This window comes from Syngnathus floridae, unplaced genomic scaffold (assembly GCF_059516105.1).
Source record: "Syngnathus floridae isolate MCC-2025c unplaced genomic scaffold, RoL_Sflo_1.0 HiC_scaffold_86, whole genome shotgun sequence".
Taxonomy (NCBI): Eukaryota; Metazoa; Chordata; class Actinopteri; order Syngnathiformes; family Syngnathidae; genus Syngnathus; species Syngnathus floridae.
The window spans coordinates 59,862-128,714 of record NW_028284114.1 but is presented as its reverse complement, the minus strand read 5'-3'; the positions used below and the strand labels follow the sequence as shown (position 1 = coordinate 128,714).

General features: G+C 46.7%; 3 long non-coding RNA genes across 3 annotated transcripts; all 3 read right to left on the bottom strand.

Moving 5' to 3' along the window:
• Window positions 1-9,563: 9,563 nt before the first annotated feature.
• Window positions 9,564-10,932, bottom strand: LOC148377811 (uncharacterized). Its single transcript, XR_015856411.1, has 4 exons — window positions 10,220-10,932; window positions 10,065-10,135; window positions 9,824-9,928; window positions 9,564-9,679 (listed from the first exon to the last, which is right to left on the bottom strand). It is a non-coding gene; the product is annotated as an uncharacterized LOC148377811 (long non-coding RNA).
• Window positions 10,933-31,348: 20,416 nt separating this feature from the next.
• On the bottom strand, window positions 31,349-32,717 carry LOC148377810 (uncharacterized). Its single transcript, XR_015856412.1, has 4 exons — window positions 32,005-32,717; window positions 31,850-31,920; window positions 31,609-31,713; window positions 31,349-31,464 (listed from the first exon to the last, which is right to left on the bottom strand). It is a non-coding gene; the product is annotated as an uncharacterized LOC148377810 (long non-coding RNA).
• Window positions 32,718-51,333: 18,616 nt separating this feature from the next.
• Window positions 51,334-52,128, bottom strand: LOC148377809 (uncharacterized). Its single transcript, XR_015856414.1, has 4 exons — window positions 51,990-52,128; window positions 51,835-51,905; window positions 51,594-51,698; window positions 51,334-51,449 (listed from the first exon to the last, which is right to left on the bottom strand). It is a non-coding gene; the product is annotated as an uncharacterized LOC148377809 (long non-coding RNA).
• Window positions 52,129-68,853: the final 16,725 nt, after the last annotated feature.

Here is a 68,853-nt window from a genome sequence, read left to right as displayed (position 1 = left end):
TTAAAGGTTGAGTGAAGGGACCTCGTTTTAAACTACTTTTTTGTAAAGGAGTGGGAACAAGTAAGACGTATTTAATTTATTTAATGGGAAGTAGTAAGACTTATTAAATTTATTTAATCTACTTTTCTTCCCAGGCAAAATTTGATGTGCTGCAATTCCAAATTTCCAAAGTGAATGAAGGAATGAAGTCCTTTAAATTATGATTTTGTATAAATACTAGGCATTAACACAAAATCGACGGCACAAAATGGGCAGACTTTACTTGTTTGAAAAGGACTGGTTACAAGACAGACTTTTTTAATTTATTTAATGGGAAGAAGACTTATTTAGTTTAATTGATCTATTTTTGTTCCCTGGCAAAATTCGATTTGCTGCAATTCCAAATTTCCAAAGTGAATGAAGGAAAGAAGTCGTTTAAATTATGATTTTGTTTAAATACTAGGCATAGACACAAAATCTACGGCACAAAATGGGCAGACTTTACTTGTTTGAAGAGGACTGGTTACAAGACAGACTTTTCTGATTTATTTAATGGGAAGAAGACTTATTTAGTTTATTTAATCTATTTTTGTTCCCTGGCAAAATTGGATTTGCTGAAATTGTATTTTGCCAAATCTTGCCTTGAGACCTGATAGGAAGTATTAAACGCTTAGTTAAATCAATACAAGTTGGTAATAAGAGCGAGTAATGTTGGTTGAACCGATGAATGAAGGTTGAAAGCAATTTAAATTATGACTTTGTATAAATACTAGATATTAACAGAACATCTACTGCGCGAAATGGGCAGAGTTTACTTGTTTGAGAAGGAGTGGCTTATTCAAAACTAAGATTTATTTAATCTGTTTGTTCCCAGGCAAAATTGGATGTGATGCAATTCCAAATTTCACCACATGATGGTGCCCAATTTTGACTTCATAGGACATATTAAACACTTAGCTTGTTATTATGTTCAAGGTAATCAGATTTGTTTATTATTCTAATGGCCTCTTCAAAACTATTCTGGATTACTACTTTGGATCTATTCTACATTACTTGGCAACAACATACTCTGTAACAGATTAGGCAGTATAATCATATCTGTTAACTTGAGAGTGCCCACACTCAATCTACTTATCGTGATGTGTTAAATCAATTACTGTTAGACATTATTTGTCTGATAATCTACCAAATCTTTGAATTGAAGAATTTGTGATTTAATTAATAGCTTGTTGTTATAGTAAGGGTAATCAGACTTGTATATAATTCTAATGGCCTTCTTTTGAAAACTATTCTGAATTACAACTTTGGATCTTATATTACTTTGCAACAATCTACTCCGTGACAGATTAGGCAGTATAATCACATATGTTAACTTCAGTGCCCACACTGTATTTATTTATGGTTATTTGTTAAATCAAGTACTGTTAGACATGAAATAGGAAGTGTTTAACATAAATGTTATGGCTACTCACCATTGTAGCTCGCTCCTGGTCAATGATACGAGCCTCTTCTTGCAGTGGAAAACTTGCAGCCAACAAACACCGTGGAACCTAAAGGAATGAAATTAAACATTAACATTTCGCCTCGACCAATTTTCACACGTACAACGCAACGCGGCTACACTTCTGCTATTACAAACGTAAATCTCCTTAACCACAATGAGTGTTACTTACCGTGTACGCTCTAGACGGTCCAGTTGCAAGCAGAAAATAAAGATATTTCTGTTGATAATCGTCGCTGCTCAGTGGCTCACGGCCATCGCGCCAACAGATTTGAATTTTGGCGGAGGTTCGGGCAATTACGTCATATCCACGGCACATGACTGCGACGTAATACCCGCTTATCTGAAACGGCAGTTAAAAGTAGAGTTACATCAAGTTTTCTTGGAACCTAAACGAATGAAAGAAAACTATCATTTGGCCACAACCAACATTCACAGATACAACACAACGTGCGGGGTTGGGGTTAAAGATTGAGTGAAGGGCCCTCGTTTTAAACTACTGTTTTGAAAAGGAGTGGGAACAAGTAAGACGTATTTAATTTATTTAATGGGAAGTAGTAAGACTTATTAAATTTATTTAATCTACTTTTCTTCCCAGGCAAAATTTGATGTGCTGCAATTCCAAATTTCCAAAGTGAATGAAGGAATGAAGTCCTTTAAATTATGATTTTGTATAAATACTAGGCATTAACACAAAATCGACGGCACAAAATGGGCAGACTTTACTTGTTTGAAAAGGACTGGTTACAAGACAGACTTTTTTAATTTATTTAATGGGAAGAAGACTTATTTAGTTTAATTGATCTATTTTTGTTCCCTGCCAAAATTCGATTTGCTGCAATTCCAAATTTCCAAAGTGAATGAAGGAAAGAAGTCGTTTAAATTATGATTTTGTTTAAATACTAGGCATAGACACAAAATCTACAGCACAAAATGGGCAGACTTTACTTGTTTGAAGAGGACTGGTTACAAGACAGACTTTTCTGATTTATTTAATGGGAAGAGGACTTATTTAGTTTATTTAATCTATTTTTGTTCCCTGGCAAAATTGGATTTGCTGAAATTGTATTTTGCCAAATCTCGATTTGAGACCTGATAGGAAGTATTAAACGCTTAGTTAAATCAATACAAGTTGGTAATAAGAGCGAGTAATGTTGGTTGAACCGATGAATGAAGGTTGAAAGCAATTTAAATTATGACTTTGTATAAATACTAGATATTAACAGAACATCTACTGCGCAAAATGGGCAGAGTTTACTTGTTTGAGAAGGAGTGGCTTATTCAAAACTAAGATTTATGTAATCTGTTTGTTCCCAGGCAAAATTGGATGTGATGCAATTCCAAATTTCACCACATAATGGTGCCCAATTTTGACTTCATAGGACATATTAAACACTTAGCTTGTTATTATGTTCAAGGTAATCAGATTTGTTTATCATTCTAATGGCCTCTTCAAAACTATTCTGGATTACTACTTTGGATCTATTCTACATTACTTGGCAACAACATACTCTGTAACAGATTAGGCAGTATAATCACATATGTTAACTTGAGAGTGCCCACACTCAATCTACTTATCGTGATGTGTTAAATCAATTACTGTTAGACATTATTTGTCTGATAATCTACCAAATCTTTGAATTGAAGAATTTGTGATTTAATTAATAGCTTGTTCAGGGTAATCAGACTTGTATATAATTCTAATGGCCTTCTTTTGAAAACTATTCTGAATTACAACTTTGGATCTTATATTACTTTGCAACAATCTACTCCGTGACAGATTAGGCAGTATAATCACATATGTTAACTTCAGTGCCCACACTGTATTTATTTATGGTTATTTGTTAAATCAAGTACTGTTAGACATGAAATAGGAAGTGTTTAACATAAATGTTATGGCTACTCACCATTGTAGCTCGCTCCTGGTCAATGATACGAGCCTCTTCTTGCAGTGGAAAACTTGCAGCCAACAAACACCGTGGAACCTAAAGGAATGAAATTAAACATTAACATTTCGCCTCGACCAATTTTCACACGTACAACGCAACGCGGCTACACTTCTGCTATTACAAACGTAAATCTCCTTAAACACAATGAGTGTTACTTACCGTGTACGCTCTAGACGGTCCAGTTGCAAGCAGAAAATAAAGATATTTCTGTTGATAATCGTCGCTGCTCAGTGGCTCACGGCCATCGCGCCAACAGATTTGAATTTTGGCGGAGGTTCGGGCAATTACGTCATATCCGCGGCATTTGACTGCGACGTAATACCCGCTTATCTGAAACGGCAGTTAAAAGTAGAGTTACATCAAGTTTTCTTGGAACCTAAACGAATGAAAGAAAACTATCATCTGGCCACAACCAACATTCACAGATACAACACAACGTGCGGGGTTGAGGTTAAAGATTGAGTGAAGGGCCCTCGTTTTAAACTACTGTTTTGAAAAGGAGTGGGAACAAGTAAGACGTATTTAATTTATTTAATGGGAAGTAGTAAGACTTATTAAATTTATTTAATCTACTTTTCTTCCCAGGCAAAATTTGATGTGCTGCAATTCCAAATTTCCAAAGTGAATGAAGGAATGAAGTCCTTTAAATTATGATTTTGTATAAATACTAGGCATTAACACAAAATCGACGGCACAAAATGGGCAGACTTTACTTGTTTGAAAAGGACTGGTTACAAGACAGACTTTTTTAATTTATTTAATGGGAAGAAGACTTATTTAGTTTAATTGATCTATTTTTGTTCCCTGCCAAAATTCGATTTGCTGCAATTCCAAATTTCCAAAGTGAATGAAGGAAAGAAGTCGTTTAAATTATGATTTTGTTTAAATACTAGGCATAGACACAAAATCTACGGCACAAAATGGGCAGACTTTACTTGTTTGAAGAGGACTGGTTACAAGACAGACTTTTCTGATTTATTTAATGGGAAGAGGACTTATTTAGTTTATTTAATCTATTTTTGTTCCCTGGCAAAATTGGATTTGCTGAAATTGTATTTTGCCAAATCTCGATTTGAGACCTGATAGGAAGTATTAAACGCTTAGTTAAATCAATACAAGTTGGTAATAAGAGCGAGTAATGTTGGTTGAACCGATGAATGAAGGTTGAAAGCAATTTAAATTATGACTTTGTATAAATACTAGATATTAACAGAACATCTACTGCGCAAAATGGGCAGAGTTTACTTGTTTGAGAAGGAGTGGCTTATTCAAAACTAAGATTTATGTAATCTGTTTGTTCCCAGGCAAAATTGGATGTGATGCAATTCCAAATTTCACCACATGATGGTGCCCAATTTTGACTTCATAGGACATATTAAACACTTAGCTTGTTATTATGTTCAAGGTAATCAGATTTGTTTATCATTCTAATGGCCTCTTCAAAACTATTCTGGATTACTACTTTGGATCTATTCTACATTACTTGGCAACAACATACTCTGTAACAGATTAGGCAGTATAATCACATATGTTAACTTGAGAGTGCCCACACTCAATCTACTTATCGTGATGTGTTAAATCAATTACTGTTAGACATTATTTGTCTGATAATCTACCAAATCTTTGAATTGAAGAATTTGTGATTTAATTAATAGCTTGTTCAGGGTAATCAGACTTGTATATAATTCTAATGGCCTTCTTTTGAAAACTATTCTGAATTACAACTTTGGATCTTATATTACTTTGCAACAATCTACTCGGTGACAGATTAGGCAGTATAATCACATATGTTAACTTCAGTGCCCACACTGTATTTATTTATGGTTATTTGTTAAATCAAGTACTGTTAGACATGAAATAGGAAGTGTTTAACATAAATGTTATGGCTACTCACCATTGTAGCTCGCTCCTGGTCAATGATATGAGCCTCTTCTTGCAGTGGAAAACTTGCAGCCAACAAACACCGTGGAACCTAAAGGAATGAAATTAAACATTAACATTTCGCCCGGACCAACATTCACACGTACAACGCAACGCGGCTACACTTCTGCTATTACAAACGTAAATCTCCTTAAACACAACGAGTGTTACTTACCGTGTACGCTCTAGGCAAAATTGGATGTGATGCAATTCCAAATCTATCTGAAACGGCAGTTAAAAGTAGAGTTACATCAAGTTTTCTTTTTTAATCAACACAATCATTTACAACCGTTGACCAGAAAGAATCGTCGAAATTCGACGTCCCCCACAAACGCCACGCTCACTCGCTTTTCAGGGCAACAAAAGTACTTCTTTTTAAAAACGATGAGTTGTACTTACCGTGTACGCTCTGGACGGTCCAGTTGCAAGCAGAAAATAAAAATATTTCTCTTGTTAGTCGTATGTTACCATCCGCTGTGTCTTTGTCAACATCGCCGCCATTTTCCTACTTCCTGCTGCGAGCCACGCCCACGGATTTAAATTTGGGCGGAAGCTCTTTCCATTGGCGTCGTTTTCGCGTATAGCAAATCCGATTGGTTGGGAAGGGGGCACGGTTATGCAGCCGAGGAGTCCTGTGATCGGTGGGATGTAAAGTAGGCGTCGACGTCACGTCCGCGTCACGTGACCACGACGTGGCAGACGTCAAATAGCAACCGCTGTTTTGTTTAGTAGACTTACAGTTGTTATGCATTGACATAATGGCGCACACACCAAATAGATTTAAATAAATTAAATAATTCTTCTGCCCACTCTCTTTTAAACAAGTTAACTCTCCCCGCGGATTTGAATTCCGGCGAAAGTTACGCCCATCGACGTCACGTATGTCACGTGACCACGACGTGGCAGATGTCATATAGCAACCGCTGTTTTGTTTAGTAGATTTACAGTTGTTATGCATTGGCATAATGGTGTGCACTCAAAATAGATTTAAATAAATTAAATATTTCTTCTGCCTACTCCCTTTTAAACAAGTTAACTCTGCCCACGTCCATTGACGTCTTGTCTGCGTCACGTGACCACGACGTAGCGACGTCATATAGTAACCGCTGTTTTGACCAGTAGACTTAGTTATTATGCGTTGACATAATGGCGCACTGGTTAGCATGGCCACCTCTTAAGCATGATGATGCGGGTTCGACGCCTGATCAATGTTAGCATGGAGTGAGCTGAAGTGCATGGCGCTGAAGATTTGAATCTTTGAAATGCGCTGAGGTCTGACATATCAGGCAGAATGGTTTGCCATCACGTTCAACAAAAAATAGAAACTTTCCCACTCTGATTAAAACGTCCTGTGTTCATCTACGTATTTTCGTTTTGCTGTGCATCTTTTCCCTGCCATTTCGAGAGCCCAATTGACACTCATAGTTTAAAGAAATGTGTTTGCCCATCCTACTTTGTGGAATTTCACCACATGCGCTTTTGACCAAAATACCAAATTGAACTCAAGTGAAGCCAACACGCACAACACCCCCCCCCCCCCCCACACACACACACAAATGTTGATATGAACATAAAAGAGCCGCATGCGGTTCGGGAGTTGCGGCTTGGCCAAACCTGTACTATACAACTTTATTTGTATAAAATTTTCACAACAGCTGTCACACAAACAAAGCGGGAAAAACCGAAGACGTGCGTGTTCCGCCCACGCTGGATTTATTTGCACCTTTGAAAAGACACCGTATTGCCGCAGATGTGGCAAAGAGTACTTTTGGGCATCTGAGACGGAAGGATGTCCAAAGCATCACGTCACCTGCTCTGGTAGGCATGGTGGTGGGACGTTGAGGTCAACCGCTTTGGGGTTGGCTGACTCTTTGATCGCAGGATGCCACACACTTGAAGACAGAAGCAGAAAAGCAGAGCTAAATGCAAAATGTACTCACCGGTGACTCCAATTTTTTTCCCCCCTGAAGAAACAGCTGGACGGGTGGCCCCGGCTGGCCAGTGGGACTCTTGTTATTCTGACCCTTTTTAGTGCGCGTTTGGGGCAACAACCGTTTTTTGTGGCGCTCTCTTCTGGTTCAAAAGTGCCCTGCATGTGAATTTGCTTTTCCTGCCTTCTGATTGGATGAGCGCCGGTGTGACGCGGTGCCTCTGTCACCGTGGCGGGGGGTATACGTTGGCATCGGAGCGTCTGCCAACGTCTGAGACCGGCTGGCAGTGTATCGGAGGTGTCGAGTGCGGTGCCGCTGGAGCTCACTCACCAGCTGGTGTTAGGGCCACAGAATGAAGGCCAAGGAGAAGAATAGAAAGAGAAACAGAAACTTCTCCTCCAATTGTTTGATTTGTCTCTTCTGAGCTTCGATGAATTCTTTCAGCTCTTTGTTCCTCTAGGACGGACAAATGGAAAGTGGCATTCAAAAGCCAGTAAGCGTGCAAGTAAGTGCAGGGCTGGCTTTGGGCCCTTACCTGTTGCGCGCTGTGCAGCAGATCCATTCTCTCTTGGAGGATGCAAGCGTCGCGCTCCCTCAACTCGCACATCAGGGCTCGCTTCCATTGGTCCACGGCGCTCCTAAGCTCTTCTCTCTGATCCGCCGTCAGCACGTCATTCACGCCAGCGTGGCTGGCTTTTTCGCCGTCCGTGGCGGGGCAGTCCCGCTGCGGTAGCGCCTCGTACAACATGGCCTCCAGCTCCAGGATCCTCTGGGCCGCAATCCTCGTCCATCAGTGGTCCGGCGGGAGATTTGAGGGCGGCTTACCTTATGAGCCTGGTCCATGGAACACTTCCTGAAGTCCAACTCTTCATCCAGGTAGCCCTTCTGCTTGCAGAACATATCCTAGCACAGCTCAAGGTCAGAATTGTTGGGGCACATTGCCGGAGTTCCCCTTGGCTGATGTCGCGTGTCTGTCTACCTTCTCACTTTCAATGTCCAACATCTTCTGTTGAAGTGCTGACTTGGTCACTTTGATGTATTCTAACCACTGAGGAAAGGCTGCTGTCACATAAGCAGAATGCGAGAGCGTGCGTGGACGTGCGCGTTACCTTCTCGGCTAGGGTGAGAAGGGTCCTGGCGTGAATCACGACCACCTGCTCCTCGTTGGTGAGATTCTGCAAGAGCCCAAAGGCACAGCGTCAACAAGCTTCTTTCAGCGCAAAGCCTTCCAAAAGTCACATTTGAGCCGCCGAGTCTCGTGGAGTGCGAACATAAGGAGTTCGACATACACTTACGGCGTTATAGCCCAGGATGTCCAGCTTCTTCATCAGATCACTGATGACGATGTCCGGGGGAAAGGCGCAAGGAGCAATGTAAGGTGTTCTGGGACCTCGGGTTAAGGTTAGGGTTGCGAGGGACGCCTTACGTACGCTCACGCCCTCGGCCTCGCAGTAGATCTGCAAAGGGCTGAGGCCGTCTGGGAAACGGACTTGCAGAAACTTCAAGACGGGGGAGCGCCACTCCCTCTCCTGAAAGGCAGAGGCATGCATCCGTCCGTCCGTCCGTCCGTCCGTCCGTCACATCTCTGGCCTCAACACGCTTGTGCGAGTCTTCCCACCTCCAGCTCCAGGATGCGGAACTCAAGCAGTTCGTTTTGGTCTCGGATATCCTGGATGTGCTCTTTCAGACGCGCTTCTTCCGCCTCCATCCGCCTGACCTGAAAAGACAGTCAGACCTCATCTGCGGGGCTTCCCGACAGGTGTGACGCCAAGCGACTCCGCCCAGCGCCTTTCTTTCCGTCACCTTTTCGGCCAACTGCTGATTGCTCTGACGCAGCAGCTGCTTCTCCTCCACCCACTTGACATTCTAGAAGAGACAAACGCGTGGACAGCTTTGGAATGTTGTGTCATTTTCATCCACAAATTCTTTGGTTGACTGGAAAATGACATTTGCTTTTCTCCGCATTTTCCCAGCCACGTTCGGGGGGGGGGGGGGGGGGGGGTTGGTCCAGTAATGCCAGACGGATGAGTGACTGAAGAATGTAGCTATTTTGTCTGAGAAAAAGGTGTGCTCATTGATGAGCTTACCTGTCCTTGTTGCTTCAGCGCTGACTCCAGATCTGCTACTCTGCTTTGATAGTGACCCATTTCTACCATCAGCTTTTCTCTGGTCTGAAAGGAGGAGGAGGGAGGCTCCTCCTCCTCCTTTCAGACCAGAGAACACCCGAGGCTGGGTGAGAACGGGGAGGCTGCGACCCGGCCGGGGGTTGCGGGAAGGGGCGCCACCTTGATCTCCTTCTCGGCGTCGTAGTCCCCTTTCGCTGGTCTGGGCTAGCAGAGCGTAGGCTCGTTGCAGCGCTTGATATTCTTGCGTCAGCTGGCGGTAGCGAAGCTCCGCCTCTTCATGCACACACCAATGCAACACAGCACTAGTACCAGAATCAGTCAGACCGGCGACAAAGCACCCGCGACGCAAAGACGAGTCCGATTCCAGGCTGAAGAGGAATGTTTGGTGCCAATACGCTGGCAGAAATGGCGGGCTACCTCTTCGGGTTCCGTGTCGGGGGTTCTGTCGGTGTGAAAAGACAAGGACGATCCGTCCGAGTCCACCAACACGTCTTCGTCGTAGCCGTAAAATGTTTCGATGACCTGCGGGCGCGGAAGCAAACATCTCTCTGAACAAACTGAAGCGACACCTCACGATGAATCGACGAGAGGAACGATAGCGAGAAAAAGGCCATTTCATCTTGCGCAACACCAAGCAGCCGCAAACAAACAGACTCACCTTGCAGGACCTCACGCTTTGTTCCTCCTCAGAGATTCTCGACGTCGGTATCGTAGCATCAAATCTCTCTCCTGTCGACACAAATAATCCGCCTTTGAGATTCTTTGGATGCAAAGGGAACGAACGGCTCCGGCGCAGAAACAAACGCGACTCACAATGACATTTCTGACATGAGCTCCTGTCTCCAGAGCCTGAAAAACACGTCACCGGCGATGATTGGAGGGACGCTCGTCTTTTCCAAAAGTGACAACTACAGGGTGTGTCAGGGTTTTCCAGATTATCTTTATCGTATCATTGTGTTGCTTTGACTTTGACTGCGACCTGTAATAAATAATATTATTTATCCCTTATTTATCCCTATCGCTTATCCCTTCCTACACAAAGTCGTAAAACACCCCTTGCTATGTTTTGACTAGAGGTCAAGGGCTTCCTCTATTCAATCCACTCTTACACCCACCCTGTTTCTCTTAATTAAAATGCTCGTGCAGGAGCCGAGAGTCAGACTTCATTCGTACAACGGATGGACTCTCCACCTGCAGGTGTCCAAAAGAACTTACTTGTCTCCCGTGTGGTTCTTGCAAAATAAGTTGGAGCGAGCGCAACTCTAACAGGGTGCGTTTTGCCACTAGCTGCCTACGGACAATGACGTCGCGCTCGCGGCTCATGGTTGACGGGCTGAGCAGCCGGGCAAGTCCGTCGTTTTCAGCGCACAGCGAGTGGCAAAGGCGCTGACAAAACGGGAGCTTTGAGCTGCTGAAAACGGCAAAACAAGTCTAAAGCGTGTTCAAACGCGTGCGCACAATGCTCCTGCTTGAAAGGTCGGAATTTAAGGGGCCAATTTTTTGGATGGCGGCCGCCGGCCAAGCTTTGGACGGAAAAGGTTTCCTGGCGACAGCGAGCGAGCGCGGCGCTGCCGTACGTGCACCGAGTCGCCTGCCTGAAGACCTTGGACAAGTCGTCGATGATGTGCCGCTGCTCCACAACTTGAAGGAACTCCATTTCACCGTCCTGCTGGCCGCAACCGCGGTCCAGGTCATTGAGCGAACTAGGCCTTCTCTGTGGAACACAAATGCAGTGGACTCTGTTGGCACGCCGCCGTTGTCCGCGTCGACTTACCAAGCTTGCCATCTCCTCGTTCTCCTGGGTGACAAAGCGCACTTTGTTTTCAAGGCGACACAGCACCAGCGAGAGTTCTTCATTCTTCCTGCTCAGGCGTTTGTTTTTGTACAGGAGTGGCAGAAACTGGCTTTCTGTTTCTCTCAGTCGCTTTAGCTGCAAGCATGAAGTGCGGGATGTGAAAGACGCACAACACGCGGGCCAGAACGTATCCATTCCTTTTGCATCGGTTTGAACGGAATCGTGGCTTTGGCTCCCAATAAAAGACATCTACCAGGCAACCGACTCGCCGCGCCGCTCAACTAATAAGCAAGCGCAATGGGTGCCTCGCTGGATGGCGCGCATCAAACGTAGCGCAAACCTTCAAGCGTGCCGTCAATAAATTACCAGTTCATTGCGCTCTTCAGAAAGCAGGGCGTTTCGATCCTCCAGTTTCCTGATGACTGCGCTGAGCTCAGCGATTTTCAGATGAAACCGTCGCGTGTCCCGATCCTCCTGAGACTGAAAACGCCCCGCAACACACACACACAAGCACTCGTTCAAAGTTCAAAACTGTTTTTGTGCTACCTTCCTCCAGCAACGAACTAAGTCATGCGTACTGCAAGTGTGTGATGAGGTGGCTTACGCAATGAAGAGGATTGCTAGTAGCGGCGTTGACCCCACTTCCAGGGTAGTTTAGGCCCGCCCTTTGGGAATCCCTCAGGGCAGCGATCTGCTGCTCGGCAGCCTGAGTCTGCAGCTGAAGGCGGTGGACGTGGCCGGCCCCAGGGCTTCATCCAAAACACTAACCGCTCTGTCTTTCAGCTTGATCTCATCCGTCTGGATGTACAAACGGGGAGCGCTCAGGCAGGCGGGCAAACTCATTTGCCAGAATTGTGACAAAAACAAAGAGAGCAACCGGCCAATTTTTTTCTTGAATCGACTAGAACACCTTTGCTGTGACAAAAGCGAAGCGAGCAACCGGACATTTTCTTCTTGTGAAATAGAATAGAATAGAATGCCTTAGGTGTCATTGCACTGCAGGTATACAACGAAATTGGGAACATAGCCACGCACCGCGCATCTGATCAGTCCTACCAGTCGGCGGATCTCCCTCTCGCAGTCTCTCTTGGTTCGGCTCAGCTCCTCCCGATGCTGGTGATGAGCCGATCGGAGCTCGGCCGCTCGGGACTGCCAGGCCTGCTGGGCCGCTGCCAGGGCTTCTTCCGCGCTCCTGGTGGAGGCGACACCGCTCGGTCTCCCGACACCGCCGCGTCTCCTCCACCTCCGCCAGCAAAGCGCCCCCCCTCCTCACCTGAGCAGACATTGCGCCACACCGGGCCGTTGAGACCGCAACGGAGCGCCGCGACGCTTACTGGGGACAAGCTACACAATACGGTAGCGGCCGCATCGAAGCCCGACGTGGCGTGCGGATAGTCAGACACGGATAGAGCGGATCACCTTGTCCATGGAGCCGTCCCTCAGGCTGAGGACCAAGGCATTCAGTCGCTGGATCTCTCCATCTTTGATTTTGATCACTCTCATCAGCTCCATTTCATGCTGCCGCAGTAATGTCTCCCTGGTAATGGCTAACTCTTTCTGCTTCTCCTCATGGAGTTTGCTTTTGAGTTCCGTCATGGCGGCGGTGGCACGGTGGTGCTCCGCCCGCAGGTCCTGACTTCTCTCTCTCTCCAGACAGCTGACCTGACATGACTTAGACTTAGACTTAGACAAACTTTATTGTCATCTTGTCTGCACATGGTGCATACAAAACGAAATTCCGTTGCATACGTCTTACAACAAAGTAGTGATATTGCAGTTGAATAGAAGTAACATACCCTATGAAAATATATATATATACATATATACTATATATATATATATATATATATATATATTAAAAATAAGTATAAAGTGCAGCAGTGATAATTATGCAATAGTGCAAGTAGGCAAAACAGTATTCAAGAGTGTGCAGAGGAATGCTAAACCATGTATTAAACTTCTATTTAAAGGGTTTATACAAGTTCAGTAAAGTTGGTAGTGCGAGATAGTGCAAGATAGAGGTCCGTAGTGTCATAAAGTACAGTTCTGTGAATGTGTGATGCAGAGTTCAGTTTAGAGCTCAACAGTTCTAGTGTTCAACAGTCTGATGACAGCAGGGAAAAAGCTGTTGCAGAACCTGGTGGACCTGCAGCGGATGCTGCAAACCTCTTCCCAGAGGGCAGCAGGGAGAACAGTCCATGGTGGGGGTGTGATGGGTCATTGATGATGTTACGGGCACGGGACATGCAGCGCTGAGATGAAATGTCCTGAATGGAGGGAAGAGGAGCCCCTATGATCCTCTCTGCTGTCCTCACCACTCTCCTCACGTTCTTCCAATCGGAGGCGGTGCAGCCTCCACACCACACAGAGAGACAGCTTGTCAGAATGCTCTCTATGGTGCTCCTGTAGAACGTCCTCATGATGGGTGGGGGCAGGTGGGCTCTCCTCATCCTCCGCAGGAAGTACAAGCGCTTCTGTGCCCTCTTGACCAGTGCCGTAGTGTTCATAGTCCAGGTGAGGTCTTCTGTGATGTGGACCCCCAGGAATTTGGTGGTGCTGACCACCTCCACAGCTGAGCTGTTGATGATCAGTGGAGCGTGGTGAGGCTGTTTTTTCCTGAAGTCGACGATGATCTCCTTCATCTTCTCCTCATTCAGGATCAGGCTGTTTTCTCTGCACCAGCCCACCAGCTGCTCCACCTCCTCTCTGTAGTCCAGGTCGTTGTTGTCTCTGATGAGCCCCACCACCGTTGTGTCGTCTGCTGACTTCACGATGTGATTGGTGGTGAACCTGAGGACGCAGTCGTGTGTCATCAGGGTGCACAGCAGGGGGCTCAGGACGCAGCCCTGAAGGGAGCCTGTGCTGAGGGTGATGACATCAGAGGTGTTCTGTCCGACCCGGACTGACTGAGGTCTGTTGGTGAGGAAGTCTAGCAGCCAGTTGCGAAGGGGGGTGTTGAAGCCCAGGTGTTCCAATTTTCCTACCAGATGCTGTGGGATGATGGTGTTAAACGCTGAGCTGAAGTCCAGGAACAGCCTCCGCACATGGGTGTTCTTCTCCTCCAGGTGAGCCAGGCTCAGGTGAAGAACGGAGGAGATGGCGTCCTGAGTGGAGCGGTTTTGCCGGTCGGCAAACTGGAACGGGTCAAATAATAGGGGGAGTCTGGAAACGATGTGACCTTTAAGCAGCCTTTCGAAGCACTTCATCATAACCGGAGTCAGTGCAACAGGCCGGTAATCATTAAATGAGGTGATTTGAGGTTTCTTCGGCACCGGAATGATGGAGGCAGTCTTAAAGCACGCCGGCACTGTGGCTTGGCCCAGCGAGGTGTTAAAAATGTCTGTGATGACCCCAGCCAGATGACTTGCACATTCCCTGAACACACGCCCAGGAATGTTGTCGGGGCCAGGGGCCTTACAGGGGTTGACTCTCCTCAGGGTCTTCAACACATCGGCGGAGTCAAGGCAGAGTACCTCCTCTTCCTGATGGGGGACAGTTTTAACTGCTGGAGTGCCGTTTAGTGCCTCGAACCTCCCAAAGAAGTTATTTAGACCATTTAGAAAGTCAGCATCAACTACACCCACCGGGGGGGGGGAGGGTGAGTTGTAGTCTGTAATCGCCCGTATGCCTTGCCACATACTCCTGATGTTTTTGACGTCGTGGAAACGATCCTGAAATTTTCGACTGCGGTCTCGCTTCGCTATCCTGATGGCACGGTTCAAGTTGGCTCTCGCTGTCCTCAGTGTCTCCTTGTCGCCAGACTTGAAGGCAGAGTTCCGCGCTCGTAGCGTTTGACGTACCTCCTCAGTCATCCAGGGTCGTTGGTTGCCCCGGGTGATGATATTCTTAGTGGTGCTGACGTCCTCGGTGCATTTGTTGATGTAGGCTGACACAGTCATGGCACACGCATGTCTAATCTACATCGGGAAAACTGGGAGGGAGGGAGGCAGGCAGGGAGGCAGGCAGGGAGGCAGGCAGGGAGGCAGGCAGTGTCTGTCTGTTGAGGTTTTCACCTTGTTCTTCTCCTGCTGAAGTTCTAACTGGACGTCCATCAGTTTGGTTCTCAGCTCGTCATTGGCGGCCTGAAGGGCGTCCGTTCGCTCCGCCTTGGCCCGCCCTGCCGGAGCTCGTTTGGACATCTCTTACTCGAGTCTCGCCCGGTCGTCAGTCAGAGATCACAACATTTGTACCTGGAGAGCACAAACGCAGCGCTGTTTTCCACTGGCTTCGAACTCAACTTCAATCGGTACCGTAACTTACAACATCATAAACATAGAACTAGCTTGACTTAGTCATTGAATAAATGCATTTGGTTCTTCAAAACTGCATCACGCAACATAGCGTGACCGAGACGGCCGTTATCCACCTGCGTGAAGTTATTTGGTGAAATGAATGAGATGTTTAAGACACCATCGTTCTGTCTCTATGTAGATGAAGGTAAATAATCGATTGCTGAAGGTCCAAAGGTGTTGTGATAAACAAATAAACATATTAGTGATTAGTGACATATTTGTGATAAACATATTAGGCAGGATAATCACATATGTTAACGTGACTGCCCACACTGTATTTATTTATGGTTATTTGTTAAATCGAGTACTGTTAGACATGAAATAGGAAGTGTTTAACATAAATGGAAGACGAAAGGGGTACTCACCATTGTAGCTCCTGCTGGTCAATGATACGAGCCTCTTCTTGCAGTGGAAAACATACAGCCAACAAACACCGTGGAACCTAAAGGAATGAAATTAAACATTAACATTTAGCCTCAACCAACATTCACAGATACAACGCAACGCAAACTACACAAACGTAAATCTTTTTAAACACAATGAGTTGTACTTACCGTGTACGCTCTAGACGGTCCACTTGCAAGCGGAAAATAAAGATATTTCTGTTGATAATCGTCGTGTTTGTATCCGGTGTCTCGCTCAAGGCCATTGCGCCCACAGATTTGAATTTTGGCGAGAGTTCAGCCTATTGACGTCATTTCCGCGGTGTAATACCCGCATATCTGAAACGGCAAAGTTAAGAGTAGAGTTAAATAAAGTTTTTAGTCAACGCAATAATTTACAACCGTTGACCAGTCGAAATAATCGTCGAAATTTGGCGTCTGTGGCTGGAAGCAGACGCCGAGTTCGACATTCCTCCCAAACGCCACACTCCCTCGCTTTTCAGGGCTAAAAAAAAACAGTTGTAATTACCTTGTACGCTCTAGACGGTCAAGTTGCAAGCTGAAAACAAAAATATTTGCCTTGTTAGTCATCGTGTTACTAACAGCTGTGTCTTGTTTGCCAGAACTGCCGCTTTCCTACTTCCTGTTGCAAGCCACGCCCACGGATTATAATTTTGCCGTGAGTTCCGCCTATTGACGTCATGTCCGCGTCACATGACTGCGACGTAATATTATCTAAAACTGTTTGTGCGGTATTGTGTTGTTCTGTGCGGTATTGTGTTATTCTGTGCGGCGTCGTGTTGTTCTGTGCGGCGTCGTGTTGTTCAGTGCGACGTCGTGTTGTTCAGTGCGGCATGGTGTTGTTCAGTGCGGCATGGTGTTGTTCAGTGCGGCATGGTGTTGTTCAGTGCGGCATAATGTTGTTCAGTGCGGCATAATGTTGTTCAGTGCGGCATGGTGTTGTTCAGTGCGGCATGGTGTTGTTCAGTGCGGCATGGTGTTGTTCAGTGCGGCATAATGTTGTTCAGTGCGCCATAATGTTGTTCAGTGCGGCATGGTGTTGTTCAGTGCGGGATGGTGTTGTTCAGTGCAGGATGGTGTTGTTCAGTGCGGCATGGTGTTGTTCAATGCGGCATGGTGTTGTTCAGTGCGGGATGGTGTTGTTCAGTGCGGCATGGTGTTGTTCAATGCGGCATGGTGTTGTTCAGTGCGGGATGGTGTTGTTCAGTGCAGGATGGTGTTGTTCAGTGCGGCATGGTGTTGTTCAGTGCGGAATGGTGTTGTTCAGTGCGGCATGGTGTTGTTCAGTGCGGCATGGTGTTGTTCAGTGCAGGATGGTGTTGTTCAATGCGGGATCGTGTTGTTCAGTGCGGCATGGTGTTGTTCAGTGCGGCATGGTGTTGTTCAGTGCGGCATAATGTTGTTCAGTGCGGCATGGTGTTGTTCAGTGCGGCATGGTGTTGTTCAGTGCGGCATGGTGTTGTTCAGTGCGGCATAATGTTGTCCAGTGCGCCATAATGTTGTTCAGTGCGGCATGGTGTTGTGGTGTTGTTTAGTGCGGGATGGTGTTGTTTAGTGCAGGATGGTGTTGTTCAGTGCGGCATGGTGTTGTTCAATGCGGCATGGTGTTGTTCAGTGCGGGATGGTGTTGTTCAGTGCGGCATGGTGTTGTTCAGTGCGGCATAATGTTGTTCAGTGCGGCATGGTGTTGTTCAGTGCGGCATGGTGTTGTTCAGTGCGGCATGGTGTTGTTCAGTGCGGCATGGTGTTGTTCAGTGCGGAATGGTGTTGTTCAGTGCGGCATGGTGTTGTTCAGTGCGGGATGGTGTTGTTCAATGCGGGATCGTGTTGTTCAGTGCGGGGTGGTGTTGTTCAGTGCAGGATGGTGTTGTTCAGTGCAGGATGGTGTTGTTCAGTGCGGCATGGTGTTGTTCAATGCAGGATCGTGTTGTTCAGTGCAGCATAATGTTGTTCAGTGCAGCATGGTGTTGTTCAGTGCGGCATGGTGTTGTTCAATGCGGCATGGTGTTGTTCAGTGCGGGATGGTGTTGTTCAGTGCGGCATGGTGTTTTTCAGTGCGGCATAATGTTGTTCAGTGCGGCATGGTGTTGTTCAGTGCGGCATGGTGTTGTTCAGTGCAGGATGGTGTTGTTCAGTGCGGCATGGTGTTGTTCAATGCAGGATCGTGTTGTTCAGTGCAGCATAATGTTGTTCAGTGCAGCATGGTGTTGTTCAGTGCGGCATGGTGTTGTTCAATGCGGCATGGTGTTGTTCACTGCGGGATGGTGTTGTTCAATGCGGGATCGTGTTGTTCAGTGCGGCATAATGTTGTTCAGTGCAGCATGGTGTTGTTCAGTGCGGCATGGTGTTGTTCAGTGCGACATAATGTTGTTTAGTGCGGCATAATGTTGTTCAGTGCGGCATAATGTTGTTCAGTGCGGCATGGTGTTGTTCAGTGCGGCATGGTGTTGTTCAGTGCGGCATGGTGTTGTTCAGTGCAGGATGGTGTTGTTCAGTGCGGCATGGTGTTGTTTAATGCGGCATGGTGTTGTTCAGTGCGGGATGGTGTTGTTCAGTGCGACGTCGTGTTGTTCAGTGCGGCATGGTGTTGTTCAGTGCGGCATAATGTTGTTCAGTGCGGCATGGTGTTGTTCAGTGCGGCATGGTGTTGTTCAGTGCGGCATGGTGTTGTTCAGTGCGGCATGGTGTTGTTCAGTGCGGCATAATGTTGTCCAGTGCGCCATAATGTTGTTCAGTGCGGCATGGTGTTGTTTAGTGCGGGATGGTGTTGTTCAGTGCAGGATGGTGTTGTTCAGTGCGGCATGGTGTTGTTCAATGCGGCATGGTGTTGTTCAGTGCGGGATGGTGTTGTTCAGTGCGGCATGGTGTTGTTCAGTGCGGCATAATGTTGTTCAGTGCGGCATGGTGTTGTTCAGTGCGGCATGGTGTTGTTCAGTGCGGCATGGTGTTGTTCAGTGTCGCATGGTGTTGTTCAGTGCGGAATGGTGTTGTTCAGTGCGGCATGGTGTTGTTCAGTGCGGGATGGTGTTCAATGCGGGATCGTGTTGTTCAGTGCGGGGTGGTGTTGTTCAGTGCAGGATGGTGTTGTTCAGTGCAGGATGGTGTTGTTCAGTGCGGCATGGTGTTGTTCAATGCAGGATCGTGTTGTTCAGTGCAGCATAATGTTGTTCAGTGCAGCATGGTGTTGTTCAGTGCGGCATGGTGTTGTTCAATGCGGCATGGTGTTGTTCAGTGCGGGATGGTGTTGTTCAGTGCGGCATGGTGTTTTTCAGTGCGGCATAATGTTGTTCAGTGCGGCATGGTGTTGTTCAGTGCGGCATGGTGTTGTTCAGTGCGACATAATGTTGTTCAGTGCGGCATAATGTTGTTCAGTGCGGCATGGTGTTGTTCAGTGCGGCATGGTGTTGTTCAGTGCGGCATGGTGTTGTTCAGTGCGGCATGGTGTTGTTCAGTGCAGGATGGTGTTGTTCAGTGCAGGATGGTGTTGTTCAATGCGGCATGGTGTTGTTCAGTGCGGGATGGTGTTGTTCAGTGCAGGATGGTGTTGTTCAGTGCGGCATGGTGTTGTTCAATGCGGAATGGTGTTGTTCAGTGCGGCATGGTGTTGTTCAGTGCGGCATGGTGTTGTTCAGTGCAGGATGGTGTTGTTCAATGCGGGATGGTGTTGTTCAGTGCGGGATGGTGTTGTTCAGTGCAGGATGGTGTTGTTCAGTGCGGCATGGTGTTGTTCAATGCGGCATGGTGTTGTTCAGTGCAGGATGGTGTTGTTCAGTGCGGCATGGTGTTGTTCAATGCGGCATGGTGTTGTTCAATGCGGCATGGTGTTGTTCAGTGCGGCATGGTGTTGTTCAGTGCGGCATGGTGTTGTTCAGTGCAGCGTAATGTTGTTCAGTGCGGCATGGTGTTGTTCAGTGCGGAATGGTGTTGTTCAGTGCGGCATGGTGTTGTTCAGTGCAGGATGGTGTTGTTCAGTGCGGCATGGTGTTGCTCAGTGCGGCATGGTGTTGTTCAGTGCGGGATGGTGTTGTTCATTGCGGCATGGTGTTGTTCAGTGCGGCATGGTGTTGTTCAGTGCGGCATGGTGTTCTTCAGTGCGGCATAATGTTGTTCAGTGCGCCATAATGTTGTTCAGTGCGGCATGGTGTTGTTCAGTGCGGGATGGTGTTGTTCAGTGCAGGATGGTGTTGTTCAGTGCGGCATGGTGTTGTTCAGTGCGGCATAATGTTGTTCAGTGCGGCATAATGTTGTTCAGTGCGGCATAATGTTGTTCAGTGCGGCATAATGTTGTTCAGTGCGGGATGGTGTTGTTCATTGCGGCATGGTGTTGTTCAGTGCGGCATGGTGTTGTTCAGTGCGGGATGGTGTTGTTCAGTGCAGGATGGTGTTGTTCAGTGCGGCATGGTGTTGTTCAGTGCGGCATGGTGTTGTTCATTTCGGCATAATGTTGTTCAGTGCGGCATAATGTTGTTTAGTGCGGCATGGTGTTGTTCAGTGCGGGATGGTGTTGTTCAGTGCGTTATAATGTTGTTCAGTGCGGCATGGTGTTGTTCAGTGCGGCATGGTGTTGTTCAGTGCGGCATGGTGTTGTTCAGTGCGGCATAATGTTGTTCAGTGCGGCATAATGTTGTTCAGTGCGGCATGGTGTTGTTCAGTGCGGGATGGTGTTGTTCAGTGCGGGATGGTGTTGTTCAGTGCGGCATGGTGTTCAATGCGGAATGGTGTTGTTCAGTGCAGGATGGTGTTGTTCAGTGCGGCATGGTGTTGTTCAGTGCGGCATAATGTTGTTCAGTGCGGCATGGTGTTGTTCAGTGCGGCATGGTGTTGTTCAGTGCGGCATGGTGTTGTTCAGTGCGGCATAATGTTGTTCAGTGCGGCATGGTGTTGTTCAGTGCGGCATGGTGTTGTTCAGTGCGGCATAATGTTCAGTGCGGCATAATGTTGTTCAGTGCGGCATGGTGTTGTTCAGTGCGGGATGGTGTTGTTCAGTGCAGGATGGTGTTGTTCAGTGCGGCATGGTGTTCAGTGCGGGATGGTGTCTTTCAGTGCGGCATGGTGTCGTTCAGTGCGGCATGGTGTCTTTCAGTGCGGCATGGTGTCGTTCAGTGAGGCATGGTGTTGTTCAGTGCGGCATGGTGTTGTTTAGTGCGGCATGGTGTTGTTCAGTGCGGGATGGTGTTGTTCAGTGTGGCATGGTGTTCAGTGCGGCATGGTGTTGTTCAGTGCGGTATCGTGTTGTTCAGTGCGGTATCGTGTTTCTCAGTGCGGTATCGTGTTGTTCAGTGCAGTATCGTTGTGTTGTTCGTATTGTGTTTAACACTTAGCCTCTAACACTTAGCCTCTAACACTTAGCCTCTAGCATCTAGAAGGTAAATAAATAGGAAGGAAGGACTCACCGGTGACGTCTTCGCCCACGTCCAAGCGTTGTACTTTGTATTTTCATCCTTCTGACAGTGGAAAACATAGCCAACAAACACCGTGGAACCTAAACGAATGAAAGAAAACTATCATTTGGCCACAACCAACATTCACAGATACAACACAATGTGACGTGCGGGGTTGAGGTTAAAGGTTGAGTGAAGGGCCCTCGTTTTAAACTACTTTTTTGAAAAGGATTGGGAACAAGTAAGACGTATTTAATTTATTTAATGGGAAGTAGTAAGAGCTATTGAATTTAATCTATGTATTATATTCTATTGTATTGTATTCTGTTGTATTCTTTTGGATTGTATTCACACTAACCCCACTAAAACTTCAGCCCACAAAAACTCGCCTCTGGCGCCTAGCCTCTGGCACTTAGCCTCTAACACTTAGCCTTTAACACTTAGCCTTTAACACTTAGCCTTTAACACTTAGCCTAGAAGGTGAATAAATAGGGTTAAAGGTTGAGTGAAGGGACCTCGTTTTAAACTACTTTTTTGTAAAGGAGTGGGAACAAGTAAGACGTATTTAATTTATTTAATGGGAAGTAGTAAGACTTATTAAATTTATTTAATCTACTTTTCTTCCCAGGCAAAATTTGATGTGCTGCAATTCCAAATTTCCAAAGTGAATGAAGGAATGAAGTCCTTTAAATTATGATTTTGTATAAATACTAGGCATTAACACAAAATCGACGGCACAAAATGGGCAGACTTTACTTGTTTGAAAAGGACTGGTTACAAGACAGACTTTTTTAATTTATTTAATGGGAAGAAGACTTATTTAGTTTAATTGATCTATTTTTGTTCCCTGGCAAAATTCGATTTGCTGCAATTCCAAATTTCCAAAGTGAATGAAGGAAAGAAGTCGTTTAAATTATGATTTTGTTTAAATACTAGGCATAGACACAAAATCTACGGCACAAAATGGGCAGACTTTACTTGTTTGAAGAGGACTGGTTACAAGACAGACTTTTCTGATTTATTTAATGGGAAGAAGACTTATTTAGTTTATTTAATCTATTTTTGTTCCCTGGCAAAATTGGATTTGCTGAAATTGTATTTTGCCAAATCTTGCCTTGAGACCTGATAGGAAGTATTAAACGCTTAGTTAAATCAATACAAGTTGGTAATAAGAGCGAGTAATGTTGGTTGAACCGATGAATGAAGGTTGAAAGCAATTTAAATTATGACTTTGTATAAATACTAGATATTAACAGAACATCTACTGCGCGAAATGGGCAGAGTTTACTTGTTTGAGAAGGAGTGGCTTATTCAAAACTAAGATTTATTTAATCTGTTTGTTCCCAGGCAAAATTGGATGTGATGCAATTCCAAATTTCACCACATGATGGTGCCCAATTTTGACTTCATAGGACATATTAAACACTTAGCTTGTTATTATGTTCAAGGTAATCAGATTTGTTTATTATTCTAATGGCCTCTTCAAAACTATTCTGGATTACTACTTTGGATCTATTCTACATTACTTGGCAACAACATACTCTGTAACAGATTAGGCAGTATAATCATATCTGTTAACTTGAGAGTGCCCACACTCAATCTACTTATCGTGATGTGTTAAATCAATTACTGTTAGACATTATTTGTCTGATAATCTACCAAATCTTTGAATTGAAGAATTTGTGATTTAATTAATAGCTTGTTGTTATGTTAAGGGTAATCAGACTTGTATATAATTCTAATGGCCTTCTTTTGAAAACTATTCTGAATTACAACTTTGGATCTTATATTACTTTGCAACAATCTACTCCGTGACAGATTAGGCAGTATAATCACATATGTTAACTTCAGTGCCCACACTGTATTTATTTATGGTTATTTGTTAAATCAAGTACTGTTAGACATGAAATAGGAAGTGTTTAACATAAATGTTATGGCTACTCACCATTGTAGCTCGCTCCTGGTCAATGATACGAGCCTCTTCTTGCAGTGGAAAACTTGCAGCCAACAAACACCGTGGAACCTAAAGGAATGAAATTAAACATTAACATTTCGCCTCGACCAATTTTCACACGTACAACGCAACGCGGCTACACTTCTGCTATTACAAACGTAAATCTCCTTAAACACAATGAGTGTTACTTACCGTGTACGCTCTAGACGGTCCAGTTGCAAGCAGAAAATAAAGATATTTCTGTTGATAATCGTCGCTGCTCAGTGGCTCACGGCCATCGCGCCAACAGATTTGAATTTTGGCGGAGGTTCGGGCAATTACGTCATATCCACGGCACATGACTGCGACGTAATACCCGCTTATCTGAAACGGCAGTTAAAAGTAGAGTTACATCAAGTTTTCTTGGAACCTAAACGAATGAAAGAAAACTATCATTTGGCCACAACCAACATTCACAGATACAACACAACGTGCGGGGTTGGGGTTAAAGATTGAGTGAAGGGCCCTCGTTTTAAACTACTGTTTTGAAAAGGAGTGGGAACAAGTAAGACGTATTTAATTTATTTAATGGGAAGTAGTAAGACTTATTAAATTTATTTAATCTACTTTTCTTCCCAGGCAAAATTTGATGTGCTGCAATTCCAAATTTCCAAAGTGAATGAAGGAATGAAGTCCTTTAAATTATGATTTTGTATAAATACTAGGCATTAACACAAAATCGACGGCACAAAATGGGCAGACTTTACTTGTTTGAAAAGGACTGGTTACAAGACAGACTTTTTTAATTTATTTAATGGGAAGAAGACTTATTTAGTTTAATTGATCTATTTTTGTTCCCTGCCAAAATTCGATTTGCTGCAATTCCAAATTTCCAAAGTGAATGAAGGAAAGAAGTCGTTTAAATTATGATTTTGTTTAAATACTAGGCATAGACACAAAATCTACGGCACAAAATGGGCAGACTTTACTTGTTTGAAGAGGACTGGTTACAAGACAGACTTTTCTGATTTATTTAATGGGAAGAGGACTTATTTAGTTTATTTAATCTATTTTTGTTCCCTGGCAAAATTGGATTTGCTGAAATTGTATTTTGCCAAATCTCGATTTGAGACCTGATAGGAAGTATTAAACGCTTAGTTAAATCAATACAAGTTGGTAATAAGAGCGAGTAATGTTGGTTGAACCGATGAATGAAGGTTGAAAGCAATTTAAATTATGACTTTGTATAAATACTAGATATTAACAGAACATCTACTGCGCAAAATGGGCAGAGTTTACTTGTTTGAGAAGGAGTGGCTTATTCAAAACTAAGATTTATGTAATCTGTTTGTTCCCAGGCAAAATTGGATGTGATGCAATTCCAAATTTCACCACATGATGGTGCCCAATTTTGACTTCATAGGACATATTAAACACTTAGCTTGTTATTATGTTCAAGGTAATCAGATTTGTTTATCATTCTAATGGCCTCTTCAAAACTATTCTGGATTACTACTTTGGATCTATTCTACATTACTTGGCAACAACATACTCTGTAACAGATTAGGCAGTATAATCACATATGTTAACTTGAGAGTGCCCACACTCAATCTACTTATCGTGATGTGTTAAATCAATTACTGTTAGACATTATTTGTCTGATAATCTACCAAATCTTTGAATTGAAGAATTTGTGATTTAATTAATAGCTTGTTCAGGGTAATCAGACTTGTATATAATTCTAATGGCCTTCTTTTGAAAACTATTCTGAATTACAACTTTGGATCTTATATTACTTTGCAACAATCTACTCCGTGACAGATTAGGCAGTATAATCACATATGTTAACTTCAGTGCCCACACTGTATTTATTTATGGTTATTTGTTAAATCAAGTACTGTTAGACATGAAATAGGAAGTGTTTAACATAAATGTTATGGCTACTCACCATTGTAGCTCGCTCCTGGTCAATGATACGAGCCTCTTCTTGCAGTGGAAAACTTGCAGCCAACAAACACCGTGGAACCTAAAGGAATGAAATTAAACATTAACATTTCGCCTCGACCAATTTTCACACGTACAACGCAACGCGGCTACACTTCTGCTATTACAAACGTAAATCTCCTTAAACACAATGAGTGTTACTTACCGTGTACGCTCTAGACGGTCCAGTTGCAAGCAGAAAATAAAGATATTTCTGTTGATAATCGTCGCTGCTCAGTGGCTCACGGCCATCGCGCCAACAGATTTGAATTTTGGCGGAGGTTCGGGCAATTACGTCATATCCGCGGCATTTGACTGCGACGTAATACCCGCTTATCTGAAACGGCAGTTAAAAGTAGAGTTACATCAAGTTTTCTTGGAACCTAAACGAATGAAAGAAAACTATCATTTGGCCACAACCAACATTCACAGATACAACACAACGTGCGGGGTTGAGGTTAAAGATTGAGTGAAGGGCCCTCGTTTTAAACTACTGTTTTGAAAAGGAGTGGGAACAAGTAAGACGTATTTAATTTATTTAATGGGAAGTAGTAAGACTTATTAAATTTATTTAATCTACTTTTCTTCCCAGGCAAAATTTGATGTGCTGCAATTCCAAATTTCCAAAGTGAATGAAGGAATGAAGTCCTTTAAATTATGATTTTGTATAAATACTAGGCATTAACACAAAATCGACGGCACAAAATGGGCAGACTTTACTTGTTTGAAAAGGACTGGTTACAAGACAGACTTTTTTAATTTATTTAATGGGAAGAAGACTTATTTAGTTTAATTGATCTATTTTTGTTCCCTGCCAAAATTCGAATTGCTGCAATTCCAAATTTCCAAAGTGAATGAAGGAAAGAAGTCGTTTAAATTATGATTTTGTTTAAATACTAGGCATAGACACAAAATCTACGGCACAAAATGGGCAGACTTTACTTGTTTGAAGAGGACTGGTTACAAGACAGACTTTTCTGATTTATTTAATGGGAAGAGGACTTATTTAGTTTATTTAATCTATTTTTGTTCCCTGGCAAAATTGGATTTGCTGAAATTGTATTTTGCCAAATCTCGATTTGAGACCTGATAGGAAGTATTAAACGCTTAGTTAAATCAATACAAGTTGGTAATAAGAGCGAGTAATGTTGGTTGAACCGATGAATGAAGGTTGAAAGCAATTTAAATTATGACTTTGTATAAATACTAGATATTAACAGAACATCTACTGCGCAAAATGGGCAGAGTTTACTTGTTTGAGAAGGAGTGGCTTATTCAAAACTAAGATTTATGTAATCTGTTTGTTCCCAGGCAAAATTGGATGTGATGCAATTCCAAATTTCACCACATGATGGTGCCCAATTTTGACTTCATAGGACATATTAAACACTTAGCTTGTTATTATGTTCAAGGTAATCAGATTTGTTTATCATTCTAATGGCCTCTTCAAAACTATTCTGGATTACTACTTTGGATCTATTCTACATTACTTGGCAACAACATACTCTGTAACAGATTAGGCAGTATAATCACATATGTTAACTTGAGAGTGCCCACACTCAATCTACTTATCGTGATGTGTTAAATCAATTACTGTTAGACATTATTTGTCTGATAATCTACCAAATCTTTGAATTGAAGAATTTGTGATTTAATTAATAGCTTGTTCAGGGTAATCAGACTTGTATATAATTCTAATGGCCTTCTTTTGAAAACTATTCTGAATTACAACTTTGGATCTTATATTACTTTGCAACAATCTACTCGGTGACAGATTAGGCAGTATAATCACATATGTTAACTTCAGTGCCCACACTGTATTTATTTATGGTTATTTGTTAAATCAAGTACTGTTAGACATGAAATAGGAAGTGTTTAACATAAATGTTATGGCTACTCACCATTGTAGCTCGCTCCTGGTCAATGATATGAGCCTCTTCTTGCAGTGGAAAACTTGCAGCCAACAAACACCGTGGAACCTAAAGGAATGAAATTAAACATTAACATTTCGCCCGGACCAACATTCACACGTACAACGCAACGCGGCTACACTTCTGCTATTACAAACGTAAATCTCCTTAAACACAACGAGTGTTACTTACCGTGTACGCTCTAGGCAAAATTGGATGTGATGCAATTCCAAATCTATCTGAAACGGCAGTTAAAAGTAGAGTTACATCAAGTTTTCTTTTTTAATCAACACAATCATTTACAACCGTTGACCAGAAAGAATCGTCGAAATTCGACGTCCCCCACAAACGCCACGCTCACTCGCTTTTCAGGGCAACAAAAGTACTTCTTTTTAAAAACGATGAGTTGTACTTACCGTGTACGCTCTGGACGGTCCAGTTGCAAGCAGAAAATAAAAATATTTCTCTTGTTAGTCGTATGTTACCATCCGCTGTGTCTTTGTCAACATCGCCGCCATTTTCCTACTTCCTGCTGCGAGCCACGCCCACGGATTTAAATTTGGGCGGAAGCTCTTTCCATTGGCGTCGTTTTCGCGTATAGCAAATCCGATTGGTTGGGAAGGGGGCACGGTTATGCAGCCGAGGGGTCCTGTGATCGGTGGGATGTAAAGTAGGCGTCGACGTCACGTCCGCGTCACGTGACCACGACGTGGCAGACGTCAAATAGCAACCGCTGTTTTGTTTAGTAGACTTACAGTTGTTATGCATTGACATAATGGCGCACACACCAAATAGATTTAAATAAATTAAATAATTCTTCTGCCCACTCTCTTTTAAACAAGTTAACTCTCCCCGCGGATTTGAATTCCGGCGAAAGTTACGCCCATCGACGTCACGTATGTCACGTGACCACGACGTGGCAGATGTCATATAGCAACCGCTGTTTTGTTTAGTAGATTTACAGTTGTTATGCATTGGCATAATGGTGTGCACTCAAAATAGATTTAAATAAATTAAATATTTCTTCTGCCTACTCCCTTTTAAACAAGTTAACTCTGCCCACGTCCATTGACGTCTTGTCTGCGTCACGTGACCACGACGTAGCGACGTCATATAGTAACCGCTGTTTTGACCAGTAGACTTAGTTATTATGCGTTGACATAATGGCGCACTGGTTAGCATAGCCACCTCTTAAGCATGATGATGCGGGTTCGACGCCTGATCAATGTTAGCATGGAGTGAGCTGAAGTGCATGGCGCTGAAGATTTGAATCTTTGAAATGCGCTGAGGTCTGACATATCAGGCAGAATGGTTTGCCATCACGTTCAACAAAAAATAGAAACTTTCCCACTCTGATTAAAACGTCCTGTGTTCATCTACGTATTTTCGTTTTGCTGTGCATCTTTTCCCTGCCATTTCGAGAGCCCAATTGACACTCATAGTTTAAAGAAATGTGTTTGCCCATCCTACTTTGTGGAATTTCACCACATGCGCTTTTGACCAAAATACCAAATTGAACTCAAGTGAAGCCAACACGCACAACCCCCCCCCCCCCCCCCCCCCCACACACACACACACACACACAAATGTTGATATGAACATAAAAGAGCCGCATGCGGTTCGGGAGTTGCGGCTTGGCCAAACCTGTACTATACAACTTTATTTGTATAAAATTTTCACAACAGCTGTCACACAAACAAAGCGGGAAAAACCGAAGACGTGCGTGTTCCGCCCACGCTGGATTTATTTGCACCTTTGAAAAGACACCGTATTGCCGCAGATGTGGCAAAGAGTACTTTTGGGCATCTGAGACGGAAGGATGTCCAAAGCATCACGTCACCTGCTCTGGTAGGCATGGTGGTGGGACGTTGAGGTCAACCGCTTTGGGGTTGGCTGACTCTTTGATCGCAGGATGCCACACACTTGAAGACAGAAGCAGAAAAGCAGAGCTAAATGCAAAATGTACTCACCGGTGACTCCAATTTTTTTCCCCCCTGAAGAAACAGCTGGACGGGTGGCCCCGGCTGGCCAGTGGGACTCTTGTTATTCTGACCCTTTTTAGTGCGCGTTTGGGGCAACAACCGTTTTTTGTGGCGCTCTCTTCTGGTTCAAAAGTGCCCTGCATGTGAATTTGCTTTTCCTGCCTTCTGATTGGATGAGCGCCGGTGTGACGCGGTGCCTCTGTCACCGTGGCGGGGGGTATACGTTGGCATCGGAGCGTCTGCCAACGTCTGAGACCGGCTGGCAGTGTATCGGAGGTGTCGAGTGCGGTGCCGCTGGAGCTCACTCACCAGCTGGTGTTAGGGCCACAGAATGAAGGCCAAGGAGAAGAATAGAAAGAGAAACAGAAACTTCTCCTCCAATTGTTTGATTTGTCTCTTCTGAGCTTCGATGAATTCTTTCAGCTCTTTGTTCCTCTAGGACGGACAAATGGAAAGTGGCATTCAAAAGCCAGTAAGCGTGCAAGTAAGTGCCGGGCTGGCTTTGGGCCCTTACCTGTTGCGCGCTGTGCAGCAGATCCATTCTCTCTTGGAGGATGCAAGCGTCGCGCTCCCTCAACTCGCACATCAGGGCTCGCTTCCATTGGTCCACGGCGCTCCTAAGCTCTTCTCTCTGATCCGCCGTCAGCACGTCATTCACGCCAGCGTGGCTGGCTTTTTCGCCGTCCGTGGCGGGGCAGTCCCGCTGCGGTAGCGCCTCGTACAACATGGCCTCCAGCTCCAGGATCCTCTGGGCCGCAATCCTCGTCCATCAGTGGTCCGGCGGGAGATTTGAGGGCGGCTTACCTTATGAGCCTGGTCCATGGAACACTTCCTGAAGTCCAACTCTTCATCCAGGTAGCCCTTCTGCTTGCAGAACATATCCTAGCACAGCTCAAGGTCAGAATTGTTGGGGCACATTGCCGGAGTTCCCCTTGGCTGATGTCGCGTGTCTGTCTACCTTCTCACTTTCAATGTCCAACATCTTCTGTTGAAGTGCTGACTTGGTCACTTTGATGTATTCTAACCACTGAGGAAAGGCTGCTGTCACATAAGCAGAATGCGAGAGCGTGCGTGGACGTGCGCGTTACCTTCTCGGCTAGGGTGAGAAGGGTCCTGGCGTGAATCACGACCACCTGCTCCTCGTTGGTGAGATTCTGCAAGAGCCCAAAGGCACAGCGTCAACAAGCTTCTTTCAGCGCAAAGCCTTCCAAAAGTCACATTTGAGCCGCCGAGTCTCGTGGAGTGCGAACATAAGGAGTTCGACATACACTTACGGCGTTATAGCCCAGGATGTCCAGCTTCTTCATCAGATCACTGATGACGATGTCCGGGGGAAAGGCGCAAGGAGCAATGTAAGGTGTTCTGGGACCTCGGGTTAAGGTTAGGGTTGCGAGGGACGCCTTACGTACGCTCACGCCCTCGGCCTCGCAGTAGATCTGCAAAGGGCTGAGGCCGTCTGGGAAACGGACTTGCAGAAACTTCAAGACGGGGGAGCGCCACTCCCTCTCCTGAAAGGCAGAGGCATGCATCCGTCCGTCCGTCCGTCCGTCCGTCCGTCACATCTCTGGCCTCAACACGCTTGTGCGAGTCTTCCCACCTCCAGCTCCAGGATGCGGAACTCAAGCAGTTCGTTTTGGTCTCGGATATCCTGGATGTGCTCTTTCAGACGCGCTTCTTCCGCCTCCATCCGCCTGACCTGAAAAGACAGTCAGACCTCATCTGCGGGGCTTCCCGACAGGTGTGACGCCAAGCGACTCCGCCCAGCGCCTTTCTTTCCGTCACCTTTTCGGCCAACTGCTGATTGCTCTGACGCAGCAGCTGCTTCTCCTCCACCCACTTGACATTCTAGAAGAGACAAACGCGTGGACAGCTTTGGAATGTTGTGTCATTTTCATCCACAAATTCTTTGGTTGACTGGAAAATGACATTTGCTTTTCTCCGCATTTTCCCAGCCACGTTCGGGGGGGGGGGGGGGGGGGGGTTGGTCCAGTAATGCCAGACGGATGAGTGACTGAAGAATGTAGCTATTTTGTCTGAGAAAAAGGTGTGCTCATTGATGAGCTTACCTGTCCTTGTTGCTTCAGCGCTGACTCCAGATCTGCTACTCTGCTTTGATAGTGACCCATTTCTACCATCAGCTTTTCTCTGGTCTGAAAGGAGGAGGAGGGAGGCTCCTCCTCCTCCTTTCAGACCAGAGAACACCCGAGGCTGGGTGAGAACGGGGAGGCTGCGACCCGGCCGGGGGTTGCGGGAAGGGGCGCCACCTTGATCTCCTTCTCGGCGTCGTAGTCCCCTTTCGCTGGTCTGGGCTAGCAGAGCGTAGGCTCGTTGCAGCGCTTGATATTCTTGCGTCAGCTGGCGGTAGCGAAGCTCCGCCTCTTCATGCACACACCAATGCAACACAGCACTAGTACCAGAATCAGTCAGACCGGCGACAAAGCACCCGCGACGCAAAGACGAGTCCGATTCCAGGCTGAAGAGGAATGTTTGGTGCCAATACGCTGGCAGAAATGGCGGGCTACCTCTTCGGGTTCCGTGTCGGGGGTTCTGTCGGTGTGAAAAGACAAGGACGATCCGTCCGAGTCCACCAACACGTCTTCGTCGTAGCCGTAAAATGTTTCGATGACCTGCGGGCGCGGAAGCAAACATCTCTCTGAACAAACTGAAGCGACACCTCACGATGAATCGACGAGAGGAACGATAGCGAGAAAAAGGCCATTTCATCTTGCGCAACACCAAGCAGCCGCAAACAAACAGACTCACCTTGCAGGACCTCACGCTTTGTTCCTCCTCAGAGATTCTCGACGTCGGTATCGTAGCATCAAATCTCTCTCCTGTCGACACAAATAATCCGCCTTTGAGATTCTTTGGATGCAAAGGGAACGAACGGCTCCGGCGCAGAAACAAACGCGACTCACAATGACATTTCTGACATGAGCTCCTGTCTCCAGAGCCTGAAAAACACGTCACCGGCGATGATTGGAGGGACGCTCGTCTTTTCCAAAAGTGACAACTACAGGGTGTGTCAGGGTTTTCCAGATTATCTTTATCGTATCATTGTGTTGCTTTGACTTTGACTGCGACCTGTAATAAATAATATTATTTATCCCTTATTTATCCCTATCGCTTATCCCTTCCTACACAAAGTCGTAAAACACCCCTTGCTATGTTTTGACTAGAGGTCAAGGGCTTCCTCTATTCAATCCACTCTTACACCCACCCTGTTTCTCTTAATTAAAATGCTCGTGCAGGAGCCGAGAGTCAGACTTCATTCGTACAACGGATGGACTCTCCACCTGCAGGTGTCCAAAAGAACTTACTTGTCTCCCGTGTGGTTCTTGCAAAATAAGTTGGAGCGAGCGCAACTCTAACAGGGTGCGTTTTGCCACTAGCTGCCTACGGACAATGACGTCGCGCTCGCGGCTCATGGTTGACGGGCTGAGCAGCCGGGCAAGTCCGTCGTTTTCAGCGCACAGCGAGTGGCAAAGGCGCTGACAAAACGGGAGCTTTGAGCTGCTGAAAACGGCAAAACAAGTCTAAAGCGTGTTCAAACGCGTGCGCACAATGCTCCTGCTTGAAAGGTCGGAATTTAAGGGGCCAATTTTTTGGATGGCGGCCGCCGGCCAAGCTTTGGACGGAAAAGGTTTCCTGGCGACAGCGAGCGAGCGCGGCGCTGCCGTACGTGCACCGAGTCGCCTGCCTGAAGACCTTGGACAAGTCGTCGATGATGTGCCGCTGCTCCACAACTTGAAGGAACTCCATTTCACCGTCCTGCTGGCCGCAACCGCGGTCCAGGTCATTGAGCGAACTAGGCCTTCTCTGTGGAACACAAATGCAGTGGACTCTGTTGGCACGCCGCCGTTGTCCGCGTCGACTTACCAAGCTTGCCATCTCCTCGTTCTCCTGGGTGACAAAGCGCACTTTGTTTTCAAGGCGACACAGCACCAGCGAGAGTTCTTCATTCTTCCTGCTCAGGCGTTTGTTTTTGTACAGGAGTGGCAGAAACTGGCTTTCTGTTTCTCTCAGTCGCTTTAGCTGCAAGCATGAAGTGCGGGATGTGAAAGACGCACAACACGCGGGCCAGAACGTATCCATTCCTTTTGCATCGGTTTGAACGGAATCGTGGCTTTGGCTCCCAATAAAAGACATCTACCAGGCAACCGACTCGCCGCGCCGCTCAACTAATAAGCAAGCGCAATGGGTGCCTCGCTGGATGGCGCGCATCAAACGTAGCGCAAACCTTCAAGCGTGCCGTCAATAAATTACCAGTTCATTGCGCTCTTCAGAAAGCAGGGCGTTTCGATCCTCCAGTTTCCTGATGACTGCGCTGAGCTCAGCGATTTTCAGATGAAACCGTCGCGTGTCCCGATCCTCCTGAGACTGAAAACGCCCCGCAACACACACACACAAGCACTCGTTCAAAGTTCAAAACTGTTTTTGTGCTACCTTCCTCCAGCAACGAACTAAGTCATGCGTACTGCAAGTGTGTGATGAGGTGGCTTACGCAATGAAGAGGATTGCTAGTAGCGGCGTTGACCCCACTTCCAGGGTAGTTTAGGCCCGCCCTTTGGGAATCCCTCAGGGCAGCGATCTGCTGCTCGGCAGCCTGAGTCTGCAGCTGAAGGCGGTGGACGTGGCCGGCCCCAGGGCTTCATCCAAAACACTAACCGCTCTGTCTTTCAGCTTGATCTCATCCGTCTGGATGTACAAACGGGGAGCGCTCAGGCAGGCGGGCAAACTCATTTGCCAGAATTGTGACAAAAACAAAGAGAGCAACCGGCCAATTTTTTTCTTGAATCGACTAGAACACCTTTGCTGTGACAAAAGCGAAGCGAGCAACCGGACATTTTCTTCTTGTGAAATAGAATAGAATAGAATGCCTTAGGTGTCATTGCACTGCAGGTATACAACGAAATTGGGAACATAGCCACGCACCGCGCATCTGATCAGTCCTACCAGTCGGCGGATCTCCCTCTCGCAGTCTCTCTTGGTTCGGCTCAGCTCCTCCCGATGCTGGTGATGAGCCGATCGGAGCTCGGCCGCTCGGGACTGCCAGGCCTGCTGGGCCGCTGCCAGGGCTTCTTCCGCGCTCCTGGTGGAGGCGACACCGCTCGGTCTCCCGACACCGCCGCGTCTCCTCCACCTCCGCCAGCAAAGCGCCCCCCCTCCTCACCTGAGCAGACATTGCGCCACACCGGGCCGTTGAGACCGCAACGGAGCGCCGCGACGCTTACTGGGGACAAGCTACACAATACGGTAGCGGCCGCATCGAAGCCCGACGTGGCGTGCGGATAGTCAGACACGGATAGAGCGGATCACCTTGTCCATGGAGCCGTCCCTCAGGCTGAGGACCAAGGCATTCAGTCGCTGGATCTCTCCATCTTTGATTTTGATCACTCTCATCAGCTCCATTTCATGCTGCCGCAGTAATGTCTCCCTGGTAATGGCTAACTCTTTCTGCTTCTCCTCATGGAGTTTGCTTTTGAGTTCCGTCATGGCGGCGGTGGCACGGTGGTGCTCCGCCCGCAGGTCCTGACTTCTCTCTCTCTCCAGACAGCTGACCTGACATGACTTAGACTTAGACTTAGACAAACTTTATTGTCATCTTGTCTGCACATGGTGCATACAAAACGAAATTCCGTTGCATACGTCTTACAACAAAGTAGTGATATTGCAGTTGAATAGAAGTAACATACCCTATGAAAATATATATATATACATATATACTATATATATATATATATATATATATATATATATATTAAAAATAAGTATAAAGTGCAGCAGTGATAATTATGCAATAGTGCAAGTAGGCAAAACAGTATTCAAGAGTGTGCAGAGGAATGCTAAACCATGTATTAAACTTCTATTTAAAGGGTTTATACAAGTTCAGTAAAGTTGGTAGTGCGAGATAGTGCAAGATAGAGGTCCGTAGTGTCATAAAGTACAGTTCTGTGAATGTGTGATGCAGAGTTCAGTTTAGAGCTCAACAGTTCTAGTGTTCAACAGTCTGATGACAGCAGGGAAAAAGCTGTTGCAGAACCTGGTGGACCTGCAGCGGATGCTGCAAACCTCTTCCCAGAGGGCAGCAGGGAGAACAGTCCATGGTGGGGGTGTGATGGGTCATTGATGATGTTACGGGCACGGGACATGCAGCGCTGAGATGAAATGTCCTGAATGGAGGGAAGAGGAGCCCCTATGATCCTCTCTGCTGTCCTCACCACTCTCCTCACGTTCTTCCAATCGGAGGCGGTGCAGCCTCCACACCACACAGAGAGACAGCTTGTCAGAATGCTCTCTATGGTGCTCCTGTAGAACGTCCTCATGATGGGTGGGGGCAGGTGGGCTCTCCTCATCCTCCGCAGGAAGTACAAGCGCTTCTGTGCCCTCTTGACCAGTGCCGTAGTGTTCATAGTCCAGGTGAGGTCTTCTGTGATGTGGACCCCCAGGAATTTGGTGGTGCTGACCACCTCCACAGCTGAGCTGTTGATGATCAGTGGAGCGTGGTGAGGCTGTTTTTTCCTGAAGTCGACGATGATCTCCTTCATCTTCTCCTCATTCAGGATCAGGCTGTTTTCTCTGCACCAGCCCACCAGCTGCTCCACCTCCTCTCTGTAGTCCAGGTCGTTGTTGTCTCTGATGAGCCCCACCACCGTTGTGTCGTCTGCTGACTTCACGATGTGATTGGTGGTGAACCTGAGGACGCAGTCGTGTGTCATCAGGGTGCACAGCAGGGGGCTCAGGACGCAGCCCTGAAGGGAGCCTGTGCTGAGGGTGATGACATCAGAGGTGTTCTGTCCGACCCGGACTGACTGAGGTCTGTTGGTGAGGAAGTCTAGCAGCCAGTTGCGAAGGGGGGTGTTGAAGCCCAGGTGTTCCAATTTTCCTACCAGATGCTGTGGGATGATGGTGTTAAACGCTGAGCTGAAGTCCAGGAACAGCCTCCGCACATGGGTGTTCTTCTCCTCCAGGTGAGCCAGGCTCAGGTGAAGAACGGAGGAGATGGCGTCCTGAGTGGAGCGGTTTTGCCGGTCGGCAAACTGGAACGGGTCAAATAATAGGGGGAGTCTGGAAACGATGTGACCTTTAAGCAGCCTTTCGAAGCACTTCATCATAACCGGAGTCAGTGCAACAGGCCGGTAATCATTAAATGAGGTGATTTGAGGTTTCTTCGGCACCGGAATGATGGAGGCAGTCTTAAAGCACGCCGGCACTGTGGCTTGGCCCAGCGAGGTGTTAAAAATGTCTGTGATGACCCCAGCCAGATGACTTGCACATTCCCTGAACTCACGCCCAGGAATGTTGTCGGGGCCAGGGGCCTTACAGGGGTTGACTCTCCTCAGGGTCTTCAACACATCGGCGGAGTCAAGGCAGAGTACCTCCTCTTCCTGATGGGGGACAGTTTTAACTGCTGGAGTGCCGTTTAGTGCCTCGAACCTCCCAAAGAAGTTATTTAGACCATTTAGAAAGTCAGCATCAACTACACCCACCGGGGGGGGGGGGAGGGTGAGTTGTAGTCTGTAATCGCCCGTATGCCTTGCCACATACTCCTGATGTTTTTGACGTCGTGGAAACGATCCTGAAATTTTCGACTGCGGTCTCGCTTCGCTATCCTGATGGCACGGTTCAAGTTGGCTCTCGCTGTCCTCAGTGTCTCCTTGTCGCCAGACTTGAAGGCAGAGTTCCGCGCTCGTAGCGTTTGACGTACCTCCTCAGTCATCCAGGGTCGTTGGTTGCCCCGGGTGATGATATTCTTAGTGGTGCTGACGTCCTCGGTGCATTTGTTGATGTAGGCTGACACAGTCATGGCACACGCATGTCTAATCTACATCGGGAAAACTGGGAGGGAGGGAGGCAGGCAGGGAGGCAGGCAGGGAGGCAGGCAGGGAGGCAGGCAGTGTCTGTCTGTTGAGGTTTTCACCTTGTTCTTCTCCTGCTGAAGTTCTAACTGGACGTCCATCAGTTTGGTTCTCAGCTCGTCATTGGCGGCCTGAAGGGCGTCCGTTCGCTCCGCCTTGGCCCGCCCTGCCGGAGCTCGTTTGGACATCTCTTACTCGAGTCTCGCCCGGTCGTCAGTCAGAGATCACAACATTTGTACCTGGAGAGCACAAACGCAGCGCTGTTTTCCACTGGCTTCGAACTCAACTTCAATCGGTACCGTAACTTACAACATCATAAACATAGAACTAGCTTGACTTAGTCATTGAATAAATGCATTTGGTTCTTCAAAACTGCATCACGCAACATAGCGTGACCGAGACGGCCGTTATCCACCTGCGTGAAGTTATTTGGTGAAATGAATGAGATGTTTAAGACACCATCGTTCTGTCTCTATGTAGATGAAGGTAAATAATCGATTGCTGAAGGTCCAAAGGTGTTGTGATAAACAAATAAACATATTAGTGATTAGTGACATATTTGTGATAAACATATTAGGCAGGATAATCACATATGTTAACGTGACTGCCCACACTGTATTTATTTATGGTTATTTGTTAAATCGAGTACTGTTAGACATGAAATAGGAAGTGTTTAACATAAATGGAAGACGAAAGGGGTACTCACCATTGTAGCTCCTGCTGGTCAATGATACGAGCCTCTTCTTGCAGTGGAAAACATACAGCCAACAAACACCGTGGAACCTAAAGGAATGAAATTAAACATTAACATTTAGCCTCAACCAACATTCACAGATACAACGCAACGCAAACTACACAAACGTAAATCTTTTTAAACACAATGAGTTGTACTTACCGTGTACGCTCTAGACGGTCCACTTGCAAGCGGAAAATAAAGATATTTCTGTTGATAATCGTCGTGTTTGTATCCGGTGTCTCGCTCAAGGCCATTGCGCCCACAGATTTGAATTTTGGCGAGAGTTCAGCCTATTGACGTCATTTCCGCGGTGTAATACCCGCATATCTGAAACGGCAAAGTTAAGAGTAGAGTTAAATAAAGTTTTTAGTCAACGCAATAATTTACAACCGTTGACCAGTCGAAATAATCGTCGAAATTTGGCGTCTGTGGCTGGAAGCAGACGCCGAGTTCGACATTCCTCCCAAACGCCACACTCCCTCGCTTTTCAGGGCTAAAAAAAAACAGTTGTAATTACCTTGTACGCTCTAGACGGTCAAGTTGCAAGCTGAAAACAAAAATATTTGCCTTGTTAGTCATCGTGTTACTAACAGCTGTGTCTTGTTTGCCAGAACTGCCGCTTTCCTACTTCCTGTTGCAAGCCACGCCCACGGATTATAATTTTGCCGTGAGTTCCGCCTATTGACGTCATGTCCGCGTCACATGACTGCGACGTAATATTATCTAAAACTGTTTGTGCGGTATTGTGTTGTTCTGTGCGGTATTGTGTTATTCTGTGCGGCGTCGTGTTGTTCTGTGCGGCGTCGTGTTGTTCAGTGCGACGTCGTGTTGTTCAGTGCGGCATGGTGTTGTTCAGTGCGGCATGGTGTTGTTCAGTGCGGCATGGTGTTGTTCAGTGCGGCATAATGTTGTTCAGTGCGGCATAATGTTGTTCAGTGCGGCATGGTGTTGTTCAGTGCGGCATGGTGTTGTTCAGTGCGGCATGGTGTTGTTCAGTGCGGCATAATGTTGTTCAGTGCGCCATAATGTTGTTCAGTGCGGCATGGTGTTGTTCAGTGCGGGATGGTGTTGTTCAGTGCAGGATGGTGTTGTTCAGTGCGGCATGGTGTTGTTCAATGCGGCATGGTGTTGTTCAGTGCGGGATGGTGTTGTTCAGTGCGGCATGGTGTTGTTCAATGCGGCATGGTGTTGTTCAGTGCGGGATGGTGTTGTTCAGTGCAGGATGGTGTTGTTCAGTGCGGCATGGTGTTGTTCAGTGCGGAATGGTGTTGTTCAGTGCGGCATGGTGTTGTTCAGTGCGGCATGGTGTTGTTCAGTGCAGGATGGTGTTGTTCAATGCGGGATCGTGTTGTTCAGTGCGGCATGGTGTTGTTCAGTGCGGCATGGTGTTGTTCAGTGCGGCATAATGTTGTTCAGTGCGGCATGGTGTTGTTCAGTGCGGCATGGTGTTGTTCAATGCGGCATGGTGTTGTTCAGTGCGGCATGGTGTTGTTCAGTGCAGCATAATGTTGTCCAGTGCGCCATAATGTTGTTCAGTGCGGCATGGTGTTGTGGTGTTGTTTAGTGCGGGATGGTGTTGTTTAGTGCAGGATGGTGTTGTTCAGTGCGGCATGGTGTTGTTCAATGCGGCATGGTGTTGTTCAGTGCGGGATGGTGTTGTTCAGTGCGGCATGGTGTTGTTCAGTGCGGCATAATGTTGTTCAGTGCGGCATGGTGTTGTTCAGTGCGGCATGGTGTTGTTCAGTGCGGCATGGTGTTGTTCAGTGCGGCATGGTGTTGTTCAGTGCGGAATGGTGTTGTTCAGTGCGGCATGGTGTTGTTCAGTGCGGGATGGTGTTGTTCAATGCGGGATCGTGTTGTTCAGTGCGGGGTGGTGTTGTTCAGTGCAGGATGGTGTTGTTCAGTGCAGGATGGTGTTGTTCAGTGCGGCATGGTGTTGTTCAATGCAGGATCGTGTTGTTCAGTGCAGCATAATGTTGTTCAGTGCAGCATGGTGTTGTTCAGTGCGGCATGGTGTTGTTCAATGCGGCATGGTGTTGTTCAGTGCAGGATGGTGTTGTTCAGTGCGGCATGGTGTTTTTCAGTGCGGCATAATGTTGTTCAGTGCGGCATGGTGTTGTTCAGTGCGGCATGGTGTTGTTCAGTGCAGGATGGTGTTGTTCAGTGCGGCATGGTGTTGTTCAATGCAGGATCGTGTTGTTCAGTGCAGCATAATGTTGTTCAGTGCAGCATGGTGTTGTTCAGTGCGGCATGGTGTTGTTCAATGCGGCATGGTGTTGTTCACTGCGGGATGGTGTTGTTCAATGCGGGATCGTGTTGTTCAGTGCGGCATAATGTTGTTCAGTGCAGCATGGTGTTGTTCAGTGCGGCATGGTGTTGTTCAGTGCGACATAATGTTGTTTAGTGCGGCATAATGTTGTTCAGTGCGGCATAATGTTGTTCAGTGCGGCATGGTGTTGTTCAGTGCGGCATGGTGTTGTTCAGTGCGGCATGGTGTTGTTCAGTGCAGGATGGTGTTGTTCAGTGCGGCATGGTGTTGTTTAATGCGGCATGGTGTTGTTCAGTGCGGGATGGTGTTGTTCAGTGCAGGATGGTGTCGTTCAGTGCGGCATGGTGTTGTTCAGTGCGGAATGGTGTTGTTCAGTGCGGCATGGTGTTGTTCAGTGCGGCATGGTGTTGTTCAGTGCAGGATGGTGTTGTTCAATGCGGGATCGTGTTGTTCAGTGCGGCATGGTGTTGTTCAGTGCGGCATGGTGTTGTTCAGTGCGGCATAATGTTGTTCAGTGCGGCATGGTGTTGTTCAGTGCGGCATGGTGTTGTTCAGTGCGGCATGGTGTTGTTCAGTGCGGCATGGTGTTGTTCAGTGCGGCATAATGTTGTCCAGTGCGCCATAATGTTGTTCAGTGCGGCATGGTGTTGTTTAGTGCGGGATGGTGTTGTTCAGTGCAGGATGGTGTTGTTCAGTGCGGCATGGTGTTGTTCAATGCGGCATGGTGTTGTTCAGTGCGGGATGGTGTTGTTCAGTGCGGCATGGTGTTGTTCAGTGCGGCATAATGTTGTTCAGTGCGGCATGGTGTTGTTCAGTGCGGCATGGTGTTGTTCAGTGCGGCATGGTGTTGTTCAGTGCGGCATGGTGTTGTTCAGTGCGGAATGGTGTTGTTCAGTGCGGCATGGTGTTGTTCAGTGCGGGATGGTGTTCAATGCGGGATCGTGTTGTTAAGTGCGGGGTGGTGTTGTTCAGTGCAGGATGGTGTTGTTCAGTGCAGGATGGTGTTGTTCAGTGCGGCATGGTGTTGTTCAATGCAGGATCGTGTTGTTCAGTGCGGCATGGTGTTGTTCAGTGCAGCATGGTGTTGTTCAGTGCGGCATGGTGTTGTTCAATGCGGCATGGTGTTGTTCAGTGCGGGATGGTGTTGTTCAGTGCGGCATGGTGTTTTTCAGTGCGGCATAATGTTGTTCAGTGCGGCATGGTGTTGTTCAGTGCGGCATGGTGTTGTTCAGTGCGACATAATGTTGTTCAGTGCGGCATAATGTTGTTCAGTGCGGCATGGTGTTGTTCAGTGCGGCATGGTGTTGTTCAGTGCGGCATGGTGTTGTTCAGTGCGGCATGGTGTTGTTCAGTGCAGGATGGTGTTGTTCAGTGCAGGATGGTGTTGTTCAATGCGGCATGGTGTTGTTCAGTGCGGGATGGTGTTGTTCAGTGCAGGATGGTGTTGTTCAGTGCGGCATGGTGTTGTTCAGTGCGGAATGGTGTTGTTCAGTGCGGCATGGTGTTGTTCAGTGCGGCATGGTGTTGTTCAGTGCAGGATGGTGTTGTTCAATGCGGGATGGTGTTGTTCAGTGCGGGATGGTGTTGTTCAGTGCAGGATGGTGTTGTTCAGTGCGGCATGGTGTTGTTCAATGCGGCATGGTGTTGTTCAGTGCAGGATGGTGTTGTTCAGTGCGGCATGGTGTTGTTCAATGCGGCATGGTGTTGTTCAATGCGGCATGGTGTTGTTCAGTGCGGCATGGTGTTGTTCAGTGCGGCATGGTGTTGTTCAGTGCAGCGTAATGTTGTTCAGTGCGGCATGGTGTTGTTCAGTGCGGAATGGTGTTGTTCAGTGCGGCATGGTGTTGTTCAGTGCAGGATGGTGTTGTTCAGTGCGGCATGGTGTTGCTCAGTGCGGCATGGTGTTGTTCAGTGCGGGATGGTGTTGTTCATTGCGGCATGGTGTTGTTCAGTGCGGCATGGTGTTGTTCAGTGCGGCATGGTGTTGTTCAGTGCGGCATAATGTTGTTCAGTGCGCCATAATGTTGTTCAGTGCGGCATGGTGTTGTTCAGTGCGGGATGGTGTTGTTCAGTGCAGGATGGTGTTGTTCAGTGCGGCATGGTGTTGTTCAGTGCGGCATAATGTTGTTCAGTGCGGCATAATGTTGTTCAGTGCGGCATAATGTTGTTCAGTGCGGCATAATGTTGTTCAGTGCGGGATGGTGTTGTTCATTGCGGCATGGTGTTGTTCAGTGCGGCATGGTGTTGTTCAGTGCGGGATGGTGTTGTTCAGTGCAGGATGGTGTTGTTCAGTGCGGCATGGTGTTGTTCAGTGCGGCATGGTGTTGTTCATTTCGGCATAATGTTGTTCAGTGCGGCATAATGTTGTTTAGTGCGGCATGGTGTTGTTCAGTGCGGGATGGTGTTGTTCAGTGCGTTATAATGTTGTTCAGTGCGGCATGGTGTTGTTCAGTGCGGCATGGTGTTGTTCAGTGCGGCATGGTGTTGTTCAGTGCGGCATAATGTTGTTCAGTGCGGCATAATGTTGTTCAGTGCGGCATGGTGTTGTTCAGTGCGGGATGGTGTTGTTCAGTGCGGGATGGTGTTGTTCAGTGCGGCATGGTGTTCAATGCGGAATGGTGTTGTTCAGTGCAGGATGGTGTTGTTCAGTGCGGCATGGTGTTGTTCAGTGCGGCATAATGTTGTTCAGTGCGGCATGGTGTTGTTCAGTGCGGCATGGTGTTGTTCAGTGCGGCATGGTGTTGTTCAGTGCGGCATAATGTTGTTCAGTGCGGCATGGTGTTGTTCAGTGCGGCATGGTGTTGTTCAGTGCGGCATAATGTTCAGTGCGGCATAATGTTGTTCAGTGCGGCATGGTGTTGTTCAGTGCGGGATGGTGTTGTTCAGTGCAGGATGGTGTTGTTCAGTGCGGCATGGTGTTCAGTGCGGGATGGTGTCTTTCAGTGCGGCATGGTGTCGTTCAGTGCGGCATGGTGTCTTTCAGTGCGGCATGGTGTCGTTCAGTGAGGCATGGTGTTGTTCAGTGCGGCATGGTGTTGTTTAGTGCGGCATGGTGTTGTTCAGTGCGGGATGGTGTTGTTCAGTGTGGCATGGTGTTCAGTGCGGCATGGTGTTGTTCAGTGCGGTATCGTGTTGTTCAGTGCGGTATCCTGTTTCTCAGTGCGGTATCGTGTTGTTCAGTGCAGTATCGTTGTGTTGTTCGTATTGTGTTTAACACTTAGCCTCTAACACTTAGCCTCTAACACTTAGCCTCTAGCATCTAGAAGGTAAATAAATAGGAAGGAAGGACTCACCGGTGACGTCTTCGCCCACGTCCAAGCGTTGTACTTTGTATTTTCATCCTTCTGACAGTGGAAAACATAGCCAACAAACACCGTGGAACCTAAACGAATGAAAGAAAACTATCATTTGGCCACAACCAACATTCACAGATACAACACAATGTGACGTGCGGGGTTGAGGTTAAAGGTTGAGTGAAGGGCCCTCGTTTTAAACTACTTTTTTGAAAAGGATTGGGAACAAGTAAGACGTATTTAATTTATTTAATGGGAAGTAGTAAGAGCTATTGAATTTAATCTATGTATTATATTCTATTGTATTGTATTCTGTTGTATTCTTTTGGATTGTATTCACACTAACCCCACTAAAACTTCAGCCCACAAAAACTCGCCTCTGGCGCCTAGCCTCTGGCACTTAGCCTCTAACACTTAGCCTTTAACACTTAGCCTTTAACACTTAGCCTTTAACACTTAGCCTAGAAGGTGAATAAATAGGGTTAAAGGTTGAGTGAAGGGACCTCGTTTTAAACTACTTTTTTGTAAAGGAGTGGGAACAAGTAAGACGTATTTAATTTATTTAATGGGAAGTAGTAAGACTTATTAAATTTATTTAATCTACTTTTCTTCCCAGGCAAAATTTGATGTGCTGCAATTCCAAATTTCCAAAGTGAATGAAGGAATGAAGTCCTTTAAATTATGATTTTGTATAAATACTAGGCATTAACACAAAATCGACGGCACAAAATGGGCAGACTTTACTTGTTTGAAAAGGACTGGTTACAAGACAGACTTTTTTAATTTATTTAATGGGAAGAAGACTTATTTAGTTTAATTGATCTATTTTTGTTCCCTGCCAAAATTCGATTTGCTGCAATTCCAAATTTCCAAAGTGAATGAAGGAAAGAAGTCGTTTAAATTATGATTTTGTTTAAATACTAGGCATAGACACAAAATCTACGGCACAAAATGGGCAGACTTTACTTGTTTGAAGAGGACTGGTTACAAGACAGACTTTTCTGATTTATTTAATGGGAAGAGGACTTATTTAGTTCATTTAATCTATTTTTGTTCCCTGGCAAAATTGGATTTGCTGAAATTGTATTTTGCCAAATCTCGATTTGAGACCTGATAGGAAGTATTAAACGCTTAGTTAAATCAATACAAGTTGGTAATAAGAGCGAGTAATGTTGGTTGAACCGATGAATGAAGGTTGAAAGCAATTTAAATTATGACTTTGTATAAATACTAGATATTAACAGAACATCTACTGCGCAAAATGGGCAGAGTTTACTTGTTTGAGAAGGAGTGGCTTATTCAAAACTAAGATTTATGTAATCTGTTTGTTCCCAGGCAAAATTGGATGTGATGCAATTCCAAATTTCACCACATGATGGTGCCCAATTTTGACTTCATAGGACATATTAAACACTTAGCTTGTTATTATGTTCAAGGTAATCAGATTTGTTTATCATTCTAATGGCCTCTTCAAAACTATTCTGGATTACTACTTTGGATCTATTCTACATTACTTGGCAACAACATACTCTGTAACAGATTAGGCAGTATAATCACATATGTTAACTTGAGAGTGCCCACACTCAATCTACTTATCGTGATGTGTTAAATCAATTACTGTTAGACATTATTTGTCTGATAATCTACCAAATCTTTGAATTGAAGAATTTGTGATTTAATTAATAGCTTGTTCAGGGTAATCAGACTTGTATATAATTCTAATGGCCTTCTTTTGAAAACTATTCTGAATTACAACTTTGGATCTTATATTACTTTGCAACAATCTACTCCGTGACAGATTAGGCAGTATAATCACATATGTTAACTTCAGTGCCCACACTGTATTTATTTATGGTTATTTGTTAAATCAAGTACTGTTAGACATGAAATAGGAAGTGTTTAACATAAATGTTATGGCTACTCACCATTGTAGCTCGCTCCTGGTCAATGATACGAGCCTCTTCTTGCAGTGGAAAACTTGCAGCCAACAAACACCGTGGAACCTAAAGGAATGAAATTAAACATTAACATTTCGCCTCGACCAATTTTCACACGTACAACGCAACGCGGCTACACTTCTGCTATTACAAACGTAAATCTCCTTAAACACAATGAGTGTTACTTACCGTGTACGCTCTAGACGGTCCAGTTGCAAGCAGAAAATAAAGATATTTCTGTTGATAATCGTCGCTGCTCAGTGGCTCACGGCCATCGCGCCAACAGATTTGAATTTTGGCGGAGGTTCGGGCAATTACGTCATATCCGCGGCATTTGACTGCGACGTAATACCCGCTTATCTGAAACGGCAGTTAAAAGTAGAGTTACATCAAGTTTTCTTGGAACCTAAACGAATGAAAGAAAACTATCATTTGGCCACAACCAACATTCACAGATACAACACAACGTGCGGGGTTGAGGTTAAAGATTGAGTGAAGGGCCCTCGTTTTAAACTACTGTTTTGAAAAGGAGTGGGAACAAGTAAGACGTATTTAATTTATTTAATGGGAAGTAGTAAGACTTATTAAATTTATTTAATCTACTTTTCTTCCCAGGCAAAATTTGATGTGCTGCAATTCCAAATTTCCAAAGTGAATGAAGGAATGAAGTCCTTTAAATTATGATTTTGTATAAATACTAGGCATTAACACAAAATCGACGGCACAAAATGGGCAGACTTTACTTGTTTGAAAAGGACTGGTTACAAGACAGACTTTTTTAATTTATTTAATGGGAAGAAGACTTATTTAGTTTAATTGATCTATTTTTGTTCCCTGCCAAAATTCGATTTGCTGCAATTCCAAATTTCCAAAGTGAATGAAGGAAAGAAGTCGTTTAAATTATGATTTTGTTTAAATACTAGGCATAGACACAAAATCTACGGCACAAAATGGGCAGACTTTACTTGTTTGAAGAGGACTGGTTACAAGACAGACTTTTCTGATTTATTTAATGGGAAGAGGACTTATTTAGTTTATTTAATCTATTTTTGTTCCCTGGCAAAATTGGATTTGCTGAAATTGTATTTTGCCAAATCTCGATTTGAGACCTGATAGGAAGTATTAAACGCTTAGTTAAATCAATACAAGTTGGTAATAAGAGCGAGTAATGTTGGTTGAACCGATGAATGAAGGTTGAAAGCAATTTAAATTATGACTTTGTATAAATACTAGATATTAACAGAACATCTACTGCGCAAAATGGGCAGAGTTTACTTGTTTGAGAAGGAGTGGCTTATTCAAAACTAAGATTTATGTAATCTGTTTGTTCCCAGGCAAAATTGGATGTGATGCAATTCCAAATTTCACCACATGATGGTGCCCAATTTTGACTTCATAGGACATATTAAACACTTAGCTTGTTATTATGTTCAAGGTAATCAGATTTGTTTATCATTCTAATGGCCTCTTCAAAACTATTCTGGATTACTACTTTGGATCTATTCTACATTACTTGGCAACAACATACTCTGTAACAGATTAGGCAGTATAATCACATATGTTAACTTGAGAGTGCCCACACTCAATCTACTTATCGTGATGTGTTAAATCAATTACTGTTAGACATTATTTGTCTGATAATCTACCAAATCTTTGAATTGAAGAATTTGTGATTTAATTAATAGCTTGTTCAGGGTAATCAGACTTGTATATAATTCTAATGGCCTTCTTTTGAAAACTATTCTGAATTACAACTTTGGATCTTATATTACTTTGCAACAATCTACTCGGTGACAGATTAGGCAGTATAATCACATATGTTAACTTCAGTGCCCACACTGTATTTATTTATGGTTATTTGTTAAATCAAGTACTGTTAGACATGAAATAGGAAGTGTTTAACATAAATGTTATGGCTACTCACCATTGTAGCTCGCTCCTGGTCAATGATATGAGCCTCTTCTTGCAGTGGAAAACTTGCAGCCAACAAACACCGTGGAACCTAAAGGAATGAAATTAAACATTAACATTTCGCCCGGACCAACATTCACACGTACAACGCAACGCGGCTACACTTCTGCTATTACAAACGTAAATCTCCTTAAACACAACGAGTGTTACTTACCGTGTACGCTCTAGGCAAAATTGGATGTGATGCAATTCCAAATCTATCTGAAACGGCAGTTAAAAGTAGAGTTACATCAAGTTTTCTTTTTTAATCAACACAATCATTTACAACCGTTGACCAGAAAGAATCGTCGAAATTCGACGTCCCCCACAAACGCCACGCTCACTCGCTTTTCAGGGCAACAAAAGTACTTCTTTTTAAAAACGATGAGTTGTACTTACCGTGTACGCTCTGGACGGTCCAGTTGCAAGCAGAAAATAAAAATATTTCTCTTGTTAGTCGTATGTTACCATCCGCTGTGTCTTTGTCAACATCGCCGCCATTTTCCTACTTCCTGCTGCGAGCCACGCCCACGGATTTAAATTTGGGCGGAAGCTCTTTCCATTGGCGTCGTTTTCGCGTATAGCAAATCCGATTGGTTGGGAAGGGGGCACGGTTATGCAGCCGAGGGGTCCTGTGATCGGTGGGATGTAAAGTAGGCGTCGACGTCACGTCCGCGTCACGTGACCACGACGTGGCAGACGTCAAATAGCAACCGCTGTTTTGTTTAGTAGACTTACAGTTGTTATGCATTGACATAATGGCGCACACACCAAATAGATTTAAATAAATTAAATAATTCTTCTGCCCACTCTCTTTTAAACAAGTTAACTCTCCCCGCGGATTTGAATTCCGGCGAAAGTTACGCCCATCGACGTCACGTATGTCACGTGACCACGACGTGGCAGATGTCATATAGCAACCGCTGTTTTGTTTAGTAGATTTACAGTTGTTATGCATTGGCATAATGGTGTGCACTCAAAATAGATTTAAATAAATTAAATATTTCTTCTGCCTACTCCCTTTTAAACAAGTTAACTCTGCCCACGTCCATTGACGTCTTGTCTGCGTCACGTGACCACGACGTAGCGACGTCATATAGTAACCGCTGTTTTGACCAGTAGACTTAGTTATTATGCGTTGACATAATGGCGCACTGGTTAGCATGGCCACCTCTTAAGCATGATGATGCGGGTTCGACGCCTGATCAATGTTAGCATGGAGTGAGCTGAAGTGCATGGCGCTGAAGATTTGAATCTTTGAAATGCGCTGAGGTCTGACATATCAGGCAGAATGGTTTGCCATCACGTTCAACAAAAAATAGAAACTTTCCCACTCTGATTAAAACGTCCTGTGTTCGTTTTGCTGTGCATCTTTTCCCTGCCATTTCGAGAGCCCAATTGACACTCATAGTTTAAAGAAATGTGTTTGCCCATCCTACTTTGTGGAATTTCACCACATGCGCTTTTGACCAAAATACCAAATTGAACTCAAGTGAAGCCAACACGCACAACCCCCCCCCCCCCCACACACACACACACACACACACACAAATGTTGATATGAACATAAAAGAGCCGCATGCGGTTCGGGAGTTGCGGCTTGGCCAAACCTGTACTATACAACTTTATTTGTATAAAATTTTCACAACAGCTGTCACACAAACAAAGCGGGAAAAACCGAAGACGTGCGTGTTCCGCCCACGCTGGATTTATTTGCACCTTTGAAAAGACACCGTATTGCCGCAGATGTGGCAAAGAGTACTTTTGGGCATCTGAGACGGAAGGATGTCCAAAGCATCACGTCACCTGCTCTGGTAGGCATGGTGGTGGGACGTTGAGGTCAACCGCTTTGGGGTTGGCTGACTCTTTGATCGCAGGATGCCACACACTTGAAGACAGAAGCAGAAAAGCAGAGCTAAATGCAAAATGTACTCACCGGTGACTCCAATTTTTTTCCCCCCCGAAGAAACAGCTGGACGGGTGGCCCCGGCTGGCCAGTGGGACTCTTGTTATTCTGACCCTTTTTAGTGCGCGTTTGGGGCAACAACCGTTTTTTGTGGCGCTCTCTTCTGGTTCAAAAGTGCCCTGCATGTGAATTTGCTTTTCCTGCCTTCTGATTGGATGAGCGCCGGTGTGACGCGGTGCCTCTGTCACCGTGGCGGGGGGTATACGTTGGCATCGGAGCGTCTGCCAACGTCTGAGACCGGCTGGCAGTGTATCGGAGGTGTCGAGTGCGGTGCCGCTGGAGCTCACTCACCAGCTGGTGTTAGGGCCACAGAATGAAGGCCAAGGAGAAGAATAGAAAGAGAAACAGAAACTTCTCCTCCAATTGTTTGATTTGTCTCTTCTGAGCTTCGATGAATTCTTTCAGCTCTTTGTTCCTCTAGGACGGACAAATGGAAAGTGGCATTCAAAAGCCAGTAAGCGTGCAAGTAAGTGCCGGGCTGGCTTTGGGCCCTTACCTGTTGCGCGCTGTGCAGCAGATCCATTCTCTCTTGGAGGATGCAAGCGTCGCGCTCCCTCAACTCGCACATCAGGGCTCGCTTCCATTGGTCCACGGCGCTCCTAAGCTCTTCTCTCTGATCCGCCGTCAGCACGTCATTCACGCCAGCGTGGCTGGCTTTTTCGCCGTCCGTGGCGGGGCAGTCCCGCTGCGGTAGCGCCTCGTACAACATGGCCTCCAGCTCCAGGATCCTCTGGGCCGCAATCCTCGTCCATCAGTGGTCCGGCGGGAGATTTGAGGGCGGCTTACCTTATGAGCCTGGTCCATGGAACACTTCCTGAAGTCCAACTCTTCATCCAGGTAGCCCTTCTGCTTGCAGAACATATCCTAGCACAGCTCAAGGTCAGAATTGTTGGGGCACATTGCCGGAGTTCCCCTTGGCTGATGTCGCGTGTCTGTCTACCTTCTCACTTTCAATGTCCAACATCTTCTGTTGAAGTGCTGACTTGGTCACTTTGATGTATTCTAACCACTGAGGAAAGGCTGCTGTCACATAAGCAGAATGCGAGAGCGTGCGTGGACGTGCGCGTTACCTTCTCGGCTAGGGTGAGAAGGGTCCTGGCGTGAATCACGACCACCTGCTCCTCGTTGGTGAGATTCTGCAAGAGCCCAAAGGCACAGCGTCAACAAGCTTCTTTCAGCGCAAAGCCTTCCAAAAGTCACATTTGAGCCGCCGAGTCTCGTGGAGTGCGAACATAAGGAGTTCGACATACACTTACGGCGTTATAGCCCAGGATGTCCAGCTTCTTCATCAGATCACTGATGACGATGTCCGGGGGAAAGGCGCAAGGAGCAATGTAAGGTGTTCTGGGACCTCGGGTTAAGGTTAGGGTTGCGAGGGACGCCTTACGTACGCTCACGCCCTCGGCCTCGCAGTAGATCTGCAAAGGGCTGAGGCCGTCTGGGAAACGGACTTGCAGAAACTTCAAGACGGGGGAGCGCCACTCCCTCTCCTGAAAGGCAGAGGCATGCATCCGTCCGTCCGTCCGTCCGTCCGTCCGTCCGTCACATCTCTGGCCTCAACACGCTTGTGCGAGTCTTCCCACCTCCAGCTCCAGGATGCGGAACTCAAGCAGTTCGTTTTGGTCTCGGATATCCTGGATGTGCTCTTTCAGACGCGCTTCTTCCGCCTCCATCCGCCTGACCTGAAAAGACAGTCAGACCTCATCTGCGGGGCTTCCCGACAGGTGTGACGCCAAGCGACTCCGCCCAGCGCCTTTCTTTCCGTCACCTTTTCGGCCAACTGCTGATTGCTCTGACGCAGCAGCTGCTTCTCCTCCACCCACTTGACATTCTAGAAGAGACAAACGCGTGGACAGCTTTGGAATGTTGTGTCATTTTCATCCACAAATTCTTTGGTTGACTGGAAAATGACATTTGCTTTTCTCCGCATTTTCCCAGCCACGTTCGGGGGGGGGGGTTGGTCCAGTAATGCCAGACGGATGAGTGACTGAAGAATGTAGCTATTTTGTCTGAGAAAAAGGTGTGCTCATTGATGAGCTTACCTGTCCTTGTTGCTTCAGCGCTGACTCCAGATCTGCTACTCTGCTTTGATAGTGACCCATTTCTACCATCAGCTTTTCTCTGGTCTGAAAGGAGGAGGAGGGAGGCTCCTCCTCCTCCTTTCAGACCAGAGAACACCCGAGGCTGGGTGAGAACGGGGAGGCTGCGACCCGGCCGGGGGTTGCGGGAAGGGGCGCCACCTTGATCTCCTTCTCGGCGTCGTAGTCCCCTTTCGCTGGTCTGGGCTAGCAGAGCGTAGGCTCGTTGCAGCGCTTGATATTCTTGCGTCAGCTGGCGGTAGCGAAGCTCCGCCTCTTCATGCACACACCAATGCAACACAGCACTAGTACCAGAATCAGTCAGACCGGCGACAAAGCACCCGCGACGCAAAGACGAGTCCGATTCCAGGCTGAAGAGGAATGTTTGGTGCCAATACGCTGGCAGAAATGGCGGGCTACCTCTTCGGGTTCCGTGTCGGGGGTTCTGTCGGTGTGAAAAGACAAGGACGATCCGTCCGAGTCCACCAACACGTCTTCGTCGTAGCCGTAAAATGTTTCGATGACCTGCGGGCGCGGAAGCAAACATCTCTCTGAACAAACTGAAGCGACACCTCACGATGAATCGACGAGAGGAACGATAGCGAGAAAAAGGCCATTTCATCTTGCGCAACACCAAGCAGCCGCAAACAAACAGACTCACCTTGCAGGACCTCACGCTTTGTTCCTCCTCAGAGATTCTCGACGTCGGTATCGTAGCATCAAATCTCTCTCCTGTCGACACAAATAATCCGCCTTTGAGATTCTTTGGATGCAAAGGGAACGAACGGCTCCGGCGCAGAAACAAACGCGACTCACAATGACATTTCTGACATGAGCTCCTGTCTCCAGAGCCTGAAAAACACGTCACCGGCGATGATTGGAGGGACGCTCGTCTTTTCCAAAAGTGACAACTACAGGGTGTGTCAGGGTTTTCCAGATTATCTTTATCGTATCATTGTGTTGCTTTGACTTTGACTGCGACCTGTAATAAATAATATTATTTATCCCTTATTTATCCCTATCGCTTATCCCTTCCTACACAAAGTCGTAAAACACCCCTTGCTATGTTTTGACTAGAGGTCAAGGGCTTCCTCTATTCAATCCACTCTTACACCCACCCTGTTTCTCTTAATTAAAATGCTCGTGCAGGAGCCGAGAGTCAGACTTCATTCGTACAACGGATGGACTCTCCACCTGCAGGTGTCCAAAAGAACTTACTTGTCTCCCGTGTGGTTCTTGCAAAATAAGTTGGAGCGAGCGCAACTCTAACAGGGTGCATTTTGCCACTAGCTGCCTACGGACAATGACGTCGCGCTCGCGGCTCATGGTTGACGGGCTGAGCAGCCGGGCAAGTCCGTCGTTTTCAGCGCACAGCGAGTGGCAAAGGCGCTGACAAAACGGGAGCTTTGAGCTGCTGAAAACGGCAAAACAAGTCTAAAGCGTGTTCAAACGCGTGCGCACAATGCTCCTGCTTGAAAGGTCGGAATTTAAGGGGCCAATTTTTTGGATGGCGGCCGCCGGCCAAGCTTTGGACGGAAAAGGTTTCCTGGCGACAGCGAGCGAGCGCGGCGCTGCCGTACGTGCACCGAGTCGCCTGCCTGAAGACCTTGGACAAGTCGTCGATGATGTGCCGCTGCTCCACAACTTGAAGGAACTCCATTTCACCGTCCTGCTGGCCGCAACCGCGGTCCAGGTCATTGAGCGAACTAGGCCTTCTCTGTGGAACACAAATGCAGTGGACTCTGTTGGCACGCCGCCGTTGTCCGCGTCGACTTACCAAGCTTGCCATCTCCTCGTTCTCCTGGGTGACAAAGCGCACTTTGTTTTCAAGGCGACACAGCACCAGCGAGAGTTCTTCATTCTTCCTGCTCAGGCGTTTGTTTTTGTACAGGAGTGGCAGAAACTGGCTTTCTGTTTCTCTCAGTCGCTTTAGCTGCAAGCATGAAGTGCGGGATGTGAAAGACGCACAACACGCGGGCCAGAACGTATCCATTCCTTTTGCATCGGTTTGAACGGAATCGTGGCTTTGGCTCCCAATAAAAGACATCTACCAGGCAACCGACTCGCCGCGCCGCTCAACTAATAAGCAAGCGCAATGGGTGCCTCGCTGGATGGCGCGCATCAAACGTAGCGCAAACCTTCAAGCGTGCCGTCAATAAATTACCAGTTCATTGCGCTCTTCAGAAAGCAGGGCGTTTCGATCCTCCAGTTTCCTGATGACTGCGCTGAGCTCAGCGATTTTCAGATGAAACCGTCGCGTGTCCCGATCCTCCTGAGACTGAAAACGCCCCGCAACACACACACACAAGCACTCGTTCAAAGTTCAAAACTGTTTTTGTGCTACCTTCCTCCAGCAACGAACTAAGTCATGCGTACTGCAAGTGTGTGATGAGGTGGCTTACGCAATGAAGAGGATTGCTAGTAGCGGCGTTGACCCCACTTCCAGGGTAGTTTAGGCCCGCCCTTTGGGAATCCCTCAGGGCAGCGATCTGCTGCTCGGCAGCCTGAGTCTGCAGCTGAAGGCGGTGGACGTGGCCGGCCCCAGGGCTTCATCCAAAACACTAACCGCTCTGTCTTTCAGCTTGATCTCATCCGTCTGGATGTACAAACGGGGAGCGCTCAGGCAGGCGGGCAAACTCATTTGCCAGAATTGTGACAAAAACAAAGAGAGCAACCGGCCAATTTTTTTCTTGAATCGACTAGAACACCTTTGCTGTGACAAAAGCGAAGCGAGCAACCGGACATTTTCTTCTTGTGAAATAGAATAGAATAGAATGCCTTAGGTGTCATTGCACTGCAGGTATACAACGAAATTGGGAACATAGCCACGCACCGCGCATCTGATCAGTCCTACCAGTCGGCGGATCTCCCTCTCGCAGTCTCTCTTGGTTCGGCTCAGCTCCTCCCGATGCTGGTGATGAGCCGATCGGAGCTCGGCCGCTCGGGACTGCCAGGCCTGCTGGGCCGCTGCCAGGGCTTCTTCCGCGCTCCTGGTGGAGGCGACACCGCTCGGTCTCCCGACACCGCCGCGTCTCCTCCACCTCCGCCAGCAAAGCGCCCCCCCTCCTCACCTGAGCAGACATTGCGCCACACCGGGCCGTTGAGACCGCAACGGAGCGCCGCGACGCTTACTGGGGACAAGCTACACAATACGGTAGCGGCCGCATCGAAGCCCGACGTGGCGTGCGGATAGTCAGACACGGATAGAGCGGATCACCTTGTCCATGGAGCCGTCCCTCGGGCTGAGGACCAAGGCATTCAGTCGCTGGATCTCTCCATCTTTGATTTTGATCACTCTCATCAGCTCCATTTCATGCTGCCGCAGTAATGTCTCCCTGGTAATGGCTAACTCTTTCTGCTTCTCCTCATGGAGTTTGCTTTTGAGTTCCGTCATGGCGGCGGTGGCACGGTGGTGCTCCGCCCGCAGGTCCTGACTTCTCTCTCTCTCCAGACAGCTGACCTGACATGACTTAGACTTAGACAAACTTTATTGTCATCTTGTCTGCACATGGTGCATACAAAACGAAATTCCGTTGCATACGTCTTACAACAAAGTAGTGATATTGCAGTTGAATAGAAGTAACATACCCTATGAAAATATATATATATACATATATACTATATATATATATATATATATATATATATATTAAAAATAAGTATAAAGTGCAGCAGTGATAATTATGCAATAGTGCAAGTAGGCAAAACAGTATTCAAGAGTGTGCAGAGGAATGCTAAACCATGTATTAAACTTCTATTTAAAGGGTTTATACAAGTTCAGTAAAGTTGGTAGTGCGAGATAGTGCAAGATAGAGGTCCGTAGTGTCATAAAGTACAGTTCTGTGAATGTGTGATGCAGAGTTCAGTTTAGAGCTCAACAGTTCTAGTGTTCAACAGTCTGATGACAGCAGGGAAAAAGCTGTTGCAGAACCTGGTGGACCTGCAGCGGATGCTGCAAACCTCTTCCCAGAGGGCAGCAGGGAGAACAGTCCATGGTGGGGGTGTGATGGGTCATTGATGATGTTACGGGCACGGGACATGCAGCGCTGAGATGAAATGTCCTGAATGGAGGGAAGAGGAGCCCCTATGATCCTCTCTGCTGTCCTCACCACTCTCCTCACGTTCTTCCAATCGGAGGCGGTGCAGCCTCCACACCACACAGAGAGACAGCTTGTCAGAATGCTCTCTATGGTGCTCCTGTAGAACGTCCTCATGATGGGTGGGGGCAGGTGGGCTCTCCTCATCCTCCGCAGGAAGTACAAGCGCTTCTGTGCCCTCTTGACCAGTGCCGTAGTGTTCATAGTCCAGGTGAGGTCTTCTGTGATGTGGACCCCCAGGAATTTGGTGGTGCTGACCACCTCCACAGCTGAGCTGTTGATGATCAGTGGAGCGTGGTGAGGCTGTTTTTTCCTGAAGTCGACGATGATCTCCTTCATCTTCTCCTCATTCAGGATCAGGCTGTTTTCTCTGCACCAGCCCACCAGCTGCTCCACCTCCTCTCTGTAGTCCAGGTCGTTGTTGTCTCTGATGAGCCCCACCACCGTTGTGTCGTCTGCTGACTTCACGATGTGATTGGTGGTGAACCTGAGGACGCAGTCGTGTGTCATCAGGGTGCACAGCAGGGGGCTCAGGACGCAGCCCTGAAGGGAGCCTGTGCTGAGGGTGATGACATCAGAGGTGTTCTGTCCGACCCGGACTGACTGAGGTCTGTTGGTGAGGAAGTCTAGCAGCCAGTTGCGAAGGGGGGTGTTGAAGCCCAGGTGTTCCAATTTTCCTACCAGATGCTGTGGGATGATGGTGTTAAACGCTGAGCTGAAGTCCAGGAACAGCCTCCGCACATGGGTGTTCTTCTCCTCCAGGTGAGCCAGGCTCAGGTGAAGAACGGAGGAGATGGCGTCCTGAGTGGAGCGGTTTTGCCGGTCGGCAAACTGGAACGGGTCAAATAATAGGGGGAGTCTGGAAACGATGTGACCTTTAAGCAGCCTTTCGAAGCACTTCATCATAACCGGAGTCAGTGCAACAGGCCGGTAATCATTAAATGAGGTGATTTGAGGTTTCTTCGGCACCGGAATGATGGAGGCAGTCTTAAAGCACGCCGGCACTGTGGCTTGGCCCAGCGAGGTGTTAAAAATGTCTGTGATGACCCCAGCCAGATGACTTGCACATTCCCTGAACACACGCCCAGGAATGTTGTCGGGGCCAGGGGCCTTACAGGGGTTGACTCTCCTCAGGGTCTTCAACACATCGGCGGAGTCAAGGCAGAGTACCTCCTCTTCCTGATGGGGGACAGTTTTAACTGCTGGAGTGCCGTTTAGTGCCTCGAACCTCCCAAAGAAGTTATTTAGACCATTTAGAAAGTCAGCATCAACTACACCCACCGGGGGGGGGGGAGGGTGAGTTGTAGTCTGTAATCGCCCGTATGCCTTGCCACATACTCCTGATGTTTTTGACGTCGTGGAAACGATCCTGAAATTTTCGACTGCGGTCTCGCTTCGCTATCCTGATGGCACGGTTCAAGTTGGCTCTCGCTGTCCTCAGTGTCTCCTTGTCGCCAGACTTGAAGGCAGAGTTCCGCGCTCGTAGCGTTTGACGTACCTCCTCAGTCATCCAGGGTCGTTGGTTGCCCCGGGTGATGATATTCTTAGTGGTGCTGACGTCCTCGGTGCATTTGTTGATGTAGGCTGACACAGTCATGGCACACGCATGTCTAATCTACATCGGGAAAACTGGGAGGGAGGGAGGGAGGCAGGCAGGGAGGCAGGCAGGGAGGCAGGCAGGGAGGCAGGCAGTGTCTGTCTGTTGAGGTTTTCACCTTGTTCTTCTCCTGCTGAAGTTCTAACTGGACGTCCATCAGTTTGGTTCTCAGCTCGTCATTGGCGGCCTGAAGGGCGTCCGTTCGCTCCGCCTTGGCCCGCCCTGCCGGAGCTCGTTTGGACATCTCTTACTCGAGTCTCGCCCGGTCGTCAGTCAGAGATCACAACATTTGTACCTGGAGAGCACAAACGCAGCGCTGTTTTCCACTGGCTTCGAACTCAACTTCAATCGGTACCGTAACTTACAACATCATAAACATAGAACTAGCTTGACTTAGTCATTGAATAAATGCATTTGGTTCTTCAAAACTGCATCACGCAACATAGCGTGACCGAGACGGCCGTTATCCACCTGCGTGAAGTTATTTGGTGAAATGAATGAGATGTTTAAGACACCATCGTTCTGTCTCTATGTAGATGAAGGTAAATAATCGATTGCTGAAGGTCCAAAGGTGTTGTGATAAACAAATAAACATATTAGTGATTAGTGACATATTTGTGATAAACATATTAGGCAGGATAATCACATATGTTAACGTGACTGCCCACACTGTATTTATTTATGGTTATTTGTTAAATCGAGTACTGTTAGACATGAAATAGGAAGTGTTTAACATAAATGGAAGACGAAAGGGGTACTCACCATTGTAGCTCCTGCTGGTCAATGATACGAGCCTCTTCTTGCAGTGGAAAACATACAGCCAACAAACACCGTGGAACCTAAAGGAATGAAATTAAACATTAACATTTAGCCTCAACCAACATTCACAGATACAACGCAACGCAAACTACACAAACGTAAATCTTTTTAAACACAATGAGTTGTACTTACCGTGTACGCTCTAGACGGTCCACTTGCAAGCGGAAAATAAAGATATTTCTGTTGATAATCGTCGTGTTTGTATCCGGTGTCTCGCTCAAGGCCATTGCGCCCACAGATTTGAATTTTGGCGAGAGTTCAGCCTATTGACGTCATTTCCGCGGTGTAATACCCGCATATCTGAAACGGCAAAGTTAAGAGTAGAGTTAAATAAAGTTTTTAGTCAACGCAATAATTTACAACCGTTGACCAGTCGAAATAATCGTCGAAATTTGGCGTCTGTGGCTGGAAGCAGACGCCGAGTTCGACATTCCTCCCAAACGCCACACTCCCTCGCTTTTCAGGGCTAAAAAAAAACAGTTGTAATTACCTTGTACGCTCTAGACGGTCAAGTTGCAAGCTGAAAACAAAAATATTTGCCTTGTTAGTCATCGTGTTACTAACAGCTGTGTCTTGTTTGCCAGAACTGCCGCTTTCCTACTTCCTGTTGCAAGCCACGCCCACGGATTATAATTTTGCCGTGAGTTCCGCCTATTGACGTCATGTCCGCGTCACATGACTGCGACGTAATATTATCTAAAACTGTTTGTGCGGTATTGTGTTGTTCTGTGCGGTATTGTGTTATTCTGTGCGGCGTCGTGTTGTTCTGTGCGGCGTCGTGTTGTTCAGTGCGACGTCGTGTTGTTCAGTGCGGCATGGTGTTGTTCAGTGCGGCATGGTGTTGTTCAGTGCGGCATGGTGTTGTTCAGTGCGGCATAATGTTGTTCAGTGCGGCATGGTGTTGTTCAGTGCGGCATGGTGTTGTTCAGTGCGGCATGGTGTTGTTCAGTGCGGCATAATGTTGTTCAGTGCGCCATAATGTTGTTCAGTGCGGCATGGTGTTGTTCAGTGCGGGATGGTGTTGTTCAGTGCAGGATGGTGTTGTTCAGTGCGGCATGGTGTTGTTCAATGCGGCATGGTGTTGTTCAGTGCGGGATGGTGTTGTTCAGTGCGGCATGGTGTTGTTCAATGCGGCATGGTGTTGTTCAGTGCGGGATGGTGTTGTTCAGTGCAGGATGGTGTTGTTCAGTGCGGCATGGTGTTGTTCAGTGCGGAATGGTGTTGTTCAGTGCGGCATGGTGTTGTTCAGTGCGGCATGGTGTTGTTCAGTGCAGGATGGTGTTGTTCAATGCGGGATCGTGTTGTTCAGTGCGGCATGGTGTTGTTCAGTGCGGCATGGTGTTGTTCAGTGCGGCATAATGTTGTTCAGTGCGGCATGGTGTTGTTCAGTGCGGCAGGGTGTTGTTCAGTGCGGCATGGTGTTGTTCAGTGCGGCATGGTGTTGTTCAGTGCGGCATAATGTTGTCCAGTGCGCCATAATGTTGTTCAGTGCGGCATGGTGTTGTTTAGTGCGGGATGGTGTTGTTCAGTGCAGGATGGTGTTGTTCAGTGCGGCATGGTGTTGTTCAATGCGGCATGGTGTTGTTCAGTGCGGGATGGTGTTGTTCAGTGCGGCATGGTGTTGTTCAGTGCGGCATAATGTTGTTCAGTGCGGCATGGTGTTGTTCAGTGCGGCATGGTGTTGTTCAGTGCGGCATGGTGTTGTTCAGTGAGGCATGGTGTTGTTCAGTGCGGAATGGTGTTGTTCAGTGCGGCATGGTGTTGTTCAGTGCGGGATGGTGTTGTTCAATGCGGGATCGTGTTGTTCAGTGCGGGGTGGTGTTGTTCAGTGCAGGATGGTGTTGTTCAGTGCAGGATGGTGTTGTTCAGTGCGGCATGGTGTTGTTCAATGCAGGATCGTGTTGTTCAGTGCAGCATAATGTTGTTCAGTGCAGCATGGTGTTGTTCAGTGCGGCATGGTGTTGTTCAATGCGGCATGGTGTTGTTCAGTGCGGGATGGTGTTGTTCAGTGCGGCATGGTGTTTTTCAGTGCGGCATAATGTTGTTCAGTGCGGCATGGTGTTGTTCAGTGCGGCATGGTGTTGTTCAGTGCAGGATGGTGTTGTTCAGTGCGGCATGGTGTTGTTCAATGCAGGATCGTGTTGTTCAGTGCAGCATAATGTTGTTCAGTGCAGCATGGTGTTGTTCAGTGCGGCATGGTGTTGTTCAATGCGGCATGGTGTTGTTCACTGCGGGATGGTGTTGTTCAATGCGGGATCGTGTTGTTCAGTGCGGCATAATGTTGTTCAGTGCAGCATGGTGTTGTTCAGTGCGGCATGGTGTTGTTCAGTGCGACATAATGTTGTTTAGTGCGGCATAATGTTGTTCAGTGCGGCATAATGTTGTTCAGTGCGGCATGGTGTTGTTCAGTGCGGCATGGTGTTGTTCAGTGCGGCATGGTGTTGTTCAGTGCAGGATGGTGTTGTTCAGTGCGGCATGGTGTTGTTTAATGCGGCATGGTGTTGTTCAGTGCGGGATGGTGTTGTTCAGTGCAGGATGGTGTCGTTCAGTGCGGCATGGTGTTGTTCAGTGCGGAATGGTGTTGTTCAGTGCGGCATGGTGTTGTTCAGTGCGGCATGGTGTTGTTCAGTGCAGGATGGTGTTGTTCAATGCGGGATCGTGTTGTTCAGTGCGGCATGGTGTTGTTCAGTGCGGCATGGTGTTGTTCAGTGCGGCATAATGTTGTTCAGTGCGGCATGGTGTTGTTCAGTGCGGCATGGTGTTGTTCAGTGCGGCATGGTGTTGTTCAGTGCGGCATGGTGTTGTTCAGTGCGGCATAATGTTGTCCAGTGCGCCATAATGTTGTTCAGTGCGGCATGGTGTTGTTTAGTGCGGGATGGTGTTGTTCAGTGCAGGATGGTGTTGTTCAGTGCGGCATGGTGTTGTTCAATGCGGCATGGTGTTGTTCAGTGCGGGATGGTGTTGTTCAGTGCGGCATGGTGTTGTTCAGTGCGGCATAATGTTGTTCAGTGCGGCATGGTGTTGTTCAGTGCGGCATGGTGTTGTTCAGTGCGGCATGGTGTTGTTCAGTGCGGCATGGTGTTGTTCAGTGCGGAATGGTGTTGTTCAGTGCGGCATGGTGTTGTTCAGTGCGGGATGGTGTTCAATGCGGGATCGTGTTGTTCAGTGCGGGGTGGTGTTGTTCAGTGCAGGATGGTGTTGTTCAGTGCAGGATGGTGTTGTTCAGTGCGGCATGGTGTTGTTCAATGCAGGATCGTGTTGTTCAGTGCAGCATAATGTTGTTCAGTGCAGCATGGTGTTGTTCAGTGCGGCATGGTGTTGTTCAATGCGGCATGGTGTTGTTCAGTGCGGGATGGTGTTGTTCAGTGCGGCATGGTGTTTTTCAGTGCGGCATAATGTTGTTCAGTGCGGCATGGTGTTGTTCAGTGCGGCATGGTGTTGTTCAGTGCGACATAATGTTGTTCAGTGCGGCATAATGTTGTTCAGTGCGGCATGGTGTTGTTCAGTGCGGCATGGTGTTGTTCAGTGCGGCATGGTGTTGTTCAGTGCGGCATGGTGTTGTTCAGTGCAGGATGGTGTTGTTCAGTGCAGGATGGTGTTGTTCAATGCGGCATGGTGTTGTTCAGTGCGGGATGGTGTTGTTCAGTGCAGGATGGTGTTGTTCAGTGCGGCATGGTGTTGTTCAGTGCGGAATGGTGTTGTTCAGTGCGGCATGGTGTTGTTCAGTGCGGCATGGTGTTGTTCAGTGCAGGATGGTGTTGTTCAATGCGGGATGGTGTTGTTCAGTGCGGGATGGTGTTGTTCAGTGCAGGATGGTGTTGTTCAGTGCGGCATGGTGTTGTTCAATGCGGCATGGTGTTGTTCAGTGCAGGATGGTGTTGTTCAGTGCGGCATGGTGTTGTTCAATGCGGCATGGTGTTGTTCAATGCGGCATGGTGTTGTTCAGTGCGGCATGGTGTTGTTCAGTGCGGCATGGTGTTGTTCAGTGCAGCGTAATGTTGTTCAGTGCGGCATGGTGTTGTTCAGTGCGGAATGGTGTTGTTCAGTGCAGGATGGTGTTGTTCAGTGCGGCATGGTGTTGTTCAGTGCGGCATAATGTTGTCCAGTGCGCCATAATGTTGTTCAGTGCGGCATAATGTTGTTCAGTGCGGCATGGTGTTGTTCAGTGCGGCATGGTGTTGTTCAGTGCGGCATGGTGTTGTTCAGTGCGGCATGGTGTTGTTCAGTGCGGCATAATGTTGTCCAGTGCGCCATAATGTTGTTCAGTGCGGCATGGTGTTGTTTAGTGCGGGATGGTGTTGTTCAGTGCAGGATGGTGTTGTTCAGTGCGGCATGGTGTTGTTCAATGCGGCATGGTGTTGTTCAGTGCGGGATGGTGTTGTTCAGTGCGGCATGGTGTTGTTCAGTGCGGCATAATGTTGTTCAGTGCGGCATGGTGTTGTTCAGTGCGGCATGGTGTTGTTCAGTGCGGCATGGTGTTGTTCAGTGCGGCATGGTGTTGTTCAGTGCGGAATGGTGTTGTTCAGTGCGGCATGGTGTTGTTCAGTGCGGGATGGTGTTCAATGCGGGATCGTGTTGTTCAGTGCGGGGTGGTGTTGTTCAGTGCAGGATGGTGTTGTTCAGTGCAGGATGGTGTTGTTCAGTGCGGCATGGTGTTGTTCAATGCAGGATCGTGTTGTTCAGTGCAGCATAATGTTGTTCAGTGCAGCATGGTGTTGTTCAGTGCGGCATGGTGTTGTTCAATGCGGCATGGTGTTGTTCAGTGCGGGATGGTGTTGTTCAGTGCGGCATGGTGTTTTTCAGTGCGGCATAATGTTGTTCAGTGCGGCATGGTGTTGTTCAGTGCGGCATGGTGTTGTTCAGTGCGACATAATGTTGTTCAGTGCGGCATAATGTTGTTCAGTGCGGCATGGTGTTGTTCAGTGCGGCATGGTGTTGTTCAGTGCGGCATGGTGTTGTTCAGTGCGGCATGGTGTTGTTCAGTGCAGGATGGTGTTGTTCAGTGCAGGATGGTGTTGTTCAATGCGGCATGGTGTTGTTCAGTGCGGGATGGTGTTGTTCAGTGCAGGATGGTGTTGTTCAGTGCGGCATGGTGTTGTTCAGTGCGGAATGGTGTTGTTCAGTGCGGCATGGTGTTGTTCAGTGCGGCATGGTGTTGTTCAGTGCAGGATGGTGTTGTTCAATGCGGGATGGTGTTGTTCAGTGCGGGATGGTGTTGTTCAGTGCAGGATGGTGTTGTTCAGTGCGGCATGGTGTTGTTCAATGCGGCATGGTGTTGTTCAGTGCAGGATGGTGTTGTTCAGTGCGGCATGGTGTTGTTCAATGCGGCATGGTGTTGTTCAATGCGGCATGGTGTTGTTCAGTGCGGCATGGTGTTGTTCAGTGCGGCATGGTGTTGTTCAGTGCAGCGTAATGTTGTTCAGTGCGGCATGGTGTTGTTCAGTGCGGAATGGTGTTGTTCAGTGCAGGATGGTGTTGTTCAGTGCGGCATGGTGTTGTTCAGTGCGGCATAATGTTGTCCAGTGCGCCATAATGTTGTTCAGTGCGGCATAATGTTGTTCAGTGCGGCATGGTGTTGTTCAGTGCGGCATGGTGTTGTTCAGTGCGGCATGGTGTTGTTCAGTGCGGCATGGTGTTGTTCAGTGCGGCATAATGTTGTCCAGTGCGCCATAATGTTGTTCAGTGCGGCATGGTGTTGTTTAGTGCGGGATGGTGTTGTTCAGTGCAGGATGGTGTTGTTCAGTGCGGCATGGTGTTGTTCAATGCGGCATGGTGTTGTTCAGTGCGGGATGGTGTTGTTCAGTGCGGCATGGTGTTGTTCAGTGCGGCATAATGTTGTTCAGTGCGGCATGGTGTTGTTCAGTGCGGCATGGTGTTGTTCAGTGCGGCATGGTGTTGTTCAGTGCGGCATGGTGTTGTTCAGTGCGGAATGGTGTTGTTCAGTGCGGCATGGTGTTGTTCAGTGCGGGATGGTGTTCAATGCGGGATCGTGTTGTTCAGTGCGGGGTGGTGTTGTTCAGTGCAGGATGGTGTTGTTCAGTGCAGGATGGTGTTGTTCAGTGCGGCATGGTGTTGTTCAATGCAGGATCGTGTTGTTCAGTGCAGCATAATGTTGTTCAGTGCAGCATGGTGTTGTTCAGTGCGGCATGGTGTTGTTCAATGCGGCATGGTGTTGTTCAGTGCGGGATGGTGTTGTTCAGTGCGGCATGGTGTTTTTCAGTGCGGCATAATGTTGTTCAGTGCGGCATGGTGTTGTTCAGTGCGGCATGGTGTTGTTCAGTGCGACATAATGTTGTTCAGTGCGGCATAATGTTCAGTGCGGCATGGTGTTGTTCAGTGCGGCATGGTGTTGTTCAGTGCGGCATGGTGTTGTTCAGTGCGGCATGGTGTTGTTCAGTGCAGGATGGTGTTGTTCAGTGCAGGATGGTGTTGTTCAATGCGGCATGGTGTTGTTCAGTGCGGGATGGTGTTGTTCAGTGCAGGATGGTGTTGTTCAGTGCGGCATGGTGTTGTTCAGTGCGGAATGGTGTTGTTCAGTGCGGCATGGTGTTGTTCAGTGCGGCATGGTGTTGTTCAGTGCAGGATGGTGTTGTTCAATGCGGGATGGTGTTGTTCAGTGCGGGATGGTGTTGTTCAGTGCAGGATGGTGTTGTTCAGTGCGGCATGGTGTTGTTCAATGCGGCATGGTGTTGTTCAGTGCAGGATGGTGTTGTTCAGTGCGGCATGGTGTTGTTCAATGCGGCATGGTGTTGTTCAATGCGGCATGGTGTTGTTCAGTGCGGCATGGTGTTGTTCAGTGCGGCATGGTGTTGTTCAGTGCAGCGTAATGTTGTTCAGTGCGGCATGGTGTTGTTCAGTGCGGAATGGTGTTGTTCAGTGCGGCATGGTGTTGTTCAGTGCAGGATGGTGTTGTTCAGTGCGGCATGGTGTTGCTCAGTGCGGCATGGTGTTGTTCAGTGCGGGATGGTGTTGTTCATTGCGGCATGGTGTTGTTCAGTGCGGCATGGTGTTGTTCAGTGCGGCATGGTGTTGTTCAGTGCGGCATAATGTTGTTCAGTGCGCCATAATGTTGTTCAGTGCGGCATGGTGTTGTTCAGTGCGGGATGGTGTTGTTCAGTGCAGGATGGTGTTGTTCAGTGCGGCATGGTGTTGTTCAGTGCGGCATAATGTTGTTTAGTGCGGCATAATGTTGTTCAGTGCGGCATAATGTTGTTCAGTGCGGGATGGTGTTGTTCATTGCGGCATGGTGTTGTTCAGTGCGGCATGGTGTTGTTCAGTGCGGCATGGTGTTGTTCAGTGCGGGATGGTGTTGTTCAGTGCAGGATGGTGTTGTTCAGTGCGGCATGGTGTTGTTCAGTGCGGCATGGTGTTGTTCATTTCGGCATAATGTTGTTCAGTGCGGCATAATGTTTAGTGCGGCATGGTGTTGTTCAGTGCGGGATGGTGTTGTTCAGTGCGTTATAATGTTGTTCAGTGCGGCATGGTGTTGTTCAGTGCGGCATGGTGTTGTTCAGTGCGGCATGGTGTTGTTCAGTGCGGCATAATGTTGTTCAGTGCGGCATAATGTTGTTCAGTGCGGCATGGTGTTGTTCAGTGCGGGATGGTGTTGTTCAGTGCGGGATGGTGTTGTTCAGTGCGGCATGGTGTTGTTCAGTGCGGCATGGTGTTCAATGCGGAATGGTGTTGTTCAGTGCAGGATGGTGTTGTTCAGTGCGGCATGGTGTTGTTCAGTGCGGCATAATGTTGTTCAGTGCGGCATGGTGTTGTTCAGTGCGGCATGGTGTTGTTCAGTGCGGCATGGTGTTGTTCAGTGCGGCATAATGTTGTTCAGTGCGGCATGGTGTTGTTCAGTGCGGCATGGTGTTGTTCAATGCGGCATAATGTTCAGTGCGGCATAATGTTGTTCAGTGCGGCATGGTGTTGTTCAGTGCGGGATGGTGTTGTTCAGTGCAGGATGGTGTTGTTCAGTGCGGCATGGTGTTCAGTGCGGGATGGTGTCTTTCAGTGCGGCATGGTGTCGTTCAGTGCGGCATGGTGTCTTTCAGTGCGGCATGGTGTCGTTCAGTGAGGCATGGTGTTGTTCAGTGCGGCATGGTGTTGTTTAGTGCGGCATGGTGTTGTTCAGTGCGGGATGGTGTTGTTCAGTGTGGCATGGTGTTCAGTGCGGCATGGTGTTGTTCAGTGCGGTATCGTGTTGTTCAGTGCGGTATCGTGTTTCTCAGTGCGGTATCGTGTTGTTCAGTGCAGTATCGTTGTGTTGTTCGTATTGTGTTTAACACTTAGCCTCTAACACTTAGCCTCTAACACTTAGCCTCTAGCATCTAGAAGGTAAATAAATAGGAAGGAAGGACTCACCGGTGACGTCTTCGCCCACGTCCAAGCGTTGTACTTTGTATTTTCATCCTTCTGACAGTGGAAAACATAGCCAACAAACACCGTGGAACCTAAACGAATGAAAGAAAACTATCATTTGGCCACAACCAACATTCACAGATACAACACAATGTGACGTGCGGGGTTGAGGTTAAAGGTTGAGTGAAGGGCCCTCGTTTTAAACTACTTTTTTGAAAAGGATTGGGAACAAGTAAGACGTATTTAATTTATTTAATGGGAAGTAGTAAGAGCTATTGAATTTAATCTATGTATTATATTCTATTGTATTGTATTCTGTTGTATTCTTTTGGATTGTATTCACACTAACCCCACTAAAACTTCAGCCCACAAAAACTCGCCTCTGGCGCCTAGCCTCTGGCACTTAGCCTCTAACACTTAGCCTTTAACACTTAGCCTTTAACACTTAGCCTTTAACACTTAGCCTAGAAGGTGAATAAATAGGGTTAAAGGTTGAGTGAAGGGACCTCGTTTTAAACTACTTTTTTGTAAAGGAGTGGGAACAAGTAAGACGTATTTAATTTATTTAATGGGAAGTAGTAAGACTTATTAAATTTATTTAATCTACTTTTCTTCCCAGGCAAAATTTGATGTGCTGCAATTCCAAATTTCCAAAGTGAATGAAGGAATGAAGTCCTTTAAATTATGATTTTGTATAAATACTAGGCATTAACACAAAATCGACGGCACAAAATGGGCAGACTTTACTTGTTTGAAAAGGACTGGTTACAAGACAGACTTTTTTAATTTATTTAATGGGAAGAAGACTTATTTAGTTTAATTGATCTATTTTTGTTCCCTGGCAAAATTCGATTTGCTGCAATTCCAAATTTCCAAAGTGAATGAAGGAAAGAAGTCGTTTAAATTATGATTTTGTTTAAATACTAGGCATAGACACAAAATCTACGGCACAAAATGGGCAGACTTTACTTGTTTGAAGAGGACTGGTTACAAGACAGACTTTTCTGATTTATTTAATGGGAAGAAGACTTATTTAGTTTATTTAATCTATTTTTGTTCCCTGGCAAAATTGGATTTGCTGAAATTGTATTTTGCCAAATCTTGCCTTGAGACCTGATAGGAAGTATTAAACGCTTAGTTAAATCAATACAAGTTGGTAATAAGAGCGAGTAATGTTGGTTGAACCGATGAATGAAGGTTGAAAGCAATTTAAATTATGACTTTGTATAAATACTAGATATTAACAGAACATCTACTGCGCGAAATGGGCAGAGTTTACTTGTTTGAGAAGGAGTGGCTTATTCAAAACTAAGATTTATTTAATCTGTTTGTTCCCAGGCAAAATTGGATGTGATGCAATTCCAAATTTCACCACATGATGGTGCCCAATTTTGACTTCATAGGACATATTAAACACTTAGCTTGTTATTATGTTCAAGGTAATCAGATTTGTTTATTATTCTAATGGCCTCTTCAAAACTATTCTGGATTACTACTTTGGATCTATTCTACATTACTTGGCAACAACATACTCTGTAACAGATTAGGCAGTATAATCATATCTGTTAACTTGAGAGTGCCCACACTCAATCTACTTATCGTGATGTGTTAAATCAATTACTGTTAGACATTATTTGTCTGATAATCTACCAAATCTTTGAATTGAAGAATTTGTGATTTAATTAATAGCTTGTTGTTATGTTAAGGGTAATCAGACTTGTATATAATTCTAATGGCCTTCTTTTGAAAACTATTCTGAATTACAACTTTGGATCTTATATTACTTTGCAACAATCTACTCCGTGACAGATTAGGCAGTATAATCACATATGTTAACTTCAGTGCCCACACTGTATTTATTTATGGTTATTTGTTAAATCAAGTACTGTTAGACATGAAATAGGAAGTGTTTAACATAAATGTTATGGCTACTCACCATTGTAGCTCGCTCCTGGTCAATGATACGAGCCTCTTCTTGCAGTGGAAAACTTGCAGCCAACAAACACCGTGGAACCTAAAGGAATGAAATTAAACATTAACATTTCGCCTCGACCAATTTTCACACGTACAACGCAACGCGGCTACACTTCTGCTATTACAAACGTAAATCTCCTTAAACACAATGAGTGTTATTTACCGTGTACGCTCTAGACGGTCCAGTTGCAAGCAGAAAATAAAGATATTTCTGTTGATAATCGTCGCTGCTCAGTGGCTCACGGCCATCGCGCCAACAGATTTGAATTTTGGCGGAGGTTCGGGCAATTACGTCATATCCACGGCACATGACTGCGACGTAATACCCGCTTATCTGAAACGGCAGTTAAAAGTAGAGTTACATCAAGTTTTCTTGGAACCTAAACGAATGAAAGAAAACTATCATTTGGCCACAACCAACATTCACAGATACAACACAACGTGCGGGGTTGAGGTTAAAGATTGAGTGAAGGGCCCTCGTTTTAAACTACTGTTTTGAAAAGGAGTGGGAACAAGTAAGACGTATTTAATTTATTTAATGGGAAGTAGTAAGACTTATTAAATTTATTTAATCTACTTTTCTTCCCAGGCAAAATTTGATGTGCTGCAATTCCAAATTTCCAAAGTGAATGAAGGAATGAAGTCCTTTAAATTATGATTTTGTATAAATACTAGGCATTAACACAAAATCGACGGCACAAAATGGGCAGACTTTACTTGTTTGAAAAGGACTGGTTACAAGACAGACTTTTTTAATTTATTTAATGGGAAGAAGACTTATTTAGTTTAATTGATCTATTTTTGTTCCCTGCCAAAATTCGATTTGCTGCAATTCCAAATT